Source organism: Pteronotus mesoamericanus, unplaced genomic scaffold, assembly GCF_021234165.1.
Source record: "Pteronotus mesoamericanus isolate MK-2021 breed Mesoamerican mustached bat unplaced genomic scaffold, CSHL_Meso_final contig_52, whole genome shotgun sequence".
In the NCBI taxonomy this organism is placed as follows: domain Eukaryota; kingdom Metazoa; phylum Chordata; class Mammalia; order Chiroptera; family Mormoopidae; genus Pteronotus; species Pteronotus mesoamericanus.
Genome location: NW_026555189.1, coordinates 5,619,210 through 5,691,298, shown reverse-complemented (window position 1 = coordinate 5,691,298; position 72,089 = coordinate 5,619,210).

The window sequence follows — 72,089 nt, the reverse complement described above, 5'->3', positions numbered from 1 at the left end:
CCTGCAAAGACCTGGGTTCCAAATAAGGTTATTAAATAGAATAATGCGCTTGTACTCTTTCCTCTGTCTGCTACACTCGAGGCACACCAGCCTCCTTTCACTTCCTTACACAGATCTTTCTAGTCTTAAGGGCCTTAGCTCTTTCAACCTGAAACATGTGTCCCAAAACCTTGCATGGCTGACTCCTTGTTCTTAAGACTCTAAATACCATTTGCTATTCCTGGCTGGTGTGGCTCGGTTGGAGCATCATCCCATAGACTGAAAGGCCACAGGTTCGATTCCCGGTTAGGGTGCCTAACCCAGGTTGTGGGTTTGATCCTTGGTCAGGGCGTGTATGAGAAAGCAATCAGTTGATGTTTTTCTCTCTTTCTCTCTCTCTCACTCTCTCTCTAAAAGCAATGAAAAAATATCCTTGGGTGAGGATTTAAAAAATAGATAAATAAAAGCCACCTGCTCTGTGTGGCTTTCCAACAAAACTCCTTTATTCCCCACCTGAGCAGCTCATTCATCTCGATAGTAACACTCAGCATTTGTGTATTATAATTGTTTCTTTGTTCAAGGACCATCACCCTTCACCTCACTGGTGTGTGAACTGCATGTGGGCAGGAGTTTTAGTTTGCTTTTCTTCCTCTTACAAAGAGCAGCACAATTCCTGGAGTATGTAGGAAATCAGTAAGTATCTGAGTAAGTGAATGTTTAAAAGAGGCCTTTTCAAGAGTCAGAGAAAGTGTAAGAACATCCTTAGAGCTAGCTCTGCAAATGGTTTCCACCTAGCAGGTCTGTGCCCGCCCTTGCGCATTAGGCACCAGTATTTGGTCTTGGTTAAGAGTGTGGGGTTGGGAGTCAGACACCTGGGGTCCTTCCCCATAGCTGCTGTGTGACCCTCAGGATGCTGCTTAGCCTGTCTCAGCCTCTGTGTAATAGGGGTGTGTAATTCTGTTTCATAAGATTCTTCAATGACCTTCATGTAACAGACATTTATTATCTTGTTGGATGCCATAACATAGGCTGAGGCACAAAAAGTGCTGCTTAGCAAAGTTCGTGGCCTGTTGGAGGTTTGAGTGAGTGGCATTTTGCTTAATTAAATCTCTGACATGTGACGGCAGAGCAAATGAGGAGATGTACCAGGTGTAGCATGAAGAGGACCAGAGAGAGCGAATGTCCTCAGCATCCTTTCTTACCGAAGGTGCCCCGCTCCGTCCACCCACTGAGACCGGAGAAGTCTCCACTCCGTAGCTGGAGAAAAGAGGGTGACAGGAAACAGTGGGAAAAAGAATGTGAGGGAATGTTTACTCAAGTGAAGCATCACTTGTCATAGTCTATTGGGGGATCGAGGGGGAAAGAAAGTTGCCACTGTCAACTCCAAAGGTACCGATACTATGGGGCAAAGGCGAGGGCTGGGAAGGGAGCAAACAGCAAGAGAAGAGCACAGGCTAAAGAGGGAACACTAGGTTTATGCAGAGGATGAGGCAAAGGGCCATATTCCAGTGGGGACTCCTTGGGGGTAACGCACAACACCATGGGCCATATACTTCGCTGAACAGCCTACCACAGTGTTGGTCGCGGTCCTCACACTGACTCCGAGTCAGGCATTATTGTCCCCCTTCTGCAGATGCAGAAAATGGACCCCGGGAGGTCAGTTATATCTCCCAAGGACTCCCAGCTACTAAGCAGGGCGGGAGGTGGGACTGACCTCCGCCCACATCCCTTCTGCCCCCGACACTCGGCTTCCCTCCCCCAGCCGTGGTTGCCAGACGTGGATTTTCTGAACCACAGACAGGCCAAAGGGATAACGTGGTTGTGCCATGTGCGAATGTCTCCACGGCCTTTTCCATTCCATCACCTTTTATGGGGCTCAGAGTTATCTGAGTTTACTGGCACAGAGGACCTTCTGGAAGGGCCTCCACCCCATCCAAACCATAGTCACGAAATATCATCTTATCTTTGTGACAAAAGAAGGGACGCCTGGACACAGTGAAGCTGGGCCAGGGTTTCTGTGCCTCAGTGCAGCTGACCTTCAGGGCTGGGTCATCCTCTGCCCTACCCATTGCAGGACATCGAGCAGCACCTCCTCCCCCAAGTGTGTGACAATGGAAAATGCCTGCAGAGATGGCCACAGGTCCCTTGGGAGGGGGGCTGGTAAAAATTAGCTGATTGTGAAATAGCAAACTAGACAAATATGGGACAGAATTCTTAATCTACAACTTTTGCGGATTTGGGAAAGTTACACACTCTCCTTGAGACTCTACTTTCTCATGCAAAGAATGGAATCTCAATTCCTATCTTGTAAGGTAATTGTACATGGGCCCTCAGTAGATGCTCAATAAGTGCTTCTAAAAATAAGTACTTATATTTGTACGGCTTTTGATCAGCTTTCATTATGCCCATATTGAGGATCTTGTCTCCTTTATCCCTGGAGAATACAAGGTTTACCTTTAAAAGTTGGTGCTGCCCATCCCATGCAAATCACTTTAACGTTTAGGAATAACATCTATCACCTTTTAATTTTCTTAAACTACTTTATTGGGGTATGAGGGACATACCAAAAGCTGTACATATTTCATACATCTAACTCGATGAGTCTGCAGATGAGTGTATGGCCATGAAACCATCACCACGATCTATGCCATAAACATATCCTTCACCTCCTAAAGTTTCCTTTTAATCTACACAACAGTCCTGCGAGGAAGGTGATGCCGTCACCATTTTAAAAACAAGGAAGCAGGTTGAGACACATTGATTTACCCAAGATCACAGAGCTACAAAGGTGGGGTTCTGCCTCTACAACCCAAGATATTTTCATGTATCTGCCTTATCTTCCTTCTGCACATATCAATGGGCACTTCCTGAGTTCTGCACTGAGAACGGGGTCTTATTTGTTAAGAGCTGACAAGGAAAAATAAGCAATTGCCTTAAGTGGGATGAATAAATTTTCCCTGGCGGGGTCGGGGACGGGGAGAGAACTAAAAGTTAGGGAGTACAGAGGAGGTGCATTTTTCTCATCTGAAAGGTTTAGAGAGCTTGCTAACAGGAAAGGGACAAAGAGAATCAGGAAGGACCGTTCAGAGTTAGCCACCCTGGAAGAGGGACCCAGTCCCGGCAGGGCCGATGTGGTGTAATTGCCTGGCATTGAGGAAGAACATGGCGGAGGCCATTCAGAACAGATGACGTTTCAGGACAAGAGGAGAAGAAGGAAAGAATGAGATGGGAGGCAGGAAGGGCTGGCCCACCCAGGGGTGTGCCTGGTTGTGGTGTGCAGAGCGCTTCCTGCAGGTCAGGGGGCTTCTTGAATGTTTCATCTCTCTATGCCCTGCTTCTCACATGGACCCCTAACGCCTCTCTCCAGTGGTTTAACAGGACATAAAGGACTCCATTTCTTGAGCGGCCTGCAGCTAGGAAGTTGACATGCCACACTTCAGCAAGTGGAAATGCTGTCATGATAAAGCTGATCCGTGGGTTACCCTGTCCTTTGGCCAACAGACTTAATGAAAAATTAACAAGACTGCTGCACTCTAAACAGGGCCTGCGACCAAGGCCACAGCATCAGGTCCTTCCCAGGGGCCTGCAGGAGAACAGACGCCCAGCTCAGCTCGCAAAGCAGACGCAGGCCCTGGAAGGGCGCAGGGGGCGGCGGACGGGCCTGCCAGTTCGGGAGGCCGGGGTGACGGGAGGGTGACGCTCAGCCCTGACGTGCGAGGCCAGACCTCTGCGGACCTGGGCAGGCCCTCGCAGGCCATGGCTTCCTGAGAGGAAGGTCCCTAACGGCACCCCCAGCACATTAGGGGCTTTTCAGCAGGTCCGATGGGCGGGCAGGCTGCCCTCTCCCTCACATTTTAAACCTTTTCAATAAGGAATATTAATGGTGTTTGAGACCTGAGAAATCTAGATTGTCCATCTGGCTGTTCTACAATGTGTAGGTGCATGAAGTCGTCACTGGGTAGAAGGCAAGGCTTGTGGGGTTTTCCTCGTATCCTCTGTACCTTGGACATAGTGGGTACTTAGCACACAGTAGAGGACAGAAAATTAAATTGTAATCCCTGTGGCAGCACAAAAAATGTCGTGTCCATCCTTATTTTTCACAGCTCCAATCACCACTGATAAAAATCCAAAAGAGCTGTGGATTAATTATCCCTGAAGGGTATTATGTTGCATTTGTTCTCATTTAGAAAAGAGTAGGGCAGTTGGAAAGGACTGTTCCAGGGAAGGAGACACTAACAAATCTGGAAGTCAGAGAGGCCCACAGATAAAGGCGTGCACGGGTGCGTGCACAGGTGCGTGCACACCCACACACTGAAGTCACACATTATTCAAGTGTAACGTTCCTAAGTCACCACATAAATAACAAATCGTTTGCAATGCAAAATAACCCTCGGAAAACTCCCTAAAGGAGGAAGAAAAGAAGGAGTAAGAGGAGAATGAATTCTTTGCAAGAGGTCTTTGCAGTTTATTATGGTTAATTTTCTGCCACTGTTGATAATTTTGAGGAATTTTTTAAACCCGAGAATAGCTTTTAATTCTCAAAGCAGAGGGTGAGAGAAAATGGACAACTGGTTTATTTTCGGTTCTCCATTTGTAATGCAGCCTGAGATAACATTGGGGAAGCAGAAGGCTTGGCATTGACATGCTGCCCACTGTTAGGGACTACGGTTTGGGGATGAAAGTGATGGGGGTGGGGCGCAAGGTCAGAGGCGCCCTGAAGCGGTCAGGGCGGCCCAGCCGAGCTTCAGGAGACGAGAGGGGTTTGTCGGGGTTTCCACTGCCCGTTCGGTGGTCTGTACTGATGACCACACAACTGAGTGCTAGCATGTCTAATAAAAAGTCTAGAAGTTTCTCCAGTTAAAAACCAAAGATAGTCAAGAAATGATTTTTCATTATTCTGTGGAAGAGCCTTTGATGGGAAGTGGTCTTTGGCTGACTCTGGGGGGCTCTAACATCTACCTCACCCTCTCATCAGGAAACACAGAAAGTTTTACATTCATTTTTGGGACTTCAGAGTCCCCTGGAAGTCCACCCATGGATCTTCTTATAGACGTAAAAGGGTTGCTAAATAAATAAATTGTGCAGAGAAATAGCTCTTTGAAGTAAAGCTCCTACTATAAACTTATAATCAGCTTTGTTTCTTAGGGACAAGTTCCCATTTTCATAAATTTACTAAGAAGACTTACTGACAGATGTCAGAGCGTCACCTCTGAGGTCCCCTCCTTCATGAAGGGGTCCATGAGTAAGTCCACGGGGAGGGGAGTCAGGGAGCTGAGAGGTTCTACTTGTTTCTCTTGGGACAAGTTTGGACAAGACAGTTCTTCTTGAGCTGCACTTCCTTCACCTGTGACATGAAAGGGCTGCACCATATAATCTCCAAAGCTCCTTCCAGCACCTGAGAAAATGAACACTCACATCCCAGGCCCTCCAGACATGCTGATAAGCTTTCCCCAGAGAGAAACCCATAGTTAAATCTTGATGTTTATGTGAACAGAAGAGCAACACCTTTCTGCAGACAAAGCAAGAATGAACAGAGGCTGTGTTCCGATGGAGAACCGAAAATAAACCAGTTGTCCGTTTTCTCTCACCCTCTGCTTTGAGAATTAAAAGCTATTCTCGGGTTTAAAAAATTCCTCAAAATTATCAACAGTGGCAGAAAATTAACCATAATAAACTGCAAAGACCTCTTGCAAAGAATCCAAAGAGAAGGAAGTTCTCTGTTTCCCTCTCGGTTCCTCTGTTGACTTCATCACCCCTTCTACTGACTATTACTTTTCTTGTAAGATGAAACTCAACCAAAACCACATAGGAAGGGGAGAAGAAAAGGTGAACCACTGCTTGTTGCGGGTTATTACAAGCCAGGAATTGTGCACAGGTTCTCGTAGGAATTCCTTTGCATGATGAAGAAATGGAGATTTAGGGGTGCTAAGAGCCTTCCACAAAAGAATCCAACCAGGGAACGTCAGAATGGAGAGGTGAGCCCATGTCTGTCCAAGCCCACGCCCCGTGCACCTCTCAGCAGGCCGGGCCGCCTTTGTGCGGAGCTGCTACATGACGTCCACAAAGGTGTTTCTGCATCTGAAAGCGAAGATGGTCCAACATTCAACTCACGACTGTGATCCGTAAACGATCGGCACCACCTGAGGAGCCACAGATGGGGACTGCAAAGGCTAAAACAAGGGTCGACACTGAAAACTACATTTTGGGGGGAGCACACAGCGTCACTCAATGACAAAATGCCAGAGCAAAGATGAGAATTCTGGGCCAGCCTTTCCCACTGAACAGTTATGAATTCTGAGCATCCTCTTAGCACATCTAGGCTTCTGTTCCTTTGCCTTTAAAACACAGATGAATGGTGTCCTCCGACCCTGTCCTCACGGGACCTTTGTGATAATCAAACAAAATAATATATGGAAAGAAGTCTTTAAAAGCACAATCAATGCAAGGTAACATGAATGTAATGTTTGGGAAATTTTGACATACATTCTGGATCTTCAGTCATAGCCATCAATCAGGTAACGAGAGCCCTAAGCAGCCAACCAGAGAGTTTTACATTTTGCACCTAAGCTATGTATAACTCACTACTTTTGGTATCTGCATTACCATTCCTACTAAACAACAAATAGAAAATAAAAATGAAAGTAAAACAAAACCCCTGACAGACACAGACAAGAGCATGGTGATTACCAGCGGGGAAGGGGGCGGGGGAAGTAGAAGAGGGTAAGAGGCGGGTACATGCTGATGGGAGGAAGCTTGACTTGCGGTGGCAGACACACAATCCATTACACAGATGATGTACTATACAATTGTACCCCTGAAATCTATAGAATTTTATTAACCAATGCCCCCAATAAATTCAATAAAAGAATAAAAATTAAAAAAAAAGTAAAAGCAGATTCCAAGTGCAGTTTCATTAGAATAGCCATATGTCCCCTGACTAGCTAGAGCCTCACACATGAGTTTCTAGTTTCACCCAGGAGACTGAAACTTCTGTTTATTTCAGTGTGAACTTCTTTTAGCCTCGCTCATATCTCTCTTTAATGCCTGGTTTCCAACCATCAAATTGTAATAAGAATTTAAAGTGAGGAGCGCCCTGTCACACAGCTAACAAGCGGTGCTATTATTCAAAGGGAGGCCTGCTTGACTTAAAAGGTGATGTTCTTTCCACAAAGGCTACCCTGACTCCTATAGCAACAAAGACTAAACATGAGAAATAAAGCTTGAAATTCCACTTGTCTGATTAATACAGAGTGCCTATCTGGAGATTTATGTTTGTTTTTCTACTAAATAAATGGTTACATTTCCCCGGCCAAGAATACATTGGGCTAATTAATAACAGCTTTCTTTCAAAGTCTACTAGACAGAAAAAATTCTATCCCCTGGGACATATCCCTCACAAAGGCCATGGGGAGACCATCTCCAGAGTGCCTCAGTGAGAGACCCCTGAGGGCAACCACACATGGACGTGCCCTTGGCCATTCGCACCTTAGCAAAGACTAGCCCTGGTGAACTGACGAGCAGAAAATAATATGGAATGAATGGAGGAAGCAAGGAAGAGAGGACGGAAGAGAGGAAAGAGAGAGGAGAGAAGAGAGGGTGGGAGGCAGAGGAACAAGCAGGTAAGGAAAGACATCTTGAGAGCCTAATATTTTCCAGGCACGAGCTAGGTAGCATACACACTGCTTTGTTTAACTACAGACAGTATTAAGGGTTCATTATTTACTATTTATTCAAATATTTTGGATCAACTTACTAAGCTATAATTTCTCTACAGTAAAAGGCAGAGTTTGATGAGCTGATTCATGTAAATAAGCATCTCTATAATCATGATATAATACATTTCCATCACCTTAACATCCTCTTCCCTTTTCCAGTCAACTCCTTTAACCCCTGATTCTGGCAATCACTAATCTGATTTCTCTCCAGATAAATTTACCTTTTTGAACATTTGAAATTGTACAGTGTGTAGCCATTTGCATCAATCTTCTCACTCAGCATACTCTTTTTGAATTTTACTCATTTGTAGCATGTATTGATATTTCATTCCTTTTTTTCCTAAATAGCATTCCATTGTATGGATAGCCCACATTTTGTTTACCCATTCTTCTGTGGATGAACTGTTTCCAGTTTTTGTCTATTACAAATAAAGCTGCTGCAAACATTTCTGTCAAGTCTTTGTGCAAACCCGTGCTTGCATTTCTCTTGGACCAATATAGAGGAGTAGAATCGCTGGGTTGTATGATGAGTGCATGTTTAAATTTTCAAGAAATTGCTAATAGTTCTCAAAAGTGGCCGCACCACACTCTCATCAGCAATGGAGGGAATTCTGGTGACTTCACATCATTAAGGACACTTCTCAATTTTTTTAACTTCAGATACTCAGTGAGTGGCTATTTGCGTCTCCTTTCCATTTAATTTGCATCTTCCTGATGACCAGTGGTTTTGAGTACCTTTCACTATGCTAATTAACTGTTCACATATCTTCTTTGGTGAAATATCCATTTAAATATTTTGCCCATCTTTTATCAAGTCTTTCTTCTTATTATTGAGTTATAAGAGTTCCTAAACACTCTGGTCATTAGTTTCTATCAGAAACATATATTATGATATTTTCTACAAGTCTGTGGCTTAATGTTTTTTCTTATCTGAGTGGTGCCTTTTAAAGAGTAAATACTTTTAATTTAATGAAGTTCAATTAATCTTTAAAAAATTCATGGTTTGTAATTTGTATCTGTTATATAATAAAATGTTACCTACCCATAGATCACAAAGATTCTAGCTTTAGGTTTTACATTTATGTCTATGATCCTAATCAATTTTTGTATATGATGTGAGATAAGAGTCAAGGATTTTATTTTTTTTCCCTCATTTGGATAGCTAACAAATTTTTTATTCTCATTATTTTTTTAAAAAGGATATCTTTTCTTTCTTGAAATACCCTAGGACCTTTAATTGTGTGGCGCTTGCATTATATTTGATTGGGCCATCTATGTCTACCCTTTTGCTAATACCACATTGTCTTGGTCACTGTGGCTTTTTTTTGTATTTCTTAAAATAATGTGATGTAAGTCATCCTACTTTGTTCTTCTTTTTCAAAATGGCTTTGGCTATTATGAGTTTATATTTTCATATCATAAAATTATAAGTTGGCTTGTCAACTTCTCACAAAAAGTTCACTAGGATTTTGATTTGTATTGCATTGAATCTATAGATCAATTTGGGGAGATATAAATGAAAGAGATCCTAAAATACTGACTTTTCCAATTCATAAACACATTATATATCTTCATTTATTTTATTCGATTTTCTTTTCAAGAATCTGGATTACATTCTGACATAGACTTAGGTCTAGAAGATATCTAAGCAATCACTGAACCCAAAGGCCTCATTTTGTGTGTAATAAGCCATGATTTGTTTTCCATATGAGTGCCCAGTCTTTCTTTTTCACCCAACTAAAGACAGAAAATATTTTGATTATCAGCCCGTTGGCCTCTTTCCTTCTTTCTTGCTCATCAGGGTTAATTTGAGTTAAATAACGAAGTGCTTAAAAGAAAGAGATAGAAAGAAAAAATGCCAAGTCTGTCTGAAGTAGAAGAGAATTCATTCCTTACAGTTCATGCGTCCATGCATGTAAACATACACACCCAAGACATACACAGACTCTAACCAGGGGAGTTAAGAGAAAGATGCTAAAGTGGATTAGGCAAGTGAGTGGAAGAGGAAATAGCATTAATAAGCATAACTCTGGACTGGGTATTTGGGTCCCCATCAGTGTCCTTCAGCAGACGCCAGTAATTCCTGTGCATGATGAACTGCGACTCCTGAAGCTGGTGTTGCCACAAGATTGGGTCATAAGGGCTTCTGGATTTGTAAAAAGGGCCCTGCATAGTTGAGGGAATTAGAGCCCAGCAGAGGTCTGACTTCACTTCACAGTAAAGCAAAACAGCAGAGGCCAGTATGAGTCCCACACTGGCCTCATTATGAACTGCAGTTAGTCCCAGGTGAATGGAGCCCGATCCCTGTCCTGCACAAGCTACCCCACCTTCCACCCTGCATGCACCAGGGCTTATATGCAGTGGAAACACAGCACATGTCACATGACCCCGAGAGCACTGGGTAGCAGTACCTTTCATGACTAGTTTCTCTAAAGACAAAACTCATAGGCAGGAGGTACTAGTAGGCCTGTACTGGTTATTTATATATTAAAATACATAAATGCGTGATCTTCTGTATGTGATAGAAACAAGTGTGTTGATGAGTCACCATTTCCTCCCAGCCTTTTCCCCATCCTAGCGAGCCTCTAACTGCCCCAGATGCCCCAATCAGCATCTGTACATGATCCAGCAATCAAAGGGTTAAAGCTTGACACAGCTGGTCTCTCATCCCCAACCCTCAGGGCCCTAAGGACATGGCCTTTATCCATATGAATTGGAGCCCACATCACACACCTTGTTTAATAGTTTAAATAACGCAACTTTCTACAGAAATGTTTTAGAAGACATTTGATTTCACGATACCCATTTCCTTAATATTTCTGGCCCATGTACTGTTTTTCATTCTCACAGATACTATATCTTACATACAATATAACTGAGTTCTTCATGGTTATAAAAAAAAACAACAACACAACAGCCACTACTACTTATTAAGGACCTCCTATATTCTGACTCTTTATGGGCACAATCTCATGTGATCCCCAAGTAAACCTACAGAGTTAGCATTTTTGTCCTTCTTTTATAAGACCCTTGAGTCTCCGGGTGCTTTAATAACTTCCTCAAAGCCAACATCTGAGTCTCTTTCAGTTTGAGTCTTTCCATCATGCCTTATCGGTTTCCCTGATTTGCATAAAGAAAGCTGTTTAAAAATAAATTCTCAATTAAAAATATGAAAATCATTCTCAACTGTTTCAATTCATTTAAAAATGCTCACCACCTCTCATTTTAAGATGCCATCTTTAATATGTTTACCAACTCATGATAAAAGGATGCAAGTTCCTGACTATTCTGGCAATAGGCTGACTGCTTCTCACTACAGTGGAGACTGTAGTCACACGTGCTGGGAATGTGAAGTCACCAACGTTGAGCTCTGCACGAATAAAACCATTCACTTTTGCACTCCAACCCTCACGTTTGTGTTTTTTATTTATATTCGCAACCATCATTTTTTCATGCTTTTATACTCTCTTGTTATAAACTAATACATAGATTTAATTCAGACAGGCTTTGTCACAGTAAGAGGGCTGGATTTAGTGGTTTCTAGGGGGGAATTATTTGGGATAACTAATTGAAACCAAAGTGCATTACCATTCCTTGCCTGCAACAATAAACACTAGTCTTCAAAGGCTGACCAAGTTTCCAGTGATTCCCAACAATAGCAGTTGTCATTTTCAAATGATGGTCCTTTTGAAACGCCAAGTGGAGTGAAGAAAAAGTGTGTGCTATTGCTGATTAGACAGGAATATGACTTGCAGAGGCCTATGTTACTCTCTTGTCTGCAAATTTTCTGCCCTGATTAATTACAAAGAGTGCCAGAGTGTGTTGACGTTAGTTAAAAGCATTTGCTCTTTCTAGCCTGTCGTTATACCAGAATTAAGGATTTCTGTGTCGAGGTGAGGTCAGGAGGGTTCAGATCTGTTTTCCACGGATAAATCTTTCTGTCCCGTAAGGATTAAAGGAACCCAAGGCTTTCACATGTAAAACGAATACATGACCGCCTGGGTGTCTATGTCCCCATGATCAAAGAGCTCTTGGCCAAGTGGGAATGCCTCAAAGAGATAATAAGTAATTTGTTCACTACAAACATTACAATTATCTATTCCTCCACAAAGTACTGAGAATAAATTCTCTAATCAGAGTTAATTAGCATCCTTGTTGCTTTGGGTTTAGCTGACTAGTTCTCTTAAAGGCACATGAGCAGGAAAAAATTACGTGCCTTTTCTGAGCCAACGTCTTAAACTCTTTAAAAGTTACTTGGAGTATCTGCCCACCAGTTAGCTCAACTCATTTACTTCAATTTGATGAAAATCAACGGAATGAAATTCACCAGAATCTTCCTGTGTATTCATTTGCTCTCCCATGCTTGTATTTGTTGACCCCCTACTTTGTGCCAATAGCCTTTTTGAGGGCTTAATGCCCTCAGACTCACAATACAGCATGGGATTCCAAAAAGAGGGATGAGTGCAGGTGCTCTGGGAGCAAAAAGAGAAGAGAGGGGATGGTAATGACCTCTCTCAGGAACGGACATCCAGGGTTGGTTTGGAAGAATGAGTAGGAATTCGGTAGGTTTATATGAGAAAGAAATATACACAACAAAGCCATATGAAATGATAACAATAACAACAAATATTTATTCAGAGCTATATGCTATATACTGTGCATATTCTAATTTGTTCAATATTCACCAAAAAGTGCTATGGAGCAGATTCTACTATTATTCCTTTGCACAGATGAGGAAACAGAAGATGGAGAAGGTGAAATAACAAAAACCAGATGCAGAGCTGGTTAGAGGTGAAGTCCGGATTTAAACCCAGGCCATCTGATTCCCCAGGCTGTATGTTATACCAACCAGGCACATGAATGTGTGTGTACACACACACACACACACACACACACACACACACGGAAAATAATTTGTTTTCTTCAAAGGAGTCTGATGTGTTGGGATCCGTGAGGCAGAGATACATCTAATTTTCCCTGCACTTAATACCCTCTCCGTATCAGAGTCCTACAAAGAGAACTGCAACAATCACCCAGGTCTGTTATGCAGGAAAGTCAGAGAGGCACTTTAGGGGCAAGGGCTTGATTCTGAAGAATGTCAGCTGACTACCCAGCGCCTCACTTTGTTTAACAAACGAGAAACAACAGAGGGATGAAGGCTTCCTGCCAGGCCTGCTGTATGGGAGGCGCCTGACTTAGGGCCCTGCCTCCCCTCTCCCCTGGAATCTAGCCTCCAGCACCAGGTCTTCTAAAGCCCTCCTGTTTGAGTTGATCCTTCTCTTCTTCTGTGTCGTGTGACACAGAGGGAAAGAGGAGGTTGCAAGCATTTTTTCATGTAATTGCACTAATAGTGATGAACAATTAGAGTAGACTATTCTCTGCTCTCTCACTCATACGAAGAAATCCTGGGATTAAAAATAAACTTTACTAAGATTTGCCTTCACAATAGAGTCTAGTTCAGAATCATGTTCTCACAGCAACAGTCCAGTGCCAGAGGAGTAGCTATTATTACATTAGTCATCTGTTTTTCATGCTATTTTCTTCTTTCCTTCTTCAAATTATGCATTATTATCTCCATTTAATGGATTAAAAAACTGATGTCTATATAGTTTATTTGACTTTTCAGTCACACACTCCTAGTACTAAAAAAAGAGAAAAGATTTGTATCCAGACTTTTTTAAAACTGTTACTTCACAATGTTAACGATTCTTTCTCAGTAAATTATCCATTAATCTTAAATGAATTGAGAAATGGCAAAATTCAGGCCATTTCCTCTTTCTTTTAAGAGAATAGGAGTATAGAATAGGTTCAGAGTACAAAATCTTGGCAGCAAGTTCCAACCATGCAGGCGAAACTGATGTTGCATTGTATTTGACTTCTTTAAGCATCAGTTTCCCCATCTAGAAAATAGAAATAATATCTTCCTCACAAATACAGATGAAAAGGAAGGGAGGTGGCATATGTTAAGATGCATTTTAAGTCACCCAAGTGGTTTTACTATCCTTGTAGGGGGAAAAAAAGAAGAAAAAGAAGAAGACAGAGACAGAAATTCTGAAGCCTGCTTAAGGGAAATACCATATTTCTTCCTTTGTTTCCTCATCTGGAAGGTCTGGGCTAGGTGGTTTTCAAACTCCTTATTCAGCAGAGGACGTCCTTTAGCAAATGAAAGTCCCAACACACGGCAAGGATCTATCCGTGTACCTATGCTTGACCATGAAACCCCTCCAACAGCCGTGACTCTGAGGCTCAGGGTTGGAAAACCTTTGGGCTCAGCAGTTGGTGCCAATCTAGGATCCAGCGGTCCTGTGTTTGAGGCTATCCACGTAGAACAACAGCAGTAGATCCAAATGGGATACCATGGTCTTAACACCTAATATCTGCCAGAGCTTTACAAAAGCTGGTCCTTGTCATGAAAATAACCCAAATCCAGTCATAATGACTGTGTGTTCTGTAAGTGATTCACCGGTCCTACTCCCTTGGACCTTAGAAGCCCAATGATATTTTCATATTGCTGATCTGCCAGCCTTCCTGTGCAGTCATTTACCTTGCGTCTTTCATTTCCCTTTCCCTCTAATCAACCCATAATACATATTATGGCTTTTAATCTCCAACATACCTCTTGAATCCCTTTTCCTCCTTCCATCTCCACTGCCATTTTCCAAAGTCAAGACAGTTATCTTTGTCCAGACAACAAACAATAACAGCATCAAACAATGAAGTTCTTGATCCCCAAATAGCTCTTGGTAAAAACTGAAATTTCTAACTACAGCCTCCAAGACCTGCTCCAACCACATTGGCCAAACTATACTCACAGGCCAACAACTTTCCTCCCTCCAGCCTTTGCACTTTCCCTTCTTTCCATTTAGAATATTTTCCCCTTACCTTCCTTGCTGGCTTACTCGTTTCCTTCAGCCCCAGATCAAATAAATGTTCTTGCTCATAGGACTCTTCCATGGACCCCTCAAGGCCTTTCCACCTATTGTGAAGTCTCCATATTCCCTCCACAATCCTAATCATACTTGGTATTTCTTTCTTTGATTGTTCAGTGTCTGTCTACCCACTAAAATATTAGCTCCATGAAAGTAAAAGGACTTTATTTTTTTTCATCCACTGTTACTACCTGGAACAGTACCTGGAGCACAGCAGATGCTTACTAAATATAGGCTGAGACACTCTGGCTTAGCATTACATTTAAGATGGCAATAGAAAGGCAGGAATACAATTTGTTCTTCCCAGTGGCAAAAGATAGTTTGGCACTATGTAGTGTGAACTACAATATTTCTAACCTTATGAGATGCTCTGCCTACAAGGATTGGGTGGTGGGGTAGAAAAGGGTCCTCTAATATTTTGCTAGGAGATAACTCCATTCTATGTAGGGAATCAAGAGAAAAATGAATTCAGCTCACTTTGCAACTTCTTTTTTTTCAGAATACATTTACTCTTAATATTTTTTAATGTCAAATGATAAAGTATGTATTATGTGTAGGCTACATGATATACTAGTGAACATATGGACTGTTCTCCTGATGTCATGAAAACACAAGAAAATAAACTTAAGTCAGTTAATCATAGGAAAGATCAAAGGGGAAAAATCTAAAATGTTGTCTACACTAGATTTTTAAACATTAAGATCAAAGTACATTCTCAAGAATGTTTTTTATCGTGTCCTATGAAAAGAAAACCTCCAGTAGACTCTCTGTGTTTCAACAGTTTTTTTTAACATAGTAAAAGAGTTACCAAAATATTTAAAATATTAACAGTTGGTTAATCCAATATTATAATTGTAATATAAACAATTTGTAATTCCTGAAACTTGAAACTAGGCTAATTTATAAGCTTGAAGTGATTTTAGATACATGTCTTTTTTCAAAGTCAACCGCCAAATAAATGGTAGCTGGGATGAAGGCCCCATTTCCATCACGAAACTGTAAATCCATCATCTGTGAGGGGACTATAAATTATGCTTTCGGGGGAAATCCCCCTCACTGGGCCTGCTGGGGGGACCCAAGGAAAGCAGCAGGAAAAATGACTTACCACCTCTGCACGCCGACCTGAAATGTGTGCAGACTTTGCTGCTAGGGAGAGGAACCGGGCGGATGTGTGACCCAGCCGCAGGGCCCAAACACACTTCCTGGAGTGAGGAAGAGCAGGAGGGCGTTTGCTGGAGAGGGCGGAAATGAATTCCAGAGTTTAATTTTTTTCCACCTAATTGGAAACACCTCTAGAAACCTAATGTCTACTCTTCAAAGCGCAACTATTTGACATACCAGGATCTTACCATCCACAGCACAGAGAGCAAACAGGTGTTCTCTGTGTCTTCTACATACAGGGCATGGCAAAAGCATGTGTGTGTATATTATCTGCCAAGTGAATATACAAAGTACACAAAAAATTAATCAATTCTGATATAATAAGCCAAGATTTTATCATATGTTATCCAAATGATAAATAAAATGCTTAACAATGGGGAATAGGGGATTGTGTGTTTTCTAATGTGCCAAGGATGGTCCTTCCCCTCGGTTACGTGAAGTTTGAATCAAAGGCCTGTTGGTCATTTCTGAAGAGAACTGGGATCACGAAAAGTATTGTAAGTTACTTTGCTGCAACATATAAGTATAATACCTATTTCATAGGATAACCATATCAGTTCAATTAGATACTGTATGTAAAGGGACTGGAGCACATACATGTTCTATAAATGTTTCTAGAATGAATACAAGTAGGACAAATTGTAGATGTGCTTGTTCCATGTCACCCCAGCGCAGAGACCTGAAACTGATGTGACATTCTGAAAAGGAGGGGAAGTTTGGCTTGGTGTAGAAGAATGAATAGAAATTTGGGCCCTAGATGGTGTGGCTCAGTGGACTGAGCACTGGCCTGTGAACCAAAGGGTCGCAGGTTTGAGTCTCAGTGTAGGGCACATCCCTGGGTTGCAGGCCAGGTCCCCACCAGGGGGCGCACACATTGCAACCACACATTGATGTTTCTTTCCCCCTCTCTCCCTCCTTTCCCCTCCCTTAAAAAAAAATCTTAAAAAAAAAGAAGTTTGGGTCATATGTACAATAGTTTAGAGACTAGGTTCAGAAATCTAACCTCGCATGACCTTGGGTAAATGACTCGATGTCTGTGAACTTCAGTTGCCTTGTCTTTAAACTGGAAATGACATTAATACCTTGCTCAGTGTATAATGAACTTAATAAAAGCAAAATGCTTGGGATAGGTCTGACATATTAAAAAAGCATTCAGTAAATGTTAGTTATTATGGTGTTATTACTACATATAATTATTATTAGCAGGACTAGCCAACACTATACTTATTCGAGATGTTTGGAGAGACCGTGGGCTCTCATCATTGGTCGCATTTAACCAGAACCTGAAAAACGACCATTTAAGAAAGTCATGCCTTGTCTAGAAGGTTGCTAAGACCCCACACATCTCTTGATTCTAGTCATAACTGGGAGCCAATTCTTACCTGCTGAAATATGTAGGACTTGCAGAAAGGCCTCCCACTTTAAATTCTCAGCAGAGCCAAGTCATAAAATTGCACTTAATGCTCTGGTCCAATTCTTGGCAGGCAGGCCTTCAGCATCTTGCAACTACTTCCCTAGACTCTGCAGCATCTTATAGAGTATTTCCCATCACGGTACCTCCTAATAAAGTGCAAGACAAATTGGTAGCCCGGGGAGAGAAGTGTCTTGTGTTACATTTTGTGCTCCTTTAACTAGTCCATCTGTGATTTACAACTCAACAGAGGGATAGGGTTATAATTCAGGGGTGAGGGAGCTGGATGAGTAAAATGTTGAGAATGAAATTAGAAGCACTGCGTAGCAGCTGCACGCACTGGAGGCACTTGGCTGTTTTGTTTGCCTGAAGCAGAAGCTAAGAAAGCAAGGGGATACAACAGACACAATAAGGTGAACATGTGATTAAACACGCAAGAATAGACTGGGGAAAACTGTAAAAGTACACAACTAGTTTTGCCTGTTAGACCTAAAATCATGCTGGAAACTTTCTGGATCCCATACAAAATTTAACCTGTGAAACTAATTCTGATTTTTAAAAAAAAAAAAAAGCAGCTAAATAGATATGTTTTGTAGGCCTTATAAACTTCCTCTCAGATTTCAAGTTTATATACTTCTTTTCAAAACTGCAATATCCCAGATTTCAAAATTTGGGAAAGATGTAGCAATTTTGATGCTTTCAAGAAACATTTTGTTAAATGTTTTCGTCACTAATTATTATTCAGAAGGTGCTCATGTACCTTCTTAGCTTTCTCTATAAAAAAACAAATTGAACTTTTTTTTTCAGCCAGAAGTTTTAAGGATAAAATTATATCTTAGCTGAGAATATGATATATTCCTTGACACTAGCTGATTTATCCTAATTATAGTGAGGCATGCTGCATCGCAGGTTTACATAAAATGGAGGCTTAAAAATATTACACATAATTTTAGTTCTATGGTTAAATATCTGCTAGGAACACATATGAAACAAAACTTAATGGTGAAAAGTCTAGGCCCAACTTCCTGCAACAGAGAGAAAACATGTAAGAGGAGCCTAGGTGAAATAGACCCCTTGGTACCTCTTGTCCAGGTGGGCCATTGCCAATTCATTGTGGGATGTATAGGTTTAGCCTCTGGACTCTTGAAATAGCATTTTGGTGGTAGCCAAACTCCACCTAGCGATGGGTCGCTTTCTCTGGGTGTGTTGGACGAAACCACCTCATCCTTCAGGTGGTGAAGTAAGTGGGTGAAATCAGGGAAGAGAGACGCCAGGAATTAGACATGAAGATGCAGTACTTTTTCTGCCTCATTCAGTCATCCTCACATGGCCCCTAACCACCAGGAACATCCAATGACAATTTCCCTAAATATTTCTCATGTGACAATTGACCTTAGGACAATAAAGTAGAAAAAACTACTTCTTACTTTCCTCTATTTGTGAGTTTTACTTAACATTTTTGTCTGATCACCAGTCGCCCAGCCTCAACATTTATTCGAGTAATAACAGCTTATGATTGAATGTGCTCATAATTTGCAAAAAGCTTTCATAAAGAAAGTGCCCTTTCGATGCTCAGAACTGTGGGAGTTAGCAGTTATTGCTCCTTCAGCCTGATAGAGCTGGAAACCTGATGCTCAGAGGGGTTAAGAGATTCGTTCGAGGGCATGCAGTGCTGTGCATTCACCACACTGTGAAGCCGCGTGCCTCCCCGTCCCCCGTTCCCCCATTAGATGGGCGTGGAAGTGCACGGGTCACAGCACCGGCTCCCGCCTTCGCGTACACTGTCCCCGCCGTCTTGCACTCGTGTCCTGCAGCCCGGGAATCCATATGAATGAAAAAACTATGAGAGGGAGTGTCCAAAAAGAGTAGTAGAGGGCAGTGACTAAGAGCTAAGCCTGGGCGTCGAGCAGATCTAAAATCAATTCTGAGTCTGGCGCTGACCAACTCCTGATGCTGGAGAAGTTAGTTAACTTCTCTGAGTCTGAAAATCCTTATCTCCAAGGTGGAGCAAAAACAGTATCTGCTTCCTACTGTTGTGATGAGGATAAACATTCCAAGCACACAAATGAAGTGCATATATTATCTACAGTATCTCTCTGCCAGGCCCTATGCTAATGACAGTTAAAGGAGAACAGCCAATGGAAATATTAATACTAGTCCTGCTCTAGTACTAGTACTAGCAGTAGTAATACTAGCAGTTGCAATAGTTACAGCAGCAGCAGTAACAAGAGTAGTCGCATTAACACAGTAGTGGTGTAACAGCAGCAGTCTGGCGGGAGTAGTACAAAGAGTAGTAATGCCTATTGCTGTCATACGCATACTCGCAGAAGTGGTCCGTGGCTAACTCTTGATCTCTCAACCAGGTGACGTGGAAAGAAAAAGAAGGGTGACTTTCCATCAATAAACATCAGCCAATACCAACCGAAGGAGGAAATGTAAGTAGGTATTATGTGTTTGAAGTTACCACTGAGGCCACCTAATCAGAACAGATTTCAGTGAAAATAAAAAATATCTCTTATTTCAATGATCAGAAACGACTAATGAACAAAGGAAGGCCCACACAATCACCGGATTCTATCCATGGCCATTGTCAGCAGTGGTAGGGGAAGACAGCGGTCCAGGGCATGCCAGCTTTTGTGACTTAGACATCCTCTCTGTGTGGTCTGCGGCAGCAGCAAGCGACTGGACAGCCACGATCAGTGCAGGCGAGAACTACTGTTTTAAACTCCGTTTTTCCTCAAAAACTTCCTGAAAGCAAGAGGGGCCAAATAAACTTTCTTTGCTGAGAAGAAAATAAAAAATAAATTACAGCTCCTTGAATATCTTACACTCTGCTGGGTATGCTACCTGCTGCACTTGACATTGGCTATGGTCTCACAAGGTACAAGGGAACCAGAACTCAAAGAGGTCAAGCAGCACAGCCCCTGAGTGAGGTCTTTTCAGTGAACCTACGTTGTTCCCAGAAAATGTGCCTAAAAAAGGTATTTGTCTTTGCTATAAGACATTTTTGTTAAGTCACATCTCACTTAAATTCAAACACAAGTTCCGCTTTGTGGCAGGTGGTCCCCAGTTCTGCCCTCACTCTCACCACTATCATCACGGCTGCTGACTTCTGCCTCCGCGTCTTCTCTGGCTGCTGGAGCCAACTTCACTCGCTCACTTGCAAACGCCCGTCTGTAAGTGCTGGGAAACAAGTTCCCCCAGGAACGTCCCTCAGCCAATGACTGGAGGGAGTTAGGGAAGAAATACTACAGCTGCTTCCTCTCAGGAGAGCTCCGTGGATGCCTTTGCTCCACACCAGCTCCCAGCGACATTAAGACCCAATGGTCACAGGAGCTCCTCGAAAACATGAGCTTTCTTAGCCATCTTCTCTTCTCACCTCAGCCACCCACTCCCCTTCTGGTGTCTCTTTCCTCCCACGAGTAAACTGCTGACACTCAAATCCTTGCTCAGGGTCTGTTTCTTAGGGCACTTAGGGCTGCCCCAAGTCACCGGAGCAAATTTGGTGCATGTGAGAACCATGTCCGTAAATTCTATCACACAACTGTAGGGTCATGCCCATTTTTAAAATCCTTTTGCATTTTTTTAATTAGCTAAAATTATGCCCAAGAATTTGATGCTTAAAATTAAATGTAATGCATTATTGTCACAAGTACATTATTTTGAAACATTTTAGATTGTATTGGGTTTTTGCAGCCTTTAAAATGTCTATCAATTTTTCCATTGTTGCAAGTATGAGAAGATTAATTATTACCAGCTTTCTAAAGAAAAAAGGGGAAAAACTGATCTAAATCATTTCATATGTAACACAAATCTGAGTTCAGGGGGAGAAGGGCCCCCTTCCAACTGCATGGCAGAGTGAAAACGAGCCACACGAGCGCGTCAGAGAGGAAGAAGAGGAAAGAGATGGCAGCAGCGTGACAGGAAGCCGGATTTACTTCAGGTTTGGGGAAGGATGTGTTCATAACCTCTCACGTGCAGGCGGGTCCTTTATGGACAGCGTTCTCATCAGAACTAGGAAGGGAAAGACTGGGAAGAGAACTTACGGTGTATATGCTCCTAATAGGGGTCAAACAGTCTTTTGGGCACTTTACATATTCTATTACATCAATTACTACCTTGAAGAAGAGTTCTGTGAGGATCATTATCACCATTTATATTAATTAGAGCAGACTGAGAGAGTTTAACACAGTAAAGAAGGCACATTTAGTGCATGGCAAAACTGGAGTTTGAAACTCAAATGTATTAGACTCCACAGCCTATTAACATCAGTAATGTACTACTGCTCCAGCAAACTTGCATGGAAATTGCATCACATCACAGTTTGCAAAGAACTTTCATTAAGGCTGAGGAGAAGCAGCTCCTGACATTTGGGGACAGACAGGGCACCACCAGGCATACCTGGGTATCGGGAAGAGCCTTCTGGTGCTTGCAGCCAGATTGTGACATTCTCCTCCTGAGCGCAAATGAATTCACAGAACACCAACACTGGGAAAATGACAGTGATGGAAGACAGGTTCAAGACCACTCCATAATCAGGGCTGAGCAAAGACAAAAACAACTACATTGTCCAAATAAAATAAGATGATGATAATACTCATTAATTTAAAAGACCGAACATCATCCTCTCCTGGCACATACAAGTGATTGCTACTTCATTACCAATTATAAGTTGTGCTTTTGCTTTGTTCCACCTGCCTGCTAGATAGAAATTATTAAGTCATCTAATCATAAGACTTACCTTTACATTCTGACAGCACCCAGTCTAGGGCAAAGCCCCACTTCTTAGAGACCTCCAATAGTCAACTAACACAAGCCTACAATAAGTCCTGCAAATGCTCTCTTACTGAGAAAATACCCATTTTCTAATGGTGTACATTCTCCCTCATTATAACAACTTAATAAGTCCTATTTTGTTCAACTAGAAGTGAATTTCTGGTGGTCTTTGGTGGAATGCTGTTGAGAGTGTATTTCTTTATCCAACACATTTTCTGAATCAGGCACAGTGAATGATATATCTTTGTCTTTTCTGAAGAAACTAACATAAGTCCTACCCTCAAAAGGTATATAGCAATGCATACTCAAAACTCATTTTAAAATGCAGAGAGAAGATAGCAATAGATTTAATAACATACTCAAACTTTCCTCACTAATTTCACACCAAAGTGCCAGCGAACAATTTTTCTAATTGTAATTCCACAATACAGAAGAAAATTTGAGAGGGGTCCTCAGGAAACAGAAAAACAAAGTAGAGGATGAGAGGGTAATTATTTAGGAATCTTGGGTTCCCAAAAGTGAAGCCTGAGAAAAATACCTGAGATAGACTGAAATCCAGGGAGCAGCAGTGAGGGACCAAGGAGAGGGAGGGAAAAAAAGAAGAAAAGCCAGGGAACAGTGTGTTATTGAGGATGCCAAGGTCACCACCAAGGGCAGCTGAAGTTCAAGCCCACCCAGATCTTCAGAGGATGGTTTCAACTGAGTTGTCTACCCAATGGCTGAAAGAAAGATTGATTCATTCACTCCCAATCACCTATTGGTTGACGCTGTCCATGAAGACATTAACTCCCTTAAACTCATAGGCTTCTTGCACTTGCTGGATGAAGGGCACCTTTTGACATCAGCAGGGAATGAGAAACTCTGGGAACAAAATGTGAAAACACTGCCCATGCTTGAGGTGAGTTACTGTCAGTGTAAAGTGAGCCCAAAGCCATGTGAACTGTCCACTGCAGGCATAGTGGACATCAATGTGGAGGCTGAAAGGCTGAGTCCAGGCTCCAGGAACATCTGCCATGAACAGTGAGAGATGCTCCAGCCCAGACGAGTGGATGGGGTCCCTGTGAAGGAGGGAGTCTGTTAGCCAAACAATCCTGTGGAGTCTTGGAGCTTGTAAAAAACAGGTATCATTGACAACTAGAGTAAGATGGAGCATGAAAATGGAGGAGTGAGGAGTGCCTGGTGGGAAGAGACACTTATTTAAATTCTATATGCAGACACCCTCCATCTCATGTAGCAGACCTTACCTGGGTTCACATCATAGCAGCTAGGAGTCCCTGGTGTGATGCCACCCCTTGTCTCCTGATGACCTGAATGTGAAACCCATCTGTCCACAAACCCGCCCTGACACACAGAACCCTAGTTCAATATTAAATATCAATGATTAGATAGCTGAGAAAAGTGGCCAATATAAAAATTAGACAAGAAAAGGTAAATAAAAAAAGAAACGACCCTGGAGGAAATAGAGATAATTCAGGGGACAGAAGAGAATTTTAAAGGCAGAGTTTTATTAATATTTCAAAAAGATTTGAAAAATTTATAATATTCATGAAATAGCCACAAAAAAGGAGCACCCAGAAAACTGCATAAAGGTTAAGGAAATATCCAAGAAAACAAACGGAAAAGATGAAGAGACAATACGAGATGTATCTGTTTCTTGAGATATGTGGGAGTATTAGCCCAGAAGTCACAATATCCAACGTAGAGTGTTTTCAAAGAGATGACAAAGAAATGACCTGTTTCTAAATTTCACCACGATATGCCTAGGCATAACTATGTTTTTAAATTCACTATGAGAGACCATTGGCAGACCATCCTATCTGGAAATATGTGTTAAAAATTAGTAAATAAAATTAAAAAGTAAGTAAACCGGGAAATATAATCATAAAAAATTTAAGAAAAGCCACAAAATCCCAATGAAAAAATTTTATTAAAATCTGTTGGCCATTTCACACAAGATATGTTAGTAGTGATAAGAAATAAAACTTTAAATAACAACTAAAATATAAATAAAAAGTGACTAATTACATGAATAAATGTCTAATCTTATCAGGAATTTATAGAAAATGCAAATTAAATGAAATTTTCTTTTTTTTATTTATGAAGTTAACTAAGCTTTTAAAAGTCAAAGATTCTTGGCAAAGGAGCCCTGGAATAAATGCTCTCACTCCCCTCTCATGAGAGTACAAATTGGTACAAATTATCTGGAAAATTATTTTATAATATGCATAAAATCCTTCAAAAACAAAACATGTCCCTTGCTTTCCCCAGTGATTTTCCCGAATATACCCTAAGAAAGTTAAAGTTATCTCTCTCTCTCTCTGTACTTTGTAACAAAACTATTCACACAGAAAGGGAAAAACCTAACAGAGACATATATGGAAAAATGTTTATTATTTTGGCATAAACATTGGAAATAAGCTAGACATCCAGCAAGCAGAGCAATAATTTAAGAACTGCGGCTCACCCTTTAGGGTAGTCATCTAAGAAGTTGCTTTAAGAGACTACTTAATGAAATGGGAAAATGTTGTTGATAAAAAGTTGGATGAAAAAAACAGGATTACAATTTGTTTATACAATGGGACACAAAATATATAAATACATGATACAGATGTATAGGGAGGTATATTTATACTTATATCTGTTTATGTCTATATCTATATATCTATCCTGGTGGGGGGGGACTCCAATTTTAATAGGGAATACTTCTTATCGGTTGGATTGTGGTTAATTTTTATTCTCTTCTTTGGATCCTTTGATTTTTTTCCCCAACTACTCACAATGAGCATAAATCACTTCTAAAATAAAAAGTAAATCAATATTTTCTTATAATTTGATTTTTTATAGTTCACCACTTAATGCTTGTGAAATGTATTTGGGAGTTTTATGCTGAGATTTTATGAAATGACCAATAAATGAAATCAACAAACAAAACCTGTTTTGCCACATCTGTGCAGGTGAAGTAGAGGAGGCAGAGCAGGGGAATAAAGGGAGTTTGTGGGGGTTGATTCTGAGCCTCCATGTTTGAGGCAGGTGGCGGATGAGACTGGGAGTCCCGTGTCTCCATCCCAAGCCTGACAAGAAGAAAGGCATCAAGAGGGGAACAACCCAGTGAGGCCATCATCACTGCAAGCGGCCTCCCTCCCTCCCCCAGGCGCATGATGCTAGAGGGGACTTCAGTGGTGGTCTGCAAGCTCTCATTGTTCCCCTGGTAGAAGCTCTCAGAGCTGGCTCCAACACATCGAGACGTACCCTTTTTTTAGAAATAGAAATACAGTCAGGTCTCAATTTCATGCAATTTTATCCTTTTTAATAAGCAGTTAAATCACATTTTACATCTGGCAATAAATTAATGGATTTTATGCCATTGTAAGACTTTATAGAAGTATCTTAAGGAACGAATATGCACCGTGGTTAAGATCAGGGATTGAGAGTCAGTTCCACCACATCCTTGCTGTGTGGCCTCAGGTTATGTCCCCTCCCATGCCTGTTGCCTCATCTACAAAATGGAGATAATAAAACGACCTGACTCTCTGGCTTTCTTATACGGACTATATGACTTAGAACAGTGCCTGGAAAAAGAACATGTCCAACGGAAATGTTTTCTACATTAAACAAAAATAAGTTGGAAACATCTTGGTCATACCATGAACATGCGTGTTTAGGAGACAATTGCAGTTACCATCATAAAACAACAACAACAACAACAACAAAAGCTTTGTTCATTCAAACAGAAGAAAGGGGAAAACTCAAGCAGGAGTCAGCATCTCTTCTGCCTACCCCAGGTCCCAAGAAAGACAAAAGGGCAGGGAAACTTGGAGCCCACCTCGCGGAGCGGGTGGCGCGGATCCAGCAGGAGGCAGAGGGGAGGAGAGAGCTCTGACTGAGGAGGAGTGGCTGAGGGGCTGATCAGGGCGGAGAGCGGGGCTCCTAACCTTGGACAGAGGACCACTGACTTGTGAGAACAGAGCTCCCCAGCAGCTGGCAGGACCTCAGATGGTATCGACACAGTGAGGAGGAGGTGCACCACCCTCGGCCTTTGGGGCTGAGGTTCAAGCCACGGGTATAAAGAGGTCGGGGGAGAAATCCATGTTGATGCCTGATAACAATGACAAGTGGAGCTGAAGGAGACAGGAACTGCTTATGGTTCAAAAGGTTTTATTTGGGGGGAAAAACAATGGTTTCGAAGGTGAAAAACCAAGAGATGACGTGAGCAGCATGTACAGCATCATACAGACCTGGATTTGAATCCCAGTCCCTTGATAATTTTATCTGCTTCTACATTTCCCCTGGCTGCCCTTTATCAGCAAATCCTGGGGCTGGAGCATGTGAAGTGTATGTCCGGATGAGCCAGGGCTTGACTTGCCTCCTGGGTCACCTGCAGGCAGGCTTTCTGTGATTTAGTCAGCTCCCTGCCTGGCTGGCCTTTACAGAGTCTATTCATGGGCTTAAGGCTCCAATGGTATTCACATTCCAGGAAAGGAATGATGTGAGAAGGCTGGATAAAATCCTATCACATCAGTCCCCATCTGTGCGGAAGTCCTGCTGGAGCATCAGAGAGAGCTGGGCTGGAATCCCAGCTGCGATTACAAACTGTGCGATACAGGGTCAGTGAATCTTGCTATCTGAGCCTCATTCGTTTTCTCTGTAGTGTAATAACTATCGGTCCCATTTTACACAATACCTTTGCGAGGGTGGAATAAGACAATAGAGTGCGATGCTCAGCTGGGTGCTTAATTAATACCAGGGCCCTCTGGGCCCTCCCTAAATGTACATCCAAGTTTCCTTCTTCCCACCAAGAGGACCCCACTCCCGCAGGGGCTAGACTGGACTCAGTGTCCGTACAGACATGTCTAAACCAGGGGACCTCTTGAAGACCTCCCCAGCCCCTCACTGAGGTTCCCAGTGATTATTTAAAATGACACAGAGAGAGGAACAACAGGACACGAAGACAGAGAATGTTAGTTTTTCTAACAGCTGGAAAAGAAAACAAAATGAAGAAAAATATTCCCCATGAAATTCTTATAGCAAAAAATATAAACCATGTTGTATTTAACTGGGGTCACAGAGTGAGTTCAGATGGTCCTGGGGACGCCTATACCTTGCGATTGTTCAATGGCTTCAGCACAGACAGACAGTGTTAATCATTTTCTGATGGTTGTTCTGAGCTGGGGCTTTGGCAAGTGAGAAAAGACAAATTCCCAGAGCTGAAAACTGAAAAGAAACACTGTACAATCATGAGAATTAAGAAAAAAAAGACAGTCTTGGGCTGAGTTATTATGTTCCTGGTGAAGTCGCGCAAGGATTTCCAGCTGTGAGCTGCTGGGAGAGTCTGGGCCAAGATTCCCACGGGAGCCTCCTGTACCACAGCCGAGGAAGGAGCGCAGGCCGTGGCTGGACGTGTGGTTCTCCACCGGGGTCTGGTTTGTTCCCTAGAGGACCGCTGGCAGCGTCTGGAGACGTTTTTGATTGTCACAAGTCTAAGGGAAGTGCTGCGGGCAGCGAAGGGACATAGACAATGATGCTGCTAAATATCCTATAAGGCACAGGACAGCCCCACCCCTGCACCCCCCCCAGGGGAGAATTTACCCAGCCCCAAATATCAATCGTGCTGAGGCAGAGGAACCCTGAGCAAAACACAGAAATACAAGTTTGTCACTAAGGGCAACAGGCAAGATTTAACATCTAAGCCCAGCATCTGATCCTGAATCCTCTATTTCTTATAATGACACTTTCTGTCTCAAAGCCACACATATTCTCAGACTCCAGTCTAAGTTTCTTTTCTCTCTTTCCCTTGATAATGAAAACACATCATTTGTCAAGTCCTAAACAAACCAGACACTTCAAATTGCTTCACAATGCTGTCTAGTAACTCTAGTTTAATTTTCATGATAATTCTATGTAGGATGTCTGGTTATGACCCCATTTTATACACCAGAAAACCGAGGCTCTGAGTTGTTATGTAAATTGCCCAACTTTGGGTGACAAAGCCAATATGCCAACCCAGGGCTGTGTGATTTCAAGCATTAGCTCCAGACTGCTCAAGTCTACTTGCAAAGATTAACTTTATTGCCTGGGCAGACCCAGCCGGTTACTGAACCTCCTAGGTTCTTTGTCCTCCTAGGAAATGGAGATAATCCTAGCTTTATAAAGTTGCATGAGTTAAAGATAATGTAAGGCAAGAGTTCCTTGGGAGCTCAAGCAGATAATCCTGGAGCGACTACACCCAGGAACTTCCTATAGTTGAGTAGGAGCTGAAGTAGAGATCCCCAGACTTTCTTTAGATTCTATGATTCCATTAAGCCAAACCTTAGCAAATTCTTCAGGGCTTGACTCAAACCACTCCCTTCTCCTCCCATGTTTCCCTGACACCTTCCCTGCCCAGTAATTCACAGGCGAGTTCTTCCTGTGGAACCCTATAGTTGTCTTTTGTGTACCAAGCTCCAGGTAATCTATTTTTATTTTTTGTCAGATTGTAGAATTCACCGTGAAAGCAATTCACCATAAGTTTATTGAAATTGTTTTATTGTAAGTTTTTAGGATTACTCAGGGCAGATTATGCAATAGTCATAAATGCTTATTAATACCTATTGATAGACTTACTCAACAGATAAGTGACGGAGGTAGTGAAGCTTGATTATGCACTAAGAAATCTCATACACTTAATCTCACACACTCTTCGTGGGAACCCGTGAGGAGTCAAGGCAATATTATCTGACCCTCCCACGTACCTGCTCCCACCCCTGTGCATTATTTTGAGGCTGCTTCAGCGGCTTTGGATTCCCTCTTCTCCTGTATGGCTGGAGGTTAACCTTTCTAGGACTCATTTTCTGCCTCTGGTAAGTGCCGAGGTTGAACTCAACCCATGGTTCTGCAGCTTTGATTTCTATTAAAAGGATCCCTTCCTCAGACACAACCTTATATGGCACCTTAAAATAGAAAACGGTGAAAGCAGAGCTGACAGGGCAGATGGGTAGCAGGGTGGGAGAGGTTCTAACATGATGGATTGGGGTTTGATTTTGAGCCATCAAGGTGGTTTCCATCATTACTGTTGTCCTATGGCTAAGCCATCCAAGCCGCCACTGGGTACTGGTCATCCGTAAGTAGTCCAGTGTGACAGTACCTAATCAAAAAAGACCTTTCTCTGAACAGCCTTCTCCACTGGCTGTTTGACCACTGGGAGCTCTCAGTTTTCTCCCAAGGTCCCAAGCTCAGTGTCCAGTCTCCATAGGTATCACTTAGACATCGTGGACCATCCAAGATTTACCCTCCACGGGAAGGCAGCCACGAAGGCAGCCAGAAGCCAACCTTGCTTGTTTATCTCATCTCTCCTCCGCTCTGTTACATCATTTCCTCTCCCACTGCCATCCTTGTCCCCTTCTTGAGGAATCCTCACATTCTTTCCTGTATACAGCCATTCCCCTGTCCCCCAACCCTTGGATAACCTCCCCCTCTTGGAAAGTCCAACTCTGTAACATTTATAAGCACAGGCTTTCAAAAGAGAAGTTCTGTTAAGTCTCCCCATCAGCTTTTCCAGATATGATGGTAAGGTTCATGAGTAAGAACAGAAACATTATTCCCTCCTCACCTTCCCTGAATGCAGGAATAAAAAAACACACAAAAAAAAACCCACCAAAAACCCAAAACACTCATGTCTTCATTCTATCATTACTTTTCTTATTAACCACAAAAAGTCCAATTTTCTTGAGGCACTCATTTTTTATCTCACTGGTTTCTCCATCAGTCTCCCTCACTTGGATTTCCAAGCCATCCACCAGGAAAACAATAAAAACACATAGTTACACAAAAAGGCAACTGCATCCCATCCATTCTCCCTGAAGTGCATGATCAGGTCACGTGTGGGGAGATTAATGTGATTCTGAGCTTAGAAATGTGCTTCTTTATGATTATTAACGAGGATGGCTTGGAAGTGAAAGAACTCTGCAAACACAGCAGTTTAAAAAATGTATTTTCTACCTTGTTTATGAGATACAAACATACATAATTCAGTTCAAGGGTTGAGATTTTCTGTTATTATGTGCCAGGGATTATTTATCACAATTGCAAATAATTTCCCAGTACAAATTATCCTCATCTTATCATCCAAATGCACTTCCCTTCCACATCATTCATGTCATGCTGAAATCTAAGGCCGTAAAGTTTAAACTGTGAAATAAGTCTCCCTTTGGATGGCAGCATATGGTGTGTGTTGGTTGGGGTTTTTAAAGCACAGTCAAATTTACCACTGTCACAGACTGGCCTCCCGGTTTTTTCTCAGCTGGTGACTCTGGTGTCTGAAGCTGATAGGAAATTATGCACTCAATAAAATATGAGATTGCAAGAGAGAGGCAAAGCCAAAATAAGCAGCAGTCCACCAGAGTAGAGCCCACTTTCAACAGCCAGCGCTTCACGTCTATCATGCTGATTGAAGCCATCCAGAGGTAAAAACATATGCGCTGAGATATGCGAGACCTAAGGATGACAGCAAAGGCGTCCTACTCAAAATATAAGATGAATGTCTGCAAATGTGTGCTGGGCTGCCCTAAATATGTTGAAAACCTGGCAGGTTGGAATATTTGTGTGAAAGGAATATGAACTCTGATTAGTGAACTTCTGCAAGGGGCATAAGCGCATTTTTCTTCATTACAGAAGGACCTTTTTATTAACATCCACGAAAAAGCAAAATATGTATAAGAAAAAAAATCAAAATATGGATATTTTGTGCTTTTATTGGGAAAATAAAACCAGATTTCAGGAAACCTCAATTTTCAAAAAAATATCACTTTTTGATGAAGCCAGCACAAAAATGGGTCCAAGTTGAGTCCCATGACATGATGCAACTTTAGAGAAAAGTAAAAAAATCAAACAATACAAAAGCAAATAAAAATCATCTTAATTCCTAAAAAGAGGGAGTCAAAAGAATGCTCTGCATTTACTTTTAGTAAGGATTCTATTTAGATGTGATGTATCAAATATTTTGAGGTATGTGTCCTTTGTTTTTGCAAAGGAAAGTGTGGAATGTTCATTTTTCCTTCAATGGAACATATTTTTATGATCCCTCAAACTTGTTTTTCTGTTCCTTATCCCCAAACAGGCTGCCGTTGCTAGGATGCATTGTCAAACTCCATGAGGGCTATAACTTCAAGCTCTGCGATCAAGCTCCGTGTTCCTGCTCAGAGAGGCAGAAAGACTTGCTGGAGGTCACACAGCAGATGCTGAACAGGGGGCATGGGTCTAAGTGTTATGAGCCTTGAGTTCTAGCCCTGGTGCTTGACAGGCCCAAGTTCTGCACCTTAAACTAAAATCTCATGAGATCTCTGCATTTTCTATTTTCAGAAGCAAAACACTCGTATCTCTCCCTGTCCCTTTATGTGTCCTCTGCATCCAAGGAATCCTGTAGGCAGTTTTCCCGTGAACTTGGACTATACTCCCATAGTATACTTACATCTGGAACCTTTTTTCCTCCCATCAGCCACCGAGCCCCGTGTGTCTTTAAAGAGCCCTGCAAAACCTCTTCTCCTGCATTAAGCCTTCTGTGATGAGGTGCGAGCCAGGACTGTGCCTTCCCATTGCAAGGATTAGCACACGGAGTGCTGAACAGAAGAACACAAACAGAGATTCAGTTCATCTGGGACCTGACTGGATGTGTTAGAGAGAGGTCCAGCTGCTCAACATCTGTTCGTCGGTGTCATATTCTGCACACGTCCTCAATATCACTGCCTCAGTCTTTGGGACTCATTTGGACCTCCCTATAGAGCCGTCAAAAGCTGATGTGGGAGGTGGTATAGGCAGGAGAGCCCACCGTTAGGAGTATCCCCCTACCTTGCTTCAACTAGAAATGGGGGACAGCCAAGCAGGCGGCCGCCAACATGGTGGGCTTTGCAGTGTACCAGAAGGCCTGCCTAACCCAAGATAAGACCCTCCGCAATGGCCTAAGGTTTCCACCACTCACACCACTCCTTATGGGCGCCTGGGGGAGGCGCACATTTAAATCGTATTTTGTTACCTGTCGAGGATAATATGGCCTAGCGGGAAGAGTTCTAGACCAAGAGCATCTGGGTTTCAATCTCAGCTATAAAACATGTGACATATGTGAGTTCCATGAGCACATTTACTCCCCAAGTGTCATTTTCCTCTTCTCTAAAATGGAATGAAAAAATACTTGCCCTGTTCATCTCACAGAGTTGAGGTAGATTTAAATTGTCGTGTATGGAAATGCAATTCATAGGCTTTTCATTGAGGGGAGGAAAAAAAGCGTGCTTTTGACAAGTGTATCATGGGCGAGCCCCCACAGACCAAGTGCCCCTGTGTGACCTGCCCCCTGACATCACGAAACAGAGCACAGCCCGACGCTCCCATTGCCCGCTTCCAATACGGTCTCCCATCAAGGGCGGCTATCTTCATTCTAATACCAAAAGGTAACTGTGCCTCTTCTCATAACTTATATGGATGAGATCATGCAATATGCACTCTTTCACGTCCCTCCTTTCACTCAGTATTATGTTTATTAGAGTCACCATATGGTGCGAGGAGCTTTAATCATTTGTTCTCATTGTGTGATATTCCATTATGTGAATATACTAAAGTATTATTTAATCCATCATGTTGATGGAATGTACGAATAGTGCTGCTAACCAATTAATAAACTTATAATAAAGATACAAATGTGAGATATTATTATTATTGCTCTTAGGCCATGCCTAGAAGACATGGAGGACTTGGGAGAAAAACACCAAGAAGTAAATTACAGCAGGGAAAGTCCAGGATGAGGTGTTTTCTGGGTGAAGAGAAAAATACAGAATGTAAGGTACATCCCAATTGTGAGAGCCTGCTGAAGTTTTAAGTCCAGCCATTTATCTCAGCAAATATTTGAGTTTCCACAAAATGCCAAATGCTGTGCAGTATTTCATATGTTCCTAATAAAACCCTGTAAGGTAGGAAGTACAGGTAGTCTTATCCTGATGCTACAGAATAAAACTGAAGGCCAGAGAGGCGGGCATCGACCCGTAGTTGGTGGCAGCCACTGGAGCAAATTCATTCATCTCTTCATGCATTCACTCCACAAAGTTTTATTGAGCTTTCAGGATATGCTGAACACTGTGTGACATGTTAGATACACAACATGCAAAAAGACAGACGCCCTCGTGTCAATCACACTCCAGAAGTGATGGCCATTGATTACTAATCACCCAGGGGAATGAAAAGTTAGACTGTCACTAAGTGTTTCAAAAGGAGAGGTGCCTTGTCCTCTGAGAACATGGTGTGTGGATGTGGTCGGGAAAGAAGGGGACTGGCGGACTGAGGTCTGAAGCGTGAGCTGGAGTTGACCAGGCGGCGAGGAAAGGAAGGGTGTTTCCGGTAGAAGGAGCAGCACGTGCGGAAAGCCCCGTCTGTGGAAGGGGCGGGCAGGTGTGAGAGGTTAGGGACTCTAGGAAGAGACTGCACTCAGAAACCACGTTAAGGAGTTTTGTCTTTATACTCAGAGCAGTAGAAAGCTGTTCTCTAGGTAGCCTTGGATTATTCTTAAAATGCCATGAAATTCAACAAGGAAATGTGATCTAACATATACACACTTATTGTGCACCTGCTATGTGAAGAGCACTGACTGAATTTTTAGGATAAAATAAACTATGCTTAATGGATCTCAGCATAAATTAGAGGAGCCATTGCTCACTCGGCAAAAACCACTCATCACTCTGCAGAAGGGACGGGCAGGTGGGTTCTCTGTCTGCAGGGCTCCCACCGGGGTTGGAGGAGGGGACGCTGGTCTGGGTGCCCACATGCGCACTGACTAGGGCAGCTGGGAAAGGGTTGGGGCACCAGACAACAGAGAGGAAGGGGAGGTTCTTTGCCCTGAGGTCTACACTGGCCCTCGTGGCAGCATGTCTGCAGCCACCTGACCTCAGCATCACTTTGGGGACTGCGATGTGAGGTTTTGTTTTTCAACAGGATTTGAGGTTTCTCTGGCTGCCAAAGGACACTAAATTTGAGAGGCGCAGCCTTGCATGGAGCTCCCCAGAGGAAAGGTCAGTGCTAGATTATACCGAGATCACAGTACCTAGATGTCAAGGGGCTTCTCGTTAGATAACGATTTCTTAGAGGTCGCTGCTAAGTATTGCAAGGGCCTTCCTCCAAGAGTATGAGACAGCCCTCATGTTTCCTAGCAAAAAAAGAACAAAAATAAGGCTCTACAGTTTCTCACATTAGAGCTGGTGTCATATACTTCTCTTTTGCAGTGTTTGGCAACCTTGATGTATTTGCCTTTTTTATTAGTTACATTCTCAAGCCTAGCAAAGGTTTGGCTTCCCAATGTGTTTTGCATTAGACTCATGAAATCTATAAAAAAATAACTGGCCGGAATTAAGCTAATAAGGTCCTAAAAGACTACAGAACTGCTGTTGTTGTGAGAGTAGTTTTTCCTCCTATCTGAGAATTCTGGTACCTAGATTGAATGTACATATTTTTGTAAGATCATAGACTCTTGGGACTGGAGGAAAGATTAGAAGCCTTCCTGGTCCCGTATCCCATCTAATGTTCTGCTCCCTTTACAATGCTCCAACCCAGTGTTTTTATTTTCTCTCTGTTGATCAAACAACTCCCGTTACCGGTGGGCCATCAAGCTCATTTTGGATACCAACTCTGTTGCTTGGTGTATTATAATCCAGCCATAGTTTTCTGATTTTCCAAATCACTAGCATATGCCTTACTGACATATCAGAGATAGGGGAGCTTTAGCATTTCTCTCTCCCCAATTAGCCCTCTTCTCAAACAAGGGAGGCACAATGAAACAGGACTGACTCTTTTGGCTCCTAGTTATCATTACCTCCTTTTCTGAGTTTCTTGTAAGTGACTTATTTACAAATCTCTAAACATGAAGACAGTCAGCTGAATTTAAACTGCTCTATAAACAGAGGGCAAAAATCTTGATGTTCACCTCTTAATCTCAATCACTCAGTCAACAAGCACTGCCTGAGCCCTGCCATGGGTGAGGAGTCACGCGGGACCTCAGGATCGCAGACGCACAGGGCGTTTTTAGCGCCTTTGGAACTCACAGCCACTGGGTCACGTGGGCAGCCTTGACAATGACAGTGGGGCATGGATTCATTCGTGCCTCAGGAGAGTTAGGCTCTACCCTTCGAGGGCACTGAGGCCAAAAATAAGCACATAGAACTCAGCCAAGGCGGGGGCAACGTGTGTGGGCTGGGGAGAGACGGAAAAGTGTCAGAGGAATCTTGAATCATAAGGAGTTGTTCAGGGAAGGTAAGAGAAGGAGGTAAAGGAATTCCTTCTCAGGGTAACAGTTACTACAAGGCATAGAGGCGCAAAAAAGTCAGGGTCTGTTAGGATGTGGCAGGTTGACCCATGGTGTTTAGAGGTCTTATTTTTTCTTTTCGCTTTCTAAAAAGAGATTTTAGTTTTTAGAGCAGCTTTAGGTTCACAGAAAACTGGGCAGAAGGCACAGAGAGTTTCCACATATCCACTGTCCCTCCTCCCAATAGTCTCCCCAACTAGAGTGGCACAAAGTACCAATAGATGAACCTACAATGACACATCTTATCACCCGAAGTCCATAGCTTACAGGAGGGTTCATTCTTGGTGTTGTGCATTCTGTGTGTTTGGATGAATGTATAGTGACATGTATGAGGGGAGACCTCCCCCAAAACTGGAATTATCTTCTGGAGGGCAGGCCCCTTGTAGTGCAGGCCTCCTCCGCTAAGTGAGTGTTCCAGGAACCTACCTGTAGCAGTGTACCAGCTGGTGTTGTTGTGAGAGGCTGCATTAGGCTTCAGAGAATTTTTTTGAAGATTTTCAATGCACTTGTCCATTTCATGATGGGTGATTTATAGGTGCATCTGCCCACACCACACTGAGTGTTCAGCAGTTTCTGAGCAAAGACAGCATGACCTCCCTCCCCTCCCCTCCCTATTCAACCGATCTTACCCCAAGTGACTTTTTTTTTGTCCCCAGATGAAAAAAAGTCCTCAAAGGGAAATGTTTTGCCTATGTGGAAGAGGTAAAACAAAAAAATGGCAGAAGCACTAAAAAGTATTAAAATTGATGAATTCAAAAACTGTTTTGAGCAGTAGAAAAAAAAATCTCAATAGGTGTATTGCATCAAATGGAAAGTATTTTGAAGGTGACTGAAGTTTAAACACGTAAGAATAGAGATACAATTTTTTAATAAATCAACTCCGGGAGGGCTTGGGCCCCTATAGTCCCCATTGTAGTGTCACTCAGGACAGTGTGCTGTCTCCAAACCCTCTGTGCTCTGCTTCTTTGTTTCTCCCTCCCACAGTCCCTGAAAAGTTTTGATTTTTTGCCTTTTCCAAAACGTCATATAATCGGAATTGAGCAGCAGGCTGCCTTTTCAGATCGACTTCTTTCACTCAGTCATATATGCATTTTAGGTTCCTCCATGTCTTTTCACGGCTTGATGGCTCATTTCTTTTTAGTGCTGAATACTATGCCACTGTCTGGGTGGACCACAGTTATTTATCCACTCACCTGCTGAGGGACATCTTCGTTGCTTCCAAGTTTGGGCAATGATGAATAAAGCTGCTGTAAGAGTGTGAGCAGGGTCGTGTGTGGATGTAAGTTTTCAATGCATTTGGGTAAATACAAAGGAGCATGATTGCTGGATCTTGTAGTAAGGATACACCTCATTCTATAAGAAACTGCCAAATTGTCTTCAAAGGTGTCTGTACCATTTTGTATCCCCACAAGAGCCACTGGTCTTTTATTCATTTATTGTTTCACTCGTTCCAAAACCAGTCACGGGGCATTCCAACAGGCCGTGCCCAGGGAATACCGTGGAGAATACCATCACTTGGGGTAGGACCGGGTGAATAGGGAGGGGAGGGCAGGGAGGGCCCGGCGGCGGAGGCCCTGCCCTCCTAGGGCCTGCACTCCCAGGGCACCTGCTGGGGGTTATCGGAGACGGTCCTGACGGGCAGCTGCGTCCTGGGGCGGCCTCAGGAAACGTCTGCGCGAGGGCAGGAAACGCCCTGCGCCGCCCTCTCCAGGAGGCAGAAGGCTCTCCCCACACCCTGAAGGGCCGCTGATTGAAGGGAGGGGAAGAGCCGTTCCTGAGGCACAGCTGGCTTGATGATGGCAAAGGATGTGACCAAGTGGGTATGTTCATCGCCGCGTGGATGGCAAGGGTTCCCATTCTTGGTCCCCAGAGCTGTCCCTTGATACTAAGGAGTCCGTTGTAGCCGTTTCAAACTGAAGTGAACCTCAGGGACCAACTCTCCTGGGGGCTTTCAAGCATTTTTAGCCACTGAAACCCTGCCTCTGCTGAAATCTTAGGTGAACTCCCAATGTGTGAATCAAATACACGGGCTGTTTTCGTCTCCTAGGGCTGCTGTATTAAATGACCGCAAGCCTAGTGGCTGAAAACAACACAGAGGTATCATCTGGAAGTCACAAGACCTACAGTCAAGGTACCAGCAGGGCGCACTGCTGTCTGAAGGCTATAGGACAATCCTTTCCTCCCTCCCTCCCTCTCTCTCTTTTTCTCTTTGCCTTTTCCCAACTTCCGAAAGCCACCTGCATTCCTTGTGGCATGGCCCCTCCCTCCATCTTCAAAGCGACCTGCGTGGCATCCTCCAGCTTCTCTCTCTGCGTCTTTCATTGCACCCCCCTCTCTACTCTTGCTCTCCTGCCTCCTCCTCAGAAAGAGCTTTGTGATTACACCGAATGCACCTGGACGACCCGGGGTATTCTCCGCATCTCAAGAGCCTTCACTTAATCACATCTGCAAAATCCCTTTGCCATGTAAGCAAACATATTCATAGGTCCAGGGACTGGATGTGGACACATTTGGGGGCCATTATCGGTCCTACCACAGCAGCAGAGCTCTGGTCGGAGTGTGGGTGGAAGGTATTCACACAGCCTTGGTATTTAAAGACTTCCCAATGCTGCCCAGACCATAATTTTAAAGCAACAGATTTGAAGCTTTCCTTACATCAGAGATGAGGAAACAAGGGTCCAGAGGCAGAAAGTTAAGTCTTTTAGGGTCCCTAAAAATTTTATGGTAGGACCAGACCTAGGACCAACTCATGGTCCCACGCTCTTTCCCCTGACCCCACTGCTTTAAAAGGTCTTCCCATGAATGACACCAACAAAAACAGTTTCGGCACAGTGCGGGCCACGGTCAAAGGTGCCCTGCAAACTGAAGAGACAGAGACGAGGTTTCCTTGGGCTTGGAAAACCAGCATCCTGTTATGAATTGGAAGCTCTTCCACTCTGGACACATCTTTGAAAAGAAAATCCCTGTTGCTCAACAGCTAACTGCTCATGGCACAGCAGAGTTCCAGGCTGTCCTGACTGGAACCTAAGACCCCAGGCAGGGTCCGCGGAGACCAGGCCTGTGCACGGCCCAGCTGGTGGAGATCGGCCCTAAACCACTTGTCCTCACATTCTTGGCCTGGTGAGTAACCCATCTGCTCCCACAACGGCCCCTCCCTCTTTATTTCATGTCATTTACCACTTTTTTCCTTAGTCGCAAATAGGAACCACAAGTTAAAGACTTTGCAAAAAGACTAGACACTCTGACATTTAGGGATCTGCTGTTTATTAAATCGGGAGATCTAAACTGACTGTGACTTGTTCTTAATTTAGGACAGTGACAGACAAATGCCTGAAATGTGTGTGTGTGTGCTTGTCCGTGTTGCATTTGTACGGCATCCAGGATGCAGGCACATTTGGGGGAATTAACGGTTTAACAATCCAGGCAGCCACAAGAAGAAAGGAAAATAAATGCATGCTTGAAATCAGTTGTGTTATGAAATAACTGGGGCGGTTGGCCAGAGAGCAGAGCCCCGCTGCACCGAGGCTGCCACATCTGTGGGCACGCTCCTGGCGAGCTAAAAGGGCTTTCAGGAGTGACTGAGCAGGGCACTTCAGTCTGCCCACCTCTGCAAAGACACAGAGTCCAGCCCAAGCGGGGCAGAAGGATGGGCTCCACCCCTGCCCCTCGGGCCCTGGCCTCTCCGGACCCTGCAGGTAACAATCACCTGGCCTCCTAGGTGCAATTCAGAACATGTTTACCAAACACCTACTGTGTGCTGAGCACTGCTAAGTACTCTAGAAAAATCTCTTTTAACCTTTATAACAATGTTTGAATTGGGTATTGCCCTATCGTTAAGCTCGTGTGATTTCGAAGAAATTACAGCTCAGAAATCTTCATTGCTGGAGGTCCTTTAAAGTGGGAAGGTGTGATTTTAACATAGCTTTTTCTGATTCCTAAACCCGCATTCCTGGTAACACATCATGATGCTTGGTCTGCGTTAGCACCCAGGCTAAGCACTGGGGGTGAAACGTGCATAGGGACCTAAACTCTGCACACCAGGAGAGCTGTCTGGCTCAAGCAGTGAACTATTTAATACATGGCTAATATTCAGAAAGAATATCAGAACCAAATGTCCACCAGATCAGGCGGTTCCCTGTCCTCATGGAGCTTACACTTGCTGGGGAAAGGAGGCCCAGATAGTCAACAAAAGAACAAATACACGAATTAAATAGTTACAGATGCTGACGAGTGATAGGTAGGACATAACCAGATGGCTACAGTGGAGAATAACAGCTGGCACTGTCCCACAAGGGAACACATCATTTTACAGGGTAGTGATTTAATCACAGGGTGGGTAACCCACACGCGATCCTGCCACTCCGGGGGGCTGGTGGAGGTTGAGGAAAGCAGATAGCCCTCGCCCTGATTCCTTGTGACATTCATTAACCAAATGCAGGCAGGATATGACTTTCCCCAGAGACCTAGGAGGATTTCTGGAAGAAAGGATTTGGGTTATTGATTAGCACTCATGAAAACTGGACCCATGCCAGGAAAGTATCAAGCTGTTACGGCTATTGTTGTGGGAGAAACAATAGAAGAGAACATATTCAAATGATTGGAGGTGGGGAGGTGGTGGGAGGGGGCACACCAAAGTCATCAGCAGGAATGGCAGGAAAAGCAGAAAGCTCTGGGTTCAGGCCAAGTTCAGGCTCGACTGAGATTGTTATCGGGACCTAATCACTCAACTCTGCAGAGCCGGCCCACAGGAGAACCGCGTCTGACGATCTGCTCGCACGCTGGGCTCCGATGCCCCTGCAGACCAGACAGGGGAGGAGAAAAGTGCTGTCTGGGTTGGAAACTGTAGAGGCACTTAAGGAGCACTTCATCTTAAAAGGGGAACTGTTTTGCTTTTGTCAAACTGGTTAATTTGTCCCAAATGTTAAAACCTCCCATTCTCTTGCAAGATCAGCCGTCCACAGATTCAGTGTTCAAATAGCCAGACCAAGGGAGAGCTAAACCAAACACCTCCTTGGTCTCTACTCCACCCGTGGGTCCAACCAGCACGTCCACATTGTGAGGAGATAAATGATTTCCCTTGCAGCCCGATGAAAAGCTTTGGCAGGCACTGGGTCCAAACGGCACTATTCTGCAGAATACCAGGTGTCGACAGTATTCTGATTCTAGGAAAAATAATGTCTGATTCAGTTCAGACAGTGTAGTGCCCTCATTCCAATAAGAACGTCCTTGGTTCATGGTTCCGGACCTCAAGTTAAGAACTTTGGGATTTTTTTTCCTTCAAAGTCCCTTTCTGCATGAAGGAATGTGGAAGTCAAATGTTTAAAGCCTGGCAAAATTCTAAGATTTATTACCTCCCCACCCCTGCGTGCGCGCGCGCGCATACACACACACACACACACACACACACACACACACACACAAGAGCATAGAGCCAAGAATTTTGCTATATTCTTGATACACGTTTTTTTTGTGTAATCCTTACAAGAACCCTGTGGGGTAGGGACTTAGCTATCAAATAAATTGAGAGGGGATAATAATCTAAGAAACCAAGTCTTCAGGAGATTAAACATGTTGCTAAATCCACACAGATGGTTAAATGGTAGAGCCAGGATTTGAACCAGTTCTATCTCCCTAAAAAAGAGCACTTCTCAACCCAGGCTAATTCTGCCTCCCACCCACCTTCCTTCTTGGGGGCCATTTGGCACGGTCTGAAGATGTTTCTGATTGTCAGAAGCAGGGGGTGGATGCTGCTGGCACCTAGTGGGCTGAGGCCAGGAGTGCTGCTAAACACTTCCATGCTCACGACAGTCCCCGCAACAAAGAATTACCCAGCCCCGGATACCCGTGGTGCTGAGGCTGAGGCGCGCTGGCCTGGAGCCTGTGCTGGTGAATACTGCCCTTCCACCTGGCTTTTGTGTTTTTGTATCAATCCTTTCCTTTCAGCACAAGTGCCCCTGGGGATTCTTTCAAGCCCACTGTACTACTCGTGGTCATGTAACGCCACCTCAAAGCCTTCCTGCCATCAGATGAGAAACATACATTACAGCATCGTGCTATTCTGACGTTCTTCTCTCCCCCATGTATTTAGAACTCTGAGATGCTTCCTTTCCGAGGGAAAGCACGACCATGTCCACATTTTCTCTTATAACCTTAACAGCAACCATGCAAAGTGGAAAAACTACCCATCTTACAGCTAAGGCTCTGATTTGTCTAAGGTGAACAAGCTAGACATTCCCAGAATTGAAGCTACACAAGGCGCCCCCTTCCCCCACTGAGTCCCAGCCCTGCATAGGGTGCTGCAGTGGAGGTTCTCACACTTCAGTAAGAATTCGCATCAGCCGCATGAGTAGCTTGTTTATTTACAGCACTAGTCCCACTCCCAGAGTCTTCTAATCCAGGAGGTCTGTATCGGGGTCCAGGAATGGGCATTCCTGACAGTCTCCCCGTGGGGGTTTGCTGCATTTGTCTCATGGGCCACATCTTGAAGAACGCTGCACCATATAATGCTGGATATGAAGTGTATTGAATTACAAAAATAACAGGGAAGATATTGATTTTGTTTACTTAATAGTAATGATAATCATGAGTTATAGAGGAGTGCATGTGTGCATATATACCTGAAAAAAAAAAAAAAAAAAAGTCAGGCAGCATTTGCCGGCTCTGAAGAGCAATGGCTGAAGTGTTGGCTTGAGCCCTGTAGAAATTCTAGTTCCACTCCCAGCTTGGCCACTTAGAGTCTCCTGATTGTCAGCATTTTCCTCCCAAGCCTTTACTCTTTCATCGTTCACTATTGGCAAAAGAGTAAAACTAAAATTATGAGCTTTTTAGAATGGTATCGGCATTAGACGTTTATGTATGGGATGTACTTAATACAATGCAAAGATCCACCAAGCTATACTTGATAAGTGCTTTTGATGGGTGGTGTTTTCAGTCAGTGTTTGAATTGAGTGTGTTCATCTTAATCGTGTGAAATAGCAGCCCCAAGCACGGTGGTGTCTCCCCTTTGGCAGAGCCAAGAGCACCCGCAACCCAGCAGCAGCTCGACTGGATGAAACGCTGTCCCCCCAACACATTCCCTCTGGCCACTGAACCAGAATAAGCAACATTGCAGAAGCATCTGAAATATTTTTAAATTTATAAACACGCCTAGAGCAAGAGCCTGTCTCCTGGCTCTCATGAGAGAGCCCAGCAGTCCCTTTTTCTTCCTTTCTTTTTATCTGATTGGGCTTTGAGCGACACATTCATGAATGAACTGAAAGAGAGATGTCAAAACGTGGTTAGATGATCGCAATTAGAGTTTTCCTTTGTAATTATGTGATTATTTGTGTCTGAAAACCCTAGAGTCACATGCATTCAGCTCCATTACAAGGTGGGAGCTGCTCGGAGTCCTGTCACAAAATGCACAGCGATTAGGTGGGTGGGGGGAGGCGTGGGGGGCGGAAGGCCCGCTTCCTGACGTGGCGCAGTCGGACAGGTCGCAGCGTGCATCACATCAGCACGTGTCCACCGCCCCTTCCTCCGTGCCAGGCCCACACTGACTGTGCAGCACACGACAGTGACAGCGCAGCGTGGTGTCCAACCCCCTGGGAGGGATAGCGGGCCTTCGACAAGATATCCAGCCAGTACAGCTCAACGCTGCCAAGGTCGCGTAACACAAGCCAGATTGAGAAACGGTCCCCGACCAAAGGACACAAGGGAGACAGGACGATAAGTGCACTATGGCACCCAGACTGGACGCTAGAACAGAAAGAGGACATTGATGGAAAAACTGCAGTTCAGTTAACCATAGAGTACCCGTGTCTGTTCCTTGGGTTTGTCAAATGTAGCGCGGCGCCTGTTCTAAGATGCAGGAACTAATGGAGGAGGGGAATGTTAACAGGACATGGGGTGAGGTGCATGAGGGCACCCTCTACTATCCTCACAACTTTTCTATAAGTCCAAAACTCCTCCAAAACAACAAAAAAAGTTATTAAAAGAAAGAAATGGGGGAAGTTTGGCTAAAAGTGCCAATCTCTTGGTTCTCATCCCAAATGTTCTGATTCGGTCACCCTACCTTTTCTTTCTTAGGTTGGAAGCAACACAGCCTGACCCGGATTATGTCCTTCAGAGGCATGACGCTCGGCTTCCTTTCCATTTGACGAGATGGCGTAGGGTCTCATGATGACATCCCACAGGGCCTACAATACTTTTCTTCTAAGATTTAATTTAGTTAGAAAAGCAGTGGGTGCTTTAGGTTGGAGGACACTATCAGACAAACCTTCGAGAACTATTTTCTGCCCTTTTTGTAGCCCTAAATTCAGAATGTCAGAGTATGGAACATGTCACCTCCTGCTGAGACTGAATGTGAATTGTGGGGAGGAAATTAGGGTCCTGTTTCTGGAAAGAACAGGAGTGAGTGCTGGGCGGCATGAAGAGCAGGTGCCCGTGCCTGTGGGGGGCCAGGGAATATGCATTCAAACGGGAACCTGCCCTCCTTCCCGGGTGACTCTTAGTCACTTCAAGGTCTGGAGTCGTGGTCAGACACCAGGCATGATAAAAAGCAGATGCCATTTGCCTTCTAAGAAAAACAGAAAATGTAACAGGAGCACAGAGAGAGAGAGAGAGAGAGAGAGAGAGAGAATTCAACGACAGAGGAGAGGAAGGTGCTGTGGAAAGAGTGAAGGTGAGCTGGGTCCTGAAATATGAGTAAGATTTCAGAGGGTGAAAAATGAATATGAAGAGTTCCTTATTCATATTTCTCCTCTGAAATAAGAAAAAATCAGAGAGAAGGAGAAAAGGAACAGTGTGGCTGGACGCGGGGTGCAGGGGGAGACACAGGCAGAGACATGAGAGAAGAGCAGCCCATTGCGGAGGGAGGAGGTCCCCGAAGGTCCTGTGGGGCGCTGCCCTGCTCGAGGGGCCCTCCGCACGCAGAGCAGCTCACTCGGGCCTCCCTGGTCCACAAGCCTTCCAGGGGCGCACAGCGCCTGAGCAGTGAGGCTGGGGGCAGGGAGGGGAGGAAGGGGATGGTGGGACACGTCTGACGACAGGCCGTGGGGTCCTGATCTATAGTGAGGTACCCTGGGAACGGACAGATGGAGACAGATGGAGCAGGATAAAGAGGGCAGATGCCGGGTCTTGCGTGGACGTGAGCAATGAGGGAGATGACATTCTGACTCCCCGGCCCCACTCCCCTCCCAGGGCAACCAGAGGGGAAGGGTGTTCTTGTGCTAGGGAGTTGCGCATTAGCTTTGGGGTCCCGGGCACCTGCTGAGCAAGGGCGGCTTCTTGGCCTCCGTGCTTTGTTCTGTCACTAGGGTGGGACGCCGGATTATCTGTGCGGGTAAACCAAAAGGGCCAAGGTCTTTGCTGGGACAACGGTGCTGAGATTCAAGTCCGGAGGGTGAAGCAAGGGCAGACCGGCGAGGTCTAGCTCCAGGACAATCACGCTCTGCTAGAAGAAAAAGGTTAAGGAAAAGGGGCAAGGAACAGGCTCTGAGGAGGAAGCGCGTCCCCCCGGCTCCAGGTCACGTGAGCGACATCCCACGGGCCTGCTGCAGGCACGGGCGTTGGCTTAAAGGGCCAGCCAGGGACTCGGAGAGACAGCGGGAGACGTAAGCCTGATTGACTGGGAGAACCGAGGAGAAATTTCCGAAATGCGGAAGCAGGAGAAAGAGCTGGAGGGGGGAATAGACTTCGAATCAGTTACTGGCCAAGGAGAGGCGTTAAATGTGTCACCTGGCCTGCTTCTGCAAGCTGCGTTCGTTCTTTCGAGAAATATTAATCAAGTGTCTCTTTTAGAAAGTGGGGATACAAAACCCCTGTTCTTGCAGGACAGGGATTGAACTAAGTAACCAGACACTATCCAAATATGTAATACGATGTCAGGCTGTTTCCGGAAAAGGGAACCAGGCCTGGGCGGCAGCAGAGTGACGACTGGGAGGCATGCGGAGAGGTTTGCTGTCATGGAGAAGATTTTCCTTTTGATTCAGGACATCGAAATTTGTCAAACAGAAGAAAGATAATCAGATCATTTAGGAAACAAACTGAGTTGACCAAGTGGAATTTGGACCAGGAAGGGATCATTTTCTGATGAGTGAGAACCATGGAGAGCTGACTGGGGCTGTCACCTGGAATCGGAGAGACACAGGTTTGAGTCTCAGCAACTCTGCTGTCTGACCCTGAGCGAGTTACTTCACCTCTCTGAGCCTCAGGGACTCCACCTGTAGAAGAGATACATGAATGCTCTTTGAAAGTTTGTGCTGAGGATTAGGAACATTGTGCTGTATATAAGTGTCATTATGATCTTCTTGTATGTGTCTACACAAATTGTCAGAAAAGGGAGAAGTGTTTGTTTCCTCTCCTGGGCAAGGAGTCTGCAAGCCCAGTCAGCACGACCTCGCTCTCTTTCTCTCTCCCACCCCCCCCCCCAAACTGAAATGAATGGATTGAGATAATTCATGTGAATACTGTTACCCAAAGAAGCTGTTTATTACGTCCTGCTACCTAATCTGGTTCCTGTCCTTGCTGAGGTCTGCTTGTCCAATTCTTCTTTTAATACCATGTGCTTTTAGTAAATTCCCTTTTTGCTGATTGCCCAGAGAAGTTTCAGAGACTTGCTTCTAAAAAACTTTAACTGATTCAATTGGTATGATTAGTGTTACTAAGAGTGTTCATAGCACTAATATGGAATATTATAATTATTATATCATAGTTGTAGTAATAGTTATAACATCTTTCATAGAAGTAAAGGTCTTAACTGGGCTCTAGGCTTAAAGACAACAGAAAGAGGATAGGACTGTACATATAATAATAGATACTAGATTTCTCCCCTGGATCCTTGATAGTTGAGGAAATGCCACATATTTTGTCTAAAATGCACAGGAGCCTTTACCAAGACCCTGGACTAGAGAGAAAAAAGCTGAAGCTTACATTGTTTTCCTGCGTGCTGCAATGGATGCTGAAGAAAATCCCAGATTTGGCTACTCATCTCAGAGATACAGAGTTCTGAGGGGTATAAGTGGGCGCACAAACCCCAGAGATGCTGAGGTCCTGAGACTGGAAGGGGCTTTGAAAACCAGTTAAATATCCTGTGTTTCTTAAATGGGATGCAAGTGTCCACCTCATGCCAAAATGTGACTGCCTTCCATCCTACTGCTGTGCAAATTTTACTTGGAGGTTATGTTAAATTAGAATAAACACAAACATACATGGATTTTTGTGGTCTCTTGTTTATCCTGAAGAAATTTCACTCTTAAGCTCTGCTGGCTTGAGCTCCATCTCCAGCTGTTCAGAACAGACTGCAATGCATTTTATAGGTGGGAAAACAGAGGCCCTGACAGAGGGGACCCTTGACAAGGGTCACACAGTGAACAAATAGCGGGGCCAATCCTAAAACCAAGCCTACTTTCCAACCCAACTAAGAAGTAAAGAAAGGGGAGGAGGGGTGGGATGTTGTGGCAGCTTTGTTTTCTTTTGTTTCAAGTGTTTTTTTTTTTTTTTCTAGAAACATCCTTGGGGTTCTGAGTTGCAGTTCTGAGCAGGTAACCCATCCTGTGAGTTGCATCTTTCTCTGAAGCATGACCTTGGCTGAGCAAGGGCACTCCTGCCCAGCACGGGGCTGGTCCCTCTTACTGCGAACTAAAGCTGCTGTTTATTTATTCATCAAGGCCTGTCTGTTTCTGGGCACAGTTGAAGCTTCTATCAGTTTTACTACAAAAAAAAAAAAATTCTTAAAATGCATTTTAGTAGAAAACACTTGAATCATCAAAAACAATTCTAAGACCTGTATCAACTGGGAGGCCTGAGATGATAGCTTCTTGAATTTCCTGCAAAGGCGCCTTTCCTATAGCTTCCTCCCACCTGAATGGCCACCCTGTTAAAATCCTAGCCACTCCTTTCCTTTTCATCAGTACCTATCACGAATGACCCTTGGAGGCATGCTGGCATGTCTCTGTTATGCTTCATCATGCTCATTTAAAGCAGTTTTGATTCTATGTGTATATAAACATTTCATCCTAATTTTTCCATTTAATAATTTCAAGAACTTTTAGGTTATTATAAACTCGTCACAGATGTCATTTAGGAAAGCTACATAATTTCTTTCCATTATGGCCACTTCAACACCCCCTGGTTGAGGGTAATTTGAATTATTTTGCTATGTTTTGCTAATTAATAATTTAATTAATACATAAGAGCATCTTTTTTCAAATCCTTCAGGCAGATTACTGAAAATGGGGAGCTGACATCCCAGGCTCCTTCTTAATGTCTGAATATGGCCATTTTTATTTTTTTTTTAATATCTTCCCAGCCTTAGGGAATTTGTTTGAAGAAAAAAACTCTGCCAATTGATAGACAAAATGTAAGGGTTTACTTATACTCTCTTGTGTTTACTCCTGAAGGTGATGCCCAAGTCGGCCAACCAGACATTTCCTTCTTGGAGAAACACCACCTTGTACTCCGTGTGTCCTTCTGTTGCCCAAGGTCCTTCCTACAGCCATTGCTCCCAGGAGGCGCTCCCTTTGTCCCTTCAGCACAGAGTAACCCTGCTCCCTATCTACACTGCGGAACTCCAGGCAGGTCACAATCCAATCACAATAATTCCGTGTGGCTGTAACCAAAGCCCTGGATTTAGGTATTACCTCTCCAATTAAAGAGTGAGCAGGACACCTGGCTCCTCGGAGAGAGCACATTCAATCACTGTTGAAGGTGGGAATGGGGAGGGACCGTGGGAGGGAAGGCGGGCAGGCCCTGGTCCTTAGGTCACATCACCATGGGGCGGCTGAGGAGAACATCAGAAGAGAGATCCCAGGAGAGACATGGGAGGCCCTTGTGTAGAGTCTGTACCTCCACTCAGTTTTCACTGTAGCTCACCCGCCACTCTGGGATCTACACTGCCTCTCCTCGAACCATAGACAGACCAGAGCCAACCTCTGTATGGTGCACCAGAGGCTTTGCAGAGCCAGGGCTAACTAACTGATAAAACTCCAGAAGGTGCTCTTTAGATGAGCCAACTTTGAAATAATGTCGGATTTCCAACATAAAAGCCAAACCCATGGAAAACCGCAGTTCAGAAAACACCACCCTCGAAACAAAGCTGGAGGCTCCGAATCCGATTCACCCAGCTGACCATTATTGCCAATGACCCTTCTCATTCTCAGGTACTTAAGAAATCCATGACGCTCTAGTTTTCCTCCACCCTCTTTATGGCCTCTCATCTATAAGGAGAGGATTATCATGCTTCCCATTATGTTAATGAGCACAAGCCAAAGATTCATATGCTAAGCTGCTCCTAGAACTAGATGTGGGAAGAGGAATCACTCCAGCCTGTTGTTTTTAATTAGTCCCTTGTGCTCTAGGCTTATCTAGTCATAGAAAATGAAAACCATATATTTTGCAGTACGTGTGCCAAATTGTATGTGTAATTCAGTGGAAAACCCCTAGCAATAAAGGAAAAAGCTCTAAAATTACCAGCAGTTCCCTGGGTCCCAGGAAAGCCTGGGCAACATTTTGCAAACTTGAGAACTCCTTCTTTAAACCCCACTTGAACCTCGAACCTCAGAGTGTATCTTATTGCCGCCTGGAATTATCCTGTAGACCCAGGGTTGGCCATCATCAAAGGGCCAGGGAGGAAGGCCGTGGTGAGCCTCTGCTTGCTTTCGGAGCTGTCATGTATATTAAGGACCCTGAAACGTATGCATATTAAGAAATCTGAACCATCGCCCCAAAGGCAAATGCACCAAGAAGTCTAATAAAAAATTTGTGTGTGTGTGTCTGAGTGTGCAATGGAGGTGAGGGAAGCTGAAGATAGGGGCTTTCACTTGGTCTAACGCCAACCACAGCAGGAGAGACCATCGTTATTCCACCATCTATTTTAATAAAATGATGTAATTTGCTATTATTTGCCCAGTTGTATGTTAAGTAATTTTTTTTAAGATACAGATATATTTCGCCCTTATGTAGGGAAAGTAAGTTGGAGCACATATGTGGGGTGTGTGTGTGTAAAGGTTAACATTCTTTAAACAGAACTCTGTGTCCTAGAATCATACACCATCAGTGTTTCTTCTTTAGAACTGTATGCATTAGGTGTGATCCTCATTTGTGAAATGGAAATAATGATATCAGCATAAAAGTTTAGCAACTTTCCCAACTAATGAGAATGCTAGGGTGTGACCCCAACTTTTTCCGGTCCTCCAGGATACATGAGGCTAGACTCTCCATCCAAACTTAATAATTATCCTTCTCACGTGTGGACAGCTTTCAGGGTTTCTGGAGTGCTTTCCCACACATTGTCTCCTATAGCACACCCAGCGAAACTGTGAACCTAGTGGCCTGGTTTAGAGAAGATGATGTGGAGAAGCAGAGAAGTGCTGTTTTACCTCTGGATGTAAGTATGGGTAACCCAGAAACACCATGGGCAAAATAGCAATCTGCAAGTATAGAAATCTGACCTGGCCATTCTTCTGTGAATCACCTTGGTCCTCAGGACAACATCTCAACTTCTTAAGGGTGAGCCAAGGCCCCGGCGACTCAGCCTCAAGACTCTGCATTCCAGTCACAGCGAACTCTCTGAGCTCATCTGTGTTGTCACCATATCACCAGCACGGGGCCTCTTTACGTGCCCATTTCTCTCTGGAACAATCCAATCCCTACCCCACCTCTTCCCATTTCCATCTGGATACCACCCATACCCTTCGGTCCCCTCAATTTATGTGCCATTTCCTCAGGGACATGCTCCCTGAAATCCACATCCGTGAAGGAGTTGCCCCTCTTCTTTGTGCTTCGCCAGCCCTGTTCTCCCCATTTCACTCTCTGTGCTGGGTGGTGATGGACTCTTTACTTGGCCACATTCTGATCATGAATCCATCACCTTCGGGGAGGCGGAAGCGTCACTATCCCTCTGCCCATACAGTGCTGACCCAGCATGGACAGGTCCCAGCTATTTGATCGCCCTTGGAATTTCAGTTCCTTTGACAGATAGGGAGATATAAAGTGGTCCAAGAAAGTTAGGGAGGGCTCTCTTGGGTGAGTTAAGGCTAGACTCTGATCTTAAATGGTGACTGAATTTTCGGAGGAAAGGACATCCTTAATTTGGGAAATAGCATCCAGTCCTACTGAGCATGATGTAATTATGGAATAGGGAAGACTTTGGGGAGGTTCCGGAGGAGGCTGAGCATTGGTGAGTGAGAAGGATAATAATAGCAAGACTTCCCGTTTATTGAGCGCTGACTGTGCCAGTCACTGTTCTTAGAACTGTACACCCACTAATACTCGTAATCCCACAGCCGCCCCACGGGAAGGACGTTTCCCAAGGTCGCACAGCTAGGAGACAGTGGTAGGGTTCACACTAAGATCTTCCTGGGGTAGAGCCCATGGATCTTACATATAGATTCCCACATACTACAGACACTGGAGCAGATTTAAAATCCCACCTCTGAGCAATCTCGAGTACACCGGCACCACAGTACAGACACTGTGGACAATTACGAGCAGGACTCTCTGGACATGATGAAATCAGTGCTTTTGGAATATTTCCTGACACCATAGTGAAGCAAGGAAATGGAGAGGAAGAGAGTAGCCTAGGAAAAATAATGAAGTTTTGTGGTGATTTAAGAGAGAGAATAAAACAAAGGATGGTTGAAGAGGCATTTAGAATGGGAGAGGTGGCAAGGCAGACCAGGAGCTCAGATTGCTTTTCTGAAGAAATAGTCCTGGGAAGATACGTGCCGGTAAATCATTAATTACTGGCTCTAGGTTGGGGGCGCTCTGCTTTATCCAAGGGCCAAGATGTAAATACTCCAGCTATGGCCTCTTCCTATGGTGTAAATATTCTCAGCATGGTTGATTTCAAGCTATCAACATGACATCTCTGAACAAGGAGTTGGGATGAGTCCAATGTAATTAGGTCTTACAAGTCAGTAGGAAACGTGCCATACACAGTTGAGAGCAAAGTAAAAATACCCAGGACCAGGGGGAGCCTTGCTGTAGCCTGATGCACAGCCATTGTTATCAGGTCCGCAGAAAGCGATGGAGGACAGATAACAAATGTGGCAGCGTCACTCATCTAGTGATGCCCACGGGAGGGCACTGGGCAGAGCCGTGCCGACACAGGCAGAATCTCACTCACCTAACCCTCAAAATCACTCTGGGCTTTAGGTGTTCTTTTTTCACAGATGAGAGAACAGAGGCTTAGAGAAATCAATTTATTGGTTCAAGATCACACAGCAAAAAAGTAAAAGGAGCACAGATTTAAACATTACTGTGCCCAACACCAAAGCACTGTGTTCCACTTCTCAGTGACTTTTTCCGGCAAATCTGAGAGAGGGGACTGTGAAAAAACTGATCTAATAAGGGAAGAAGGAAGAGGAAGTTAAACATCAATACCCACAAATAGAAACCAACCCACATATATTGTCTAAGCTGCAAATTATAATTCATGCCAAACAGCAATGCTAGAGACCCTGTCTCCACCCCCACACCAGATTTCTAACATTGATTTCCTTATAACCCTTTCCCTAGATTCCTGAAAGAGAAGAAAATGATAAAGCAATATGAAAATGAGTTATATCTATTTCACAATAAATTAACAGCATTCCTCTGTATCTGTGCACTGGACACGTATCTAAAACAGAAATACAGCTCCTGGCTCAAGTTTCCCTCTTCTCAGTCCTGCGTGACTTACCCGCCAGTCACTTAGCGTTGCCTAAACTGAATGTTCCTCAAAGTAGCAGCCTGAGGGGAGAATAAGGTTTCACATTCAGTCTGGGCTGCACCATCCCTCTAAACCTGCATACAGACCACGAGAAGATGACATTTCAGTGATGATGTATTGGCACAGCCATCAAAACACATGGTCTTGTTCATACGGCTATTTCTTTTAGTAAAAATGGAGAAATCAGTTAAGTTTCCTGGTTAAGACCAACAGTTTCAGAGTCACCCAGACTAGAATTTAAGATGTCCATTTTGGGGAGGAGGGGGGCGGTGAATCGTGCTGTTGGAAAATACATAGGAAGCCTGAAGGAGGGGCCAATGGTTCAACATCATAGGGATTATCACAATTCAGAGACCATTTATGGGGCATGGTGGCCAGACTCCAAGTGCCCAAAGAGCCTCTGTTCCTGGCTGGCCGTAATGCTTTTGCATAGTTCCCTCTGATCACGGATGGAGCTGGCCTGTGTCATCAGTAGGATACCACAGAAATGACGGGGCAGGCCTTCCGAGGCAAGGTCACTAAAACATGGCAGCGCCTCCCTGGCCCTCTCCCCCATCATTCCTTCTGGAGGGAGCAACAGCTTCTCTGTGGGGACACACACTGCCGAAGGGGAAGGTCCACGCAGGGTGAGGGACTGCAACCTCCAGCCGGCAGCCAGCATCGATCGACATGCCAGTCACGAGTGACCGATCTTGGAAACAGGTCCTCCTGCCCAGTCACTTGAAATGTCATCTTCTCATGGTCTGCATGCTGGTTGAGAAGACTGTTGCAACCCAGGCTGAATGTGAAGCCTTGTTCTCCCCTCAGGCTGCAGCCCTGGCTGATGTCTTGAATGCAACCTCATGAGACATTCCAAGCTGCTTCCAAACTCCTGACTCACGGAGCTCCTGTGTGAGATAGTAAATGTCTATTGTCATTGGAACATGCTAATTTAGGGTAATTTGTGACACAGCAATATAACTAATTCAGAGGGTGCTGTCGGTAGGGCAGGCAGACCTGAGACGGGGATTCAAGTTCACAACATGTGTTGAAGGAGCTCTCTTCGGGAGAAACCTGTAAGGGGGGAGTGAAGCAGGAAAGGAAGGGGAAGGGGCTGAACAAGGATGTGGTCTCCAGCAAGTTCCAGCCACCACGGCCCGGTCCAGGGAGCCCCTGGGGCATACATCGCACCACTGGGCTGCATCCCTTGAAGCAAGGGGATGCAGCTGCGGTCCTTGTGCCTCTGTCAGCCATTGGCTGTGGGCTGTTCCCCTTTGAGTGTGACTTCCTGGGTGCGGTGGCTCTCAGCAGCAGAAGGAACTCCTCCAGAGGAGGGGGCAGAGGGGGGCCATGAGCAGCCAGCTCACCGAGCTGGGAAAGGGTCCGCTCGTCTGATAGAGGGGCTCTGGGCAGGGCTCCACAGCGGTACCACCAATGAGAAGCGGTGAGGGACATCTCTATCCCACAGGGCTCCCCCCTCCACTTCCCAACAGGCTGGCTCTGCAGCATGTCACCTCCCAGGCAACTGCCCCTCCTGGCATTTGTTCTGCTCTAGAAGGTCCTTTTACCCACTTAGAACTGGAGATGGAGGAGGATTCCTGTGGGTTCAGGAGGGGTGAGTAGAGTCGTATGTTTCTGTCCCAGGAAGAAAATGAAACAATAGAAAAAGCTAGAAAACGCCAATGTTAATCTCTATAGTGGCTTCTCAGTCCAGGCAGCCCTGGTGTCCTGTAAACTGAAGAACTTTCCACAGAATCCTATCCCAGGTGAATTTACGCGCGCGTGCGCTCTCTCGCTCTCTCGCTCGCTCGCTCTCTCTCTCTCTCTCTCCTTAATTCTAGTCTAAAGTTCATCAAGTTTGCTGTTATTTGTTTTTAGTACTACCTGGCACACAGTACCAACAGCGTCCTTGTAGATGTGGCATTTTAGGAAGGAGCACACTGGCCTCCTCAGCCCAGAAAGATCCCCCTCGGGGCTCCCGCGACTGGACATGCCCTCCCCGCCAGCGCCACATTCCGCTCGCCTCTCCCAAAGCCGTATGTCCCCCTCTCGGGGAGACCACCACGTCTAAAACAGAGTCCCTCCTAACCCTCTCCTCTGCCCTAGTGTTTTGCCTTTGCACTTATAAGCATCAAATGTATGAAAGACTTTATTTGCCTTGTGTACTGTTTGTCTCTCCTTCCAATCTCCATGAAGGTGGGAGGTTTGTCTGTGTTGTTCACTGTTATGTCCCTAGCACTGAAAATAGGTTGGCACCTAGTACACACTCACTAAATATTTATTGAATTAACACATGAGAGAACAGCTGCTTAAAATTTTCACTCACAGACAAATTCTGCTACTCACTGGCTGGCCGGGCCCCAGATCGGCGGAACTTTCTCCCGCGGCCTTTAGCACGCCATTGGTCTGTCATGGGCCTCCATGAACTCCAGTGTTAATGGGCTACCTCTCTCTCTATTTTCTTTACTTGTCACTTTTCAGAAACATCTCATCTTTTCCTGAGGAAGGAAGAGCACCTCTGTTCAAAAGATGACTCGCAGTCAGGGAGGCTGAAAAACACCCTTGCTGAGCCTGTCTGTGGGAGCCAAGGAGAATCTGAAATGCCCCCGGTCACCTCAGCTGTCCCGAGCTTGTCTGCTCAGGCGCTGATGAATCATTTCCATCCTTAGCATAACCCGGGGTCACCAGTGAGAGTATTGTTCTTGGACACGGACACGCATCCTCGAGAAACGCGCACTTGGGGTGACCTCCCCAGCAGGTCAGACTGTCTGTGTCTCTGGGGCAGACGGAATGAGAGTTTGAATTACAGCGTCAGGAAGTTGCCTCCTCGGCGAGCTTGGATTCAGGCTTCCCCTGAGTCCCAGAAGGAAAAGTGGGCAACGTAAGGTGTCAGTGAAAGAACTCAGGTACAGAAAACATTGCAAGATTCAACATCTACTAGGGTTTAAGTGAAAAAGTGTGCAGGGATGAGTGAGTGTGTGTTGGGAGGAGAGGTGACAGGAAACACAGAGAAAGGGACAGCGAAATTCCTTGAATAACCCTTGAATCCCTGATTTCAAAGGTCTTCTGAGCTTGCCCGCAGAGGAAGAGAACGGACTTCATCACTACCTGCTAACTGCTAGTGACACGCTCACTGCAGCACCCAGTGCCCCGCCAAAAAAAGAACAGAAAAACCCAAAAACTGCAGTTGAATCCCAATTTTATAGATTATTTTAAAACATCAATAGAAATACTTTCTACTAGTGAATGGCTCATTTTGTGTTATGAACTGAGCTCTCTTTACACCTTTCTCACCTTGACAGTAGTGCTGTGATATCAGAAGTGTTTTCACTCTTTTATTCAAGGGGAAGCCACCAAGGCTCAGACTGCTCACGCGATATGTACAGAGAAGGCAAGGTCAAGGTTCACACTGCAGTCTGCCGAGTTCCAGGGACTGCAGCGTTCGTTTTGATTCAGTGGAAGGATGACAGGAAAGTTGGGCTATTCCTGCTCACTTGCTTATTTGCCTCTTTTATGTCCATTTGCCACCATTCCCTGCTTGTCTCTGTATTTTAGGAAACTGCGTTTCCTACGTTCCATTGCTTTCTGGCTCCTGCATATGTCCAACCAACAGAGGATATAGCAAAAGATTAAATAATGCACAAGCGCTAAGGAGAGGGATGCCTAGGTGGGTTGGCTGGTCTCTCTCTCTCTCTCTTCCAGTAGGAGTTCCACTGTCCACCGCACCCTTGCTTCTGGTGACAACAACTCGTCCCATTATTCCACCAGCCGTAGCTGTGGAAGAGCTGTTGCTAATCTCTGGGTTATCTCTTCTCCGGTTTAGTTTCTTAGCTCTTTCACCAGCCCTGTAACCAATTCCCTGTATCCTATCACCTTTGTGGGAGAGACGTGGATAGGTTTCCATTTTCCTGGCTGTCCTCTGGCTGACACATGTCATCTTCTTTCAGAAAATAATCACACATTATTCAGAGCATGTTCAAGCAACATTAGAACTATAGTTGGAATCAAAACAGAGTAAAGGGGAGACCTGGTGGTCATCAGCATGAGTTAAATAACTTGAATTTGGTATCACACTGAGATAATCAAAGGCTCTGTCATCAGAGCTGAAGCCCATCACTTGCATTTACTGGCTCTGTGACTTGAAGCAAGTTATTTTGGTTCCTCTGAGTCCCACTTCCATCAGTACAAAAACCCACGTTGCAGTGTCGTGGCACAAATCAGGAACTGTGTGTGTGAAGTAGTAAAGCAAAACTCCTGACATGTAGAAGACAACCAACAAATGTTCCTTATTTTTCTTGCAGTCTAATTAACCTCAGGAATTTGAAAGATTTCAAAAGGACTGAAAATAAACATTTTTCAGGAGTGGCAAGGGAAATGCACTGCATTAAATTCAGGAGAAAATGGGAAGAATGACGTTTAAAATGATGAGCTATGAACTAAATAACATTACCTGAAAGAATGCTAGAACTTGCAAGACTGAGGGTCGGGGTGTGTCTAAAAGAAGACAAATATGACAAAAATGTTTTTGTTTAACACTCTCCTTTCGGTTATCACTCAGCCCGGAAATGTTTATTTAGCGTCTCCGCGATTCGGGGCAGGGAGAGACACAAGGCTACGGTGGCTCCACGCTCGGTCCTGAGGCTGGAGTGACAGACAAGAAGCCCGGGTGCTGGGCTCAGCTCACTTCCCCCCGGTGGCTCTCAGCTTCCCCTTCTGCGTGCAGCTTATGAGGTCAGTGGCGTACAGCTCAGCATCCCCTTTGCAGCTTCTGAAACATGCTCTTACCCAAGGGCCAGAGTCAGAGCCTAATTCAGTACATTCCTGGGAGAGGCCCCGGGACAATTTATCCCTCAAAGCTCCGGATTCTGATATGTGCTCCTACAGAATCTCCTGGCCTATGGCTTCCAAGATCCCCTCTGGCTTTAGGGCTCTCTCAGACTGAACACACACCCACTGGAGAGGAACAGAGAAAAGAGCTATAGGAGAGACCCAGGAGAGAAGTCTTTCCAGGTAAGAGGAAAGAAGGTTAAAAAAAAGCCAATTCAGTTGTAGAACAAACAAAGGGGGTAGTGGGGAGGCAAACTACAGAGGAGTAGAGAACACAGCAGGCTGGGAAGTTGGACCCAGCTTCACAACTCTGTAGCCTTGAGAAAGAATGTGTTGCCTCTGCGCTCCACTGTCCTCATCTGTAAAAAAGTGCACATAAGAGCATCTCTGTCAGAGATTTGTTTGGTTGAGGGTCAGACAGAACAATGTAGTGTGCATGTATTAATGCTCTCAACAAAAGAATGCTAATACCATGACCATTACCACCATGATTATTTCTCTTATTTCCTACCAACCCCTATCTATGCAACAGGCCTATGCTTGGAGCCTCCATGTGAAAGTGCCGTGATCAAGCAGGAATGAAATGTGCCCCCGGGGGCCGGAAGAGAAGTGAGAATGAATGAAGATAGGAATGAAGACAACCAGAAAGGGTGACACAGAGATTAGCAAGGTTTAAAGCAGGGCTTCTCAATGTCTGCACTATTGATACTGGGGGCCAGGCAATTCTTCGTGGTGGGGGCTGTCCTGTGCACTGTAGGAAGGCCGGCAGCATCACTGGCCTTGACCTGCTAGATAACCAACAGTACCTCTCAGCTATGACCACCAAAAATGAACCCAGACATTGCCAAATAGCCTCTGGAGGGACAAACTCGCCCCAGTAGTTAATAACTACCGATTGAGAGTGAGGAAAATAAAGATTTCTCATCAGAAGGAGGTAGAAATAGAGGACTAGAGGGTTGAAAGGAAAGCCCATTTAATAACTGGGTAAAAAGAAAGAGGGCAGTTTTGTTTTTATTTTTGCCTATTTCAAACTCTCAGATGCGTCCACCCCAAGCCTGGCCTGTCCTAGGGACCCCGTAAATGCAATTTGGGGAGAAGTATCAGCGCTTTCTTTACAGAAATACATTTTCACCCAGATGGAAAGAGTGTCTAAGTCCCGATTACTAACCAAAAGTACAGATCTTGGCTGATCACCAGAGGCTTGTATATTCTTCCCTCGGTTACCATGGTAGCCTCGGAGATTACAGAGTTTCCCACCCAACCCACGCCTGACCTCTCATCTCCCCACGATGCTCAGATGGCCCAGGGAAATCCTGGAGAGGACCTGCCAAGAGCTGTGGCCAAGGTAACAGCTCTGCCCCCTTATCTATGGGCCTCAACTTCCCCCAATTCTTTCCAAGAGGAAAACTCACCAGGCCACAGGGCTCATCAGAGCTGCCAGACAAAGGCCATTTGGTGAAGAGGCGGGAGAAGCTGGTCCCCTCCCCCCTGACTCAGCTGCACTGCCTTGGGGCCAGGCCCAGGGAGGGGCAGGCTGGTCCTCGAAAGCAGCCTGCCTTCCCACGGCCGCCCTGGCTAGGCCATCTCTCCCTCCCGCCGCCCCCTCAGCCTCTCACACTCTGAAGTGCTCTATGTTGTTTTCCAAGTTCCACTTTGCTCTGGCCTTCAAAGTCGGATGGGCAGCATTGAGAAGGCTTCCTTGAGTTGAACATTAATTCAAATACTCCAGGTGAGCACTTCAAGCAGCTGGTACAGTGAAGTACTGTACTTGACTTCTAATATGTTCTTTGTCATCCTGACTTCATCAATGACTGCTGCCTTCTTAATCTGAGGCTTTTGCTCATGCCGCTTCCTGTGTAGAAGACGTTACCTATTGACATTTTAAACACCCTCTTGACGACATAAAAGATTGTATGCTTTCTTTTTCTTTTTTTTAATTTCCTACAACACATAATAACTCTGTGTCCAATACCTAGCAGGTGCTTGGTGAGAGCTTGGCATGAACTATTAAATTAGTCAAAAGTATGTGACAACTAACACCCTGCTTCTTAGCTTCGCCTTGAGTCTGAACATTCACTCACTCACTCACTCACTAGCTGAGTCTTCCACGCGATCGTCCAGTCACTTAATCACTCCGCAATTATTTCCAGAAAGCCTACTGTGTGTCAGGCACTATGCCAGCCTCCAGTGCTGTAGCAGTGGAAGAAACAGACACTGTCCTTGAACCTTGGACTTAAGCCGGGCCAAAGGGCACACGTGTACAAAGACAGCGATTGTCGCTCTTCAGTATTCCCAAATCCAGGTTTCTCACTAATGCAAACTGCCCCTCCAGGACATGCAAATAGTTGAGATATACAGTGTCTAAAAAGTCCTGGAACTGAACTGCCTGCAACTGAGATGGGAAATTCAAAGGTCTGTGTGAAATCAGACCCCGCAGTTCAGCCCGCTCCCCTCCGTGACCAGCGCGGAGCCTCTGTCCTTCCTGTCCTTCCTCCTTCCCCCCGACTCCCACCCCCATTCTCCCTTCCCTGCACAAACTTCGCTGTGAAGTGTTCACTACGTATCCTTCAGCATAGTCACGCTCTCCTAAATTGTGTGCTGTACGCCTATGTATGTGCATGTGTGTTTGGTTCCAAATCATATCCTGATTCTTTTCTCAATTAGAATTTTTATAGAATCTATACAGGCTGCTCTACCTTGGGTTTAGTTAGTTCCTTCAGCATGCTGCATAGTGTTTCTATCAGTTTCCTATGGCTGCTACAATAAATTGCCACAGCCGCAGTGGCTTACACAACATAAATGTGTTATCTTGCGGCTCTGGAGGTCAGAAATCTGGAATTAGCCTCACTGAGCTAATGGCAAGAACTCGGCAGAGCTGTGTTCCTTTCTCTGAGTTGAATCTGTTCCCCAGGCTCTATGTCTCCAGAGGGGCAGCCTGTGTCCTGGCCTTTCCGGCTCCGAGGGACCGCCCGCATCCTCAGCGTGGGGCCCTTTCCTCCATCCTCCAAGCCAGCTTAGCTGGCCAGGTCTTCCTCACAGTCCGCCGCTCTGACACTGGTTCTTTAAGGACCCCTGTGAGGACGATGAGCCCACCTGGGCAAACCAAAATAATCTATTTTAAAATCGACCGATCCGCAACCTTACTTCCATCAGCAACTTCCATTTCCCTTTGCCATAAGGCCACATATTCATAGGTTCCGGGGATTAGGACATGGGCTTTTGGGGGGGGGTAGGGAAAGCACGAGCACTTTCCTGCCTACCACAGCATTCCGTAGTCTGTGCCCACCACATTTTAATCAAGCTGGGTTTCCATTTCTAGGGAAATGAAAGACTCCAATTCCTTACTAAAACAGTGCCTCGGTGTTCATCCTGGCAGATACAATCGAGCAGGGTCCCTAACCCCCAGGCTGTGGACAGGTACCCATCGGTGGCCTGTTAGGAACCGAGCCGCACAGCAGCTGAGTGGAGGGCAAGTGAGCGGGAGCTTCCCGCGCATCACGGCCTGAGCTCCGCTGCCTGTCCCCTACTTCACTCCCGCAACCACCCCCCCAGTCCCCATCCACGGAAAAACTGTCTTCCACGAAACTGGTCCCTGGTGCCAAAAAGGTTGGGGACCACTGTATACGAGAATTTCTCTGGGACGATATATATACCCAGAGATGGTATTACTGAATCTTAAGTATAATTAGGATACAATATGATTTCAAAAAAAAAAAAAAAGCTCACTTTCTGACTCTCAAGCAAGTTAGCTATATTTCTATAGAAAATACCTAAAGAAGATACTGCAGATGTTCCTAAATTTCTTGTTCCTTCCCACTTTTCAGGCACATGGTGAGACTGCCCTCCTCTGACCCTCAGAAGCTAGGCCTGGTCATGGGACTTGCTTCAGCTCTGAAGCGTGAGAACGTGTCCAGCAGACTGAATTCTAAGGGCCAGCGCACAGATTCCCCTCCTGCCACGGGGCTCACAGGCTCCCGTGGGGGAAGGGAGCCTTCATCACACTGCTCTCTGAGGGACTGCAATGGACAGAGACCGTCCCTCTCCCTTGCCAGCCACCTGGACTGGTAGAGTGTTAGGGAAGGAAATCAAATTTTTATTACATAAAGACACCAAATTGTATAGTTTTTGTTATTGCAGCATAACGTAACCCATCCTGACCAATACATCATTAAAGCCAGAAATAGTCCAAATTTAACCTGCATTTTGATGGTGAAAGCACTTTCTTATCTCTTGTTTCCACATTTACAGCTTTATTCCTCCTTTATCCCGCGGGCCTCTGAGCTGCCCTTCTCCTCCCTCCCAGGCACCCTGTTACTAAAGACACAACGAAATCATCTCTTGACTTACCTGCTCACCGGTGGGTGACACCCAGTGATCCCTCCACCAGTGATCCCTCCACCTGACAATCTGTTCCTTGAGGACGTCTTTTCCTCATGCCCAGGTGGTCAGCATCTGACACACGGGATGCCGACTCAAGAGACTATCCTCCCCATCCTACAGGAGCTAACCAAGTCTCGGAGACGACAGGAGACCAGCCAAGGTCGCCCAGGCGGGGAGAAGAGAGGTCAGGATAAGAGCGCAGGTCCCCTCGCAGTGTAGTTCCTCCGCGGAGGAATTTCAGCCGAGAGGGGAGCCTCCCACGATGCTACCCAGGATCTACCCCTTGTCTGCCTTGCCCGCCCTGCACAGATACAGACGCAGGAGCTTCAGTCGAAGAGGAACTGCCTGGATTCCTTAGGGACTGCGTGGATTCCCTTCCTTGTTTTCAAAGAATGTGGGGATGACGCGTCCTGACATCTATTTCCGATGAAATGAGCCCTTGGGCTCATAGCTTCTCAGCATCTCTGTTACACATTTGCTAATACTTCCTCTTTGCTCGGTTGCAAAGAGGCCTCAGAAGTCTTCTTCATCTGATAGGCGATAATACACCATGATGTAAGCCCAGCATCTTGGAAGACATAAACAGCTCAAATCAGCAAGTATTCCTAGAAGTAAATACAGACTGGAAGGTAAGGCACATATGGGGAGGCTCTGGGCAAGGAAGGGGGCCCATGTTTGGTTTTAAATATAACTAGAGGGCTTGCATGGGGGAGAAACCAAAACGATCCATTTCCTCTCTTGTTATCATAAATGTGGTTAATGATGATCCCAAAAGTACTCAAGAGGCTTGGCTGTCGGCAGATGGTGTGGTTCCCTTATCAGTCCATCGGCTGAGCTAACGTGACCCTGAGGAAACATGTTTTTCTCCGCTCCATCTGTGCAAATAAACACTGGCCATTTCGAATACTGAGCTGCCTGCCTGTAAAGTGATCTAAGTGATATAAACTTAATTCGCAAATAATGGCTTACCTCCAGTTGGACCTAAAATATCAATTTGCTAATTCCTCCGATTTTTCCCTTTTCTTCTTGTTCTTGACCCTGACAGATTATCACCCTGAAAGTGAGTAAGTGTTTCAGGCCAGAGGGTCCCATTTGTTTCTAGGAATCAAACATCTTATTCTTTGAAAGGGACTGATGGTTGTGACCCCGGAGGGCTAGAGGTGACTGTTAACATGCCATCCCTGTGGTGCTCAGAACGGGAGACCTAGGACCAGGAGGCTAAAGGATCGGACCAGCCGTGGGAGATGCTGAATGTCTGTGGGCCACGTGAGGAAGCTTGAACCTTGGCATCTCCCTCTCGATGAGGTGGTGCAGCAAGAGCTCTAGAACTTGCCATCTGACCAGGATTTGAATTCTGCTCTGCTTGGCAGTAGCCCTGTACCTGGGAGTGATCTACTCAAACTTTCCTAGTCTGTTTCTCAGCTCACCTGGAGGAGGAGAAACAGGAGACTCAGACAGGGTCGTTATGAGAATGAAATCAAATAATTCATGCAAATGCTTAACACAGCGCCTGTGTGCACTACTTCATTGATAAGAATAGTAACCCTGTTTCACTGAAGAATGGTTATGTATTCCTGCTGGTAGGATAACCAGCCTGGGATGCGACGTCAAGAAGGAAGAAGGTAGCTCAGGACACACAAATGTCGGGTCGGGGGGAGCAGGCAATCCGGGAGGGGAGGGAAGGGTCATCAGAGGGATGCGATTTGCCCTCTTGGGATGTGGGGGCGGGGGGAGGGGGGAACTCTGACTACTATGGACAATGGAGCTGCCAAGAAGAAGATGGCTGGGGAGGGAGTTCCCTCCACTGCAGCAGGAGAGAGTCAAGAGAGTGAGCAACTTGGCTGAAGAGCCAGGGAGCCATTGCCACTGAGACACCAGCTCACAACCTGGACTCCAAAGAGCCCTCAGAGCTGGGGCTTCCGCCGGGAGAGGGCGCCCCGCCCCAGATCAGACAAGGGCAGTTCTGTTGCTTCAAACTCTTTGATGGCTTCCCATGTCCACAGGAAAAAAACAAAACTTTCCAGGGGCATCAGGGCTGCCCCTTCCTGACCCTCCAGCATCAACTCCCCGCCGCGCTCCCTGCAAGTGCCCCCTTCCCTTCTACTCACCCAACGCCTCAACCTCTTTCCAAGCTCACCGCCTTTGTCCTTCCCAGTCTCCCTGGTCCTCATCTATCTCCTCTGCCCCCAGGTAACGGCCATTACTCTGTGAGTTTCCGCTCCAGCGTCACTTCCTCGGAGAAGCCTTTCCAGGGGGCTGATGACAAGCACCCTTGCTGCTGGGGCCCCACCGCCAACTGTCCCGCAGGTCAGCTGTCCACTGTGACTGGCCCCCGAGTGCTTCCCATCCCCTGTGAATCATCATCACTCCCATTAGTATTGATATTTCCTCCTCTAAAGGCTCCTCAAAATCCCCAACTGTGCCGAAATCTTGACTGGTATTTCCTTCTCAAATCAAGAAACAAAGTCGGTTTACACACCACACTCGACTCTAATCATTCTACAAAGTTTACGTCTGCCTCCTCCACTACTGTACTGTCTGCTTATAAATTGGGGCAATCAGCACGTTTGAACACAGCTGCGTGGACGCTGCTGCCCAGCTGGTCAAGGAAAACAGGCTCAGAAACGCAGCCCAGGATCCTCCGGCGCACGGTGCTTCCCAGACTGTCCACACCTGGACACGGCTGTCAGCAAGGGTGGGGCGGCGGGGTGGGGGGGGGCGCTGCTGCAGCTTTAAGCAATTTAAGCTGAATGTAAGCCTTCAGCTGATGGAAGTGCCCGCAGGAGAAGGGAGGTGTAATTGCCCTCCCTGAAGTGATTATCCTGAGGACACCAGACCGGCCTTTGCGGATCCTAAGGTCTGTGGGTACTCCCCACAACGGGGACCTGGAGAATGTAGCGCCGATCAGGAAACTGGAAGAACCGTTTCCACTTCATGTGTAAACATACTAAGGTCTGCTCTTCCTGGATTTTTGGGAATCCAAGGGTGATCCGGCTGCAGCTGCCTTAGGAAGTCTGAACTCCTCAAAACTCATTTACAGCCTGCCCCGCCCCCGCTCGCGTTGCCTGTGACTTTCTGAACCATGGATGTATGTGGGTCTCAGTGCTATAGTTTCGGCTAAGCCCCTGGACATGCCCTGCCTCAACCATGGCCCAGACAGCAAGGACTCAACAGGACTCCTGAGGGGGGAGATCTGAGGCTGCAAATCCTAGGGGCCACTCGTGACTTGGGAAGTTGACGTCCCAGCACAGCAGCTCAGACCCCACCCCCGAGCCCATGTGCCACCTCACAACGGGCGTCTGGCCTTGGCTCAGAGTGGGCCAAAGGTTCTCCCACGCTTGCATACCTATGGACTTTAAGGGTGCCTGTCATAACTGGCTGCTTCCCACCCACCCCCTTCCTTATGGTCAGTATGGCGCCTGCGAGGTGGCAGGTGGTGGCAGGCGGGGTCTGACGGCAGAGCCAGGTAAAGCCAGTCACAGTCGAGCAGCTGGGGGTGTCTCCGCTCACCACCCCAAGACAGCCAGAGTGGGAGAAAGTGGCCAGTTTTATTTAGCAACCTGGAATAGCACCTCCCAGGAGTTTAAATCTTTAGCAAGTCAACTGTGGGTCAGAAAATAAATGGGGTAGAATTCATTAATTTCCAGGGTGAGCTAGTCCGTTGCTAAGTTCCTCACTATAGCAACTTGAGTGTAGCTGGAAAGGACTGCAAGTGACAAACTTCTGTGACAATACGAAATCATCACTATAAAAAAAAACCCTCAATGCCAAGAGCCGACTCAGTACCGCAGACAATGCTGGTACCCCCCGACCCTTTGGGCCTCATGTGTGGGTCCCTGGCTGCTCCTATGTACCTCCCACAGCAAGCGCGGGCGTTCTTACAGTCTGGCCTTGGCCAGCGGGGCCGCCTTTGGCTTTCTTTGCTCATAGACACGGAAAGCCACAGTTCCTTGGAATTTATTTTGACCACTCTCCCTTCCTCCTGGGGGGAGGCTCTTAATAAATAAACGACTGACAGGTGCAGTAGCAGGAAGCCCCCATCTCTTTTGCCCCGGAATCTAAGGCGTAGCTGGCCTTCCGAAGCTTCCCTGAGGAGGTCGGCTGAAGCGCCCTCCGTGGGCTCTGCCTGAGTTCGCTGTCCTCTTCGCCCTCTTCCTCCGCCCTGTCCCGCTCCCGGCCCCTTACGCTCTCCTGCGGGGGCTTTGCACCCGAGCCCTCATCCCCTGGTCCGCTCTGGACGGTTTCAGCGTCATCAGCTCGATGCTCTACTCCCACCTAGGGCAGCTTTTTCAAATGTGAAAGCAAGAAAGGTAGCTTTGATCAGGTATACGCTTTGCAAACATTTTCTCTCATTCCATAAGCTGCCTTTTCACTCTATTGATTGTTCGTGGTGCAGAGGCTTGTTTAGTTTGACTTTGTGCATTTTTGCTTCTGTGGCCTGTGCTTTTGGTGTCATAGCCAGGAAATCATGGCTGAGACCAATGTCATGAAGATTTATAGTCCTCAGTTTCCTTCTAATTTTTACCTTCTGTCAACAATAATGTATTGTATGCTTAAAATTTATTGCAAGGATGTATCTCATGTTAAGTGTTCTTACCACAATAACATTTTTAAAAGGAAAGAAAGGGTAGCTATATCTGCATAAGAAGCAATTCAAAGAACTACCATTGAAATATAAAGGTCCCACAATAGACTGTGTAGTATATTAAACACATTTAGACCCTGCCCTCTGTTCGCTTATAGCACATTAGGGATAATGTCTACATCTATGTTCATATACATCACATAATCTACTACACTATATACTCATATTAGTATATAAATAGGTAAAACTAACCAGGAAGAATTCAGTGCCTAAATGCTAAAGTTACAGTCAAGCTACTGCTGAAGCATAAAAAAATAAACAAACCTTAGGATTCCCTCTCTCAAAGGTAAATTTACGGACAAACAGTCTAGCTCCCTTGTGTCCTGTCCAAGGGTTGAGGCATGCCTCAAAAAATCAGAGTCTTCCTGCACAACCACCTCCTAGGGATGTCACATCCATGAAAATGCCTAAAGGCTTTTGGGCTATTTCTATTTTGGGACCACTTCTTGAGAGTCAGGTGTCCCGCAAGTTTCCCACAGTGAGACACAGTGCGGAGTGGAGACTGTAACGTCGGATGAACACAGGTTTCAAGATGCTGCCTCCACTCCTTACCAGCTCTGTGGCACTGGGGTTCCAGATATTGAAATGTTTGTCCAGTTTCCCTTTCTGTAAAATGGGACAGCCACCACCCCTCTCATAGGTTTGTGGTGAGGAAAAAATATATATCTAGTGCCCAGCTCAGTACATGGCATATGGCAGGGCTTAGTAGAGCTATTTTCTGCCTGTCCTATACCTTATTCTTTCTTTCAAGGACCCAGACTTAAGGAATATAAAGACTAACTGAACTGAGAGGCTGAGAAATGGTCTAATTCAAGGGACTTTTGAAGACAGCTATTTGGTAAGCTTCTTGAAGGCAGCAGCTAAATCTTCTGAGTAGTTAGCACAGTGCCAAGCCTGCTGGAGTCGTCCAATAAACATTTAAATAATAATAGTTGCTTAAGACCCGGACTTTTGTGTCAGTTTCCTTGAAGAGGTCGCCACCTTGTGGACAATGATCAAAACAGCACACCTCTGGAACCTGTGTGTTCCTAGGGCCATTTAAACTGTGACAATTTTACCTGCTACAATTTATAGCTCCTGGGACACTGCACAAGTAACAGTGTGTCTCCAAAGAAGCAGATAGGGTAATTAGGGAAGAAAAATACAATTTCTTCAACTTCTGAAAAGATTGATGCGTCTTCGTGACTCTAAACCTTTGCCTAGAGCCGCAGTCCTCAGCCGTGCGCTGCAAGAGGCGCGCCGCGGGGATTCTCAAAGCATGCAACCCTGACTGTGGAGTCAGGGGCACTGACCTCTTTCCCTTAGACTGTCAAATTAAAAAAATGAAAACGGCCAATACAATATAATAGGCATCCAGTGTGAATGAATTAAAAGTACACTCTTTTTTGGGGTCAGATTGGCAAAATACAGTATATTTTTTGATGTGCCACAGAATTTTAGAAATTAGCTTATGTGTGCCATGAGATGAAAAAGGGTGAAAATTGCTGGCTTAGAGACTCCATCTAGTCCCATGTACCAGCCCTAAGAGTTATGAGTGAGAATTAGCTCCTGACACCCTCAGGGGCTACAATAGTAACCCTAAACCAAGCCAAGTGGCAAGAAAAAGACAAAGACCCCATGGCGTTGCTCCCAGTCCATTAGCAGCTGGCTTGGTCAGTAGGAAACCCTGGAGAGAAATACCTGGTCTCTGAAATGCTAATACCCACTGAGCATTCTGAGATCTAAGATATAAAATCACCTGTCATGGAAACACACGTGCAACATACAACCGAGTCTCCAAACAGTGTATATATTCATAAAACAGAGCAGAAAGGAAATTCTAAATGGGGGTGGGGAATCCTGGGCTCCATTCCGTGACTCTACTTCAAAGGGAAAGGGCACGGCTGGAAGGGCGAGAGGACTCTGGGTACCAATCACGACTGTGTGGCTTTGGACAAAGTGCTCGGCCTTTCGGAGGCTTCATTTCCTCATCTGGAAAGTAAGCTGATCAACTTTCCTCTATGGAACCCCCAAGCGGCCACTTCTATGGACGAGTTACGGTTCCCGAGAGGACACCGCAACGGCGATGAGGGACTGTCTTCCGCCGTCCAGACAGTCCGAGGCAAAGCGCGCCCCCCTTCTGTGCCAGTGTCCGGGCTCCGTTTGCGGTTGCGTGTCCAGTGGCTCTGCAGCGCACAGATAATCGCCCCATTTCACCAGTTGGGTGTTTTCACAACAAGTCCATGGAAGTCTGGGGTCAAAGAAGCACTCACTGAGTAATGCCCGCAAATTTCCTGAAAAGGGTTTTCAAGCAAAGCCAATAATGTAAGGAAAACGCTGCCCACTTCCATCAATTCATGTCTGCCTCTGCTTCCTGAGAGATCCCCGGGAGCGATTGCCATCGGCTTGGCCGAGGGAAACCTGCAAACCCTTTCAGCTAACTGGCCCAGGAAAAAGAATAGGTTACAGTGCATGTGACATGGGCTGACCCTTTGGCTTCGCTCCCTTCCCCCCAGCCGTTATTTCCTGCATCAAAGGGAAAGCTGAAAGGATATTTATGTTGCTGGCCAAAAGCCCTCACGTTGGTGTTGGGTAAAAGCAATTGGGTTGGGGGGCAAGACAGTCACAGTATCGGAACTGTACCTCATCCCCAGAACAGGACACACACAGGTCCCTCCAGTGACTGATCGTTCTGTGCCTTTTCTTGCTCCTAGATATGGTGAAAGACGCCAGCAGACTCACTTCCCGCCGGCTGTGTTGGAAAGCGGGCACCGGCTGTGCAGCTGGGATCCTCCTGCTGAAATGCGATTCGGTTCTTCTCTGTGTCACCCCGAACAGAGTCCTGGGCGTTAATCCTGAATCAGGGCTGGGAGTGGGCATCAGTGGTCTTCGCGGGGAGAAAGAAGATCAGTGGCAAAAGCCATCAGTGCTCAGCCAAAACCCCAGGGCGAGCCCTGGAACTGGCAGCTGTGGGTCTGGGTCCCCCTTGAACAAGGGACTTGACTTAGTACATTTCAGTCTCTTCGTCTATACAATGGGCATGATATCCCTCATGGCAGAAACCTGTGATGAAAAGTAAAATTATTTCTTCCTTTGGTGTTTTTACAAACGGCCTATAAATTGCCTATAAAAAGAGTTTATCACAGAGCCTGACACTTAGTGGGTGGTTCAAAAATATTTTGCCCCTCTCATCTTCTAGGGGAGCAAATATCATTGAACCCACTTTATGGGGGCAGCTCAGTGCAGCTTTTCCGAGATCACTCATCCAGCGAAGGCTGGGGTTGGCTGGGGCCTGAAACGCAGCTGCAAACGCAAAGTGCATGTCTTCTCCCTGGGGCAGGGATCCCCTGAAGGGCTGGTTAAAGTGGCCATTCCAGGAGCTTATCCAGATCGGAGCTGGCAGGTCCAGGGTTGGCCCCAGAGTCTAATGCAAGTGGTCCTTAGAGGCTACCCCATCATTCTCAAGAGGAAAGCGCTATTTGCGTAGTAGATGTTACTATCATTACAAACACTAGTAGTATCCATATTACTATCAGGTTTTACTTTCATACCTGAAGTGAAGATTCGACACAGTCTGTTTAAGGATGAAGTGAAATAATACAATCGCCACACACACAGGTGAAAAGGACATACCTGGTTCCGCTGCTCACTCCATATCATGGTGGAAAACGAACTTACTAAAATGCCATGGACCAAGTTAGTGTATATTTTAATAAATCTGGTGAGTTAAAACATGTATGGGGAGTCCATCATTGTGACCACAGAAACTGTTATATTTCTCAGTCTCTGGGTTTAGGGAGATCATCTTGAAAACACAGTGAAAGATTGGAGAAACTGAGACCATTCACTCATTCAGCAAACATGTTGCTGATCCATTTTGAATGTGAGAGATTTGGCAATCAACAAGACTGGGTGCTTGATGAAGCCCCAGAACTTGTCTGTCTTGTTGGGGAAATAGACAAACTTAAGAAAAGCAAGTATTTCCCGCATATACATGCTACAGAAGAAAAACACCAGGGTGCTCTGACAGAGCTGTCAGGGGTCTGGGAGAGGGGAACGGGAGGCTCTTTCTGAGAAACAGACATTTAACCTGAGAACTGAAGGTAGGAAGGGCTCAGGTATATGAGAAGCCAGACAGAAGGGGAAAGCACAGCAGGAAGAACCTTGGTGGGTTCATGGGAGAGAAAGATGTCCCATGAGTGGGTTAGAGTGACAAGAAGAGAGGGGGGAGGGCAGCAGAGGTCACAGAAGGCCTGTGGGCCCTGCTCTGGAGCTCAAATTGATTCCAAGCAGAGGCGGGCAGCCAGGGGAGGCATTTGAATGGGGGAAGCATGATCAGCCCTGCCTCCTAAAACAATCGTCCTGGCTGCCGCGTGGAGAGTGGATTGGAGAGGACCCGAGTCGAAGGAGGACACCACGGGGGCAGTAGCACCAGGCTCTGCCCAGTCACTGTCCAAGCTCCTGTGGCAACTGGCCTCAGGGAGAGCTGATACGCAGCCGCTGTGGCTGCCAGATCCAGGGTCTGCGCCCCTTCCTGCTCTCTGCTGCCTCCTGCAGGCCAGCTGGTTACGAACAGCCGCCATCCCCTGTGGTGCTCGGACCCCATGGAGCGCGCACGTCCTTTGAGGAGGAAAGAGGTCGTTTCCAGCGGCCACTTTCACCCCAGGCTCCTCCGCCTCCCACACCAGGCGTGGGACGCTTGGTTGGTTAGTTCAAGGGGACCGCCTGTACTGCCAGGGGACCTCTGGCAGTGTCTGCAGACAGTTTTGTGGTCCTGAGAAGGGGAGGGGGTAGACGCTACTGCCATCTACTGGGTCAGACCTGGGATGCTGCTAAACATCCTACAATACAAAATTTACGAGGACCCAAAGGTCTACAGGGTCAAGGTTGAGAAACCCTGGATTCACAGTTCATCCAACATTTTTTTTTCTCCTAGAAAGCCAGTGTTTCCCAAAGTAGTTCTCCAAGGGGCAGGCTGAGAGAGAATTCAAATCCTTGCAAACAGGCAGAGGAAAGGAAAATGGCGTGCATTTATTAAACTCCTACTCTATGAAGACTACTACACTTTACATGTGTTAACTCATTTGCTATTTGTTTGGGTTTTTGATTGTTTTTTACAACAGACCTATATGAGATGGATACTTTTATTATGCCCCTACTACAGAAGGAAAACCTGAGATATGTCTGGATCAAGTGAACTTTCAAAACCACAGAGCTGAGATTCAAACCGAGGCTCGCCGACGCCACGTGCGGTGCCCGTTTCCAAATTCCATGCGACCCTCCCCTGTCCACCAGAGCGGAGACAGCAGCCGAGCCTGCCTGAAGGGGTCTGGGGTGGTCTTGGGGAGTGTAAGTAATGCTGAGTCCAAGGCTTGGAGGGATGACCCCCCCCCCCCCGTCTGGTTTCCTGGGCCACCAGACGGGACTCTGAAGCCCCTCCTACCACCTGCACCCCCCACGCACGCCACTCCCTGTGACACATCTCACCGGCCCAGGGTTTAGGACCTCCCTCTCATCTGGAAGTCCAGGCCTTTCATCGGGGAAAAAGTAAAGGTATCACTTGGCAACCAAGTCCCCCAAGCAAAGAAACATGATTATAGGCTGAGTAAATGATACGGAGGCAATGCTCAACGCCCATGTGTTGATTTGATGCCTACTTTATGGAAGGCTCCATGCTAAGACTAGTGAGGACTGGAAAGCTGAGAAGTAAACTGCATTCAGACCCCTTTCATTCATTATAAAAAGCTTTATCAAGCACTTATTTTATGCCAAACTGAATGGGAGCCTCTGAGGTCCCAGGATGAACAGTATCCCTGACCTCAAAGGGTCTATGATCTAAAACTGCTAATTTCTAAATAAAAGTGCTAACTGAGATACATGCAGGCTAAGCCCTGGCTGGGTGGCTCAGCTGGCTGGAGTGTGGCCCCATACACCAGAAGGCTGCGGGTTGGATTCTTGGTCAGGGCACACACCGAGTTTGTGGGTTCAATCCCTGGTCAGGGTGCATACTGGAGTGAACCAGTTGATGTTTATCTCTCACATTGATGTTTCCCTCTCTTCCTCTCCCCCCTCTTTCTTCTCTCTTTAAAAAGAAAATCAATAAACATACTCTCAAGTGAGGATTTAAAAAAAAAGATACATGCTAAAAGTAGCATTGAGCTAGATGGAGAATGGATAATCAACGCCCCATGTTTGATGGATAAATGAATTCATATAAAAAAGGAATAAGTAACAGTGAAAAGTACAGTTAAAGTGATGAAAAAGGAAGGTACAGAAGTGAAAGAAATACAACCCCCAGGAGAAAAATGA